General features: G+C 40.7%; 2 protein-coding genes across 5 annotated transcripts in view; both read right to left on the bottom strand.

Annotated features, from left to right (window-relative positions):
* Nucleotides 1-19989: 19989 nt before the first annotated feature.
* On the bottom strand, nucleotides 19990-49816 carry LOC139407538 (vesicular glutamate transporter 2.1-like). Its single transcript, XM_071151356.1, has 11 exons — nucleotides 49310-49816; nucleotides 47244-47499; nucleotides 46478-46596; nucleotides 44230-44344; nucleotides 29636-29810; nucleotides 29096-29238; nucleotides 28844-28993; nucleotides 27479-27611; nucleotides 21730-21840; nucleotides 20855-20982; nucleotides 19990-20643 (listed from the first exon to the last, which is right to left on the bottom strand). Exons 1-11 carry the CDS (start codon nucleotides 49405-49407, stop codon nucleotides 20317-20319), a joined length of 1755 nt encoding a protein of 584 aa, XP_071007457.1. The 5' UTR covers nucleotides 49408-49816; the 3' UTR covers nucleotides 19990-20316.
* A 14231-nt stretch (nucleotides 49817-64047) lies between these two features.
* The window catches only part of LOC139406340 (anoctamin 5a), an 83113-nt gene continuing 75071 nt past the window's right edge, over nucleotides 64048-72089 (bottom strand). For 2 of the 4 annotated variants that reach the window (XM_071148844.1, XM_071148846.1), the window contains 4 exons: nucleotides 71809-72011; nucleotides 70822-70927; nucleotides 68524-68643; nucleotides 64048-67397 (listed from right to left, as the gene is read on the bottom strand). In XM_071148844.1, the coding sequence (XP_071004945.1) occupies nucleotides 67290-67397; nucleotides 68524-68643; nucleotides 70822-70927; nucleotides 71809-72011 (537 nt within the window). In that variant the 3' untranslated portion in view covers nucleotides 64048-67289. The remainder of the gene's footprint in view (nucleotides 67398-68523; nucleotides 68644-70821; nucleotides 70928-71808; nucleotides 72012-72089) is intronic. The other 2 variants (XM_071148843.1, XM_071148845.1) reach the window with 2 other exon arrangements.

The following is a 72089-nucleotide window of genomic DNA, read 5'->3' as shown; positions in this document are numbered from 1 at the left end:
CCGAAACTTTAGAAACCTGTTCTAGACCTCCGGTCGATGGTGCGTGGTGAGTTACGTGGCTCTAGAAGGTTCTCGGACCGAGAAACAGCCTCGTACATTTGCAATACCTTCAATTCATTTTGACCATTACGAAAATGACGACGTTTAGAAAAGTCTCAGAGACGCAAGGCTAGGTGCATTGAAACCGGCTCGGCCCATAGAGACAGACCCCAACGTTTCTGTCCGATAGCTCGTTCAAGGACCCCGTAGCAAGTCATGGAAAAAAGTGGATTTTCAGCACCAATTAGGGTTTTTCTCGGACACCAAATGACCTATCGAGCCGAAACTCGGGATTCGGGGTCGCCTCACATAGGACTTCACATAATGTCCGAACTGGACCCGCAGCTAGAACGTAACTATGTGTTTTACCTTTTTATTATGTTTTAAACTAAAGGCGCTGTGAATTATGGGACTGCTCTGACATATGTGATAGTTGGCTTCTAAATGAGTAGTAAAAAGTGGGTTTGGTGTCATAATGACATCTAATTGACTGATGGACACTGACTTGCTAGTTGACTTTTGTGCATTTGCAATATGTTTAAACGGAGAGGGACCATCACCAAAATGTCATTCTGAAATCAACACAAAAAATGGCATCACCATAGTCTCCAGACTGTGACGAGTTCAACAAGCTATCCCGCTTGACCGTAGCTCGCTCGGTCTAGGCGCAGCGACCATTAGAATAGTAGGCCCAAAATGAAGCCTGCCCCACAACGTCATTTGATTTTGGGTGAGAGTGAGAGAACCGTTAGGGTGAGAAGAAAAATTCCACCACAGGAATGTTCCTAAGGTCCTCCCGATCCGTGCAAGCCTAACCTTGACCGTGTGGCATTAACCCTTAACAGTAAAACAGTGTTTTTTGATCTCACAGAATGCAGTGTCATCTCTCCCCATAGGAATACATTGCCTGCACCCCTAATTTCAACCTGAAGTCTATATGGGTTATGAATGCCGTATGAACCTGTCTTCGGTACCAGTCCATCAGGCCACTATGAGGTCTACCTGTGTTGATTCTGAGCTTCCTGGACCAACCGGAAGTGGTTAAAATGCCCCTAAAAGTGTTTACCCATACCCTGCCTGCAGTTTGATAGACATAGTGCATTCAACCCTGTGTAAATCAGTCAATTCTTAACGTAAGGACTTAAAACTCAGGATTCTGTAACAGCATACCCCAATGAGGATATGTGTTGATTTGTAGCTTCCTGTGCCAACCGGAAGTGCCATAATTGGTGTCTCAGGGGCTGTTTCGAAGGGTTAAAAAAGTCAGATCTGTCCAAAACTTCATATATGTGATTAGGCAACCCCCATGAACTGTAAATCAGTCATTTTTCCCCAAAAAATTCAAAGGAAAAAAAAAGTCACACTAAAACACAACTTGGAAGGAGGGACGTATTGGGGTGCGTAGAGACAGACAGTGGCTGCAATAGTTAGCTTTGTTCGAGCTAAAAAAGAACCGTCAGACCTAGAGTTCCGAAACTTTAGAAACCTGTTCTAGACCTCCGGTCGATGGTGCGTGGTGAGTTACGTGGCTCTAGACGGTTCTCGGACCGAGAAACAGCCTCGTACATTTGCAATACCTTCAATTCATTTTGACCATCACGAAAATGACGACGTTTAGAAAAGTCTCAGAGACGCAAGGCTAGGTGCATTGAAACCGGCTCGGCCCATAGAGACGGACCCCAACGTTTCTGTCCGATAGCTCGTTCAAGGACCCCGTAGCAAGTCATGGAAAATAGTGGATTTTCAGCACCAATTAGGGTTTTTCTCGGACACCAAATGACCTATCGAGCCGAAACTTGGGATTCGGGGTCGCCTCAGCTAGGCCAACACATAACTTAAGAAATGGACCCGCAGCTAGAACGTAACTACGTGTTTTATGGTTTTTTTATGGTTTGAACCCAAGGCGTTGTGAATTTTGGGCCAGCTCTGAAGTATGTAATAGTTGGCTACTAAACGAGTTGGAAAAAATGGGTTTGGTGTCAGTTTGTATCAGTTTGGTGTCAGAATGATATCTAATTGACTGATGGACTCTTGTCCACTTGACTCTTGTACATTTGCAATATGTTTAAACAGTGAGGTACCATCACCAAAAACGACATTCTGAAATCAACCCTAACGAGCGATTGAGATGAACCAGAATCACTGCAAAGCCATCCCGAGTTCATCGGGCCAGTCAATTTCACATTCCTGCAGGATTTTTATAGCATGACCAATTCGTGATGGTGCCGGCCCATTGAAACATATTGCAAATGCACAGTGACTTTGAAAAAGTAAGGAAACATAAACAAAAAAAATCCAATTTTTTTTTTTTTGGGTGACCAGTTGCACGTGCATTTGCAATATGATTCTATAGTGAAAAAACATCACCAAATGCGACATTCTGAAATCAACCCAAACAAGCGATTGAGATGACCCAGAATCACTGCAAAGCCATCCCGAGTTCATCGGGCCAGTCAATTTCACATTCCTGCAGGATTTTTATAGCATGACAAATTCGTGATGGTACCTGCCCATTAAAACATATTGCAAATGCACAGTGACTTTGAAAAAGTAAGGAAACATAGAATCAAATTATTTTTTTGGGGTTACCAGTTGCACATTTCAGATCACCAGTTGCACATTTCAGATCACCAGTTGCACATTTCAGATCACCAGTTGCACGGAGGAAAATCGTTACTTTTGACTTTGACTTTTGACTTCCTATGACATCATATTGCAAATGGACAAAACATATGCCTTATGCACAAGTAAAACAAAAAAAAATTATGATAATACAAGTTGACAAAGGTATAGTTTGAGCAAAGTATAGTTTGAATTTTGAGCATGACAAATTCGTGATGGTAAAACATATTGCAAATGCACAGTGACTTTGAAAAAGTAAGGAAACATAAACAAATGGACATAATGAAATCATCATTTTTTTTTTTCCCGGTTACCAGTTGCACGCGCATTTGCAATATGATTCTATAATGAAAAAACATGTTGTATTCAGCATTTCACTGTAAGGTCTACTACACCTGTTGTATTCAGCATTTCACTGTAAGGTCTACTACACCTGTTGTATTCAGCATTTCACTGTAAGGTCTACTACACCTGTTGTATTCAGCATTTCACTGTAAGGTCTACTACACCTGTTGTATTCAGCATTTCACTGTAAGGTCTACTACACCTGTTGTATTTGGCTTAGGCAACCCCCTAAGGCAACCCCCATGAACTGTAAATCAGTCATTTTTCCCAAAAAAAATCAAAGGAAAAAAAAATCACACTAAAACACACCTTGGATGGAGGGACGTATTGGGGTGCGTAGAGACAGACAGTGGCTGCAATAGTTAGCTTTGTTGGAGCTAAAAAAGAACCGTCAGACCTAGAGTTCCGAAACTTTAGAAACCTGTTCTAGACCTCCGGTCGATGGTGCGTGGTGAGTTACGTGGCTCTAGACGGTTCTCGGACCGAGAAACAGCCTCGTACATTTGCAATACCTTCAATTCATTTTGACCATTACGAAAATGACGACGTTTAGAAAAGTCTCAGAGACGCAAGGCTAGGTGCATTGAAACCGGCTCGGCCCATAGAGACGGACCCCAACGTGTCTGTCCGATAGCTCGTTCAAGGACCCCGTAGCAAGGCATGGAAAAAAGTGGATTTTCAGCACCAATTAGGGTTTTTCTCGGACACCAAATGACCTATCGAGCCGAAACTCGGGATTCGGGGTCGCCTCACATAGGACTTCACATAATGTCCGAACTGGACCCGCAGCTAGAACGTAACTATGTGTTTTACCTTTTTATTATGTTTTAAACCGAAGGCGCTGTGAATTATGGGCCTGCTCTGACATATGTGATAGTTGGCTTCTAAATGAGTAGGAAAAAGTGGGTTTGGTGTCAATTGATATCCGTTTGGTGTCATAATGACATCTAAATGACTGGTGGACACTGACTTGCTAGTTGACTTTTGTGCATTTGCAATATGTTTAAACGGAGAGGGACCATCACCAAAATGTCATTCTGAAATCAACACAAAAAATGGCATCACCATAGTCTCCAGACTGTGACGAGTTCAACGAGCTATCCCGCTTGACCGTAGCTCGCTCGGTCTAGGCGCAGCGACCATTAGAATAGTAGGCCCAAAATGAAGCCTGCCCCACAACGTCATTTGATTTTGGGTGAGAGTGAGAGAACCGTTAGGGTGAGAAGAAAAATTCCACCACAGGAATGTTCCTAAGGTCCTCCCGATCCGTGCAAGCCTAACCTTGACCGTGTGGCATTAACCCTTAACAGTAAAACAGTGTTTTTTGATCTCACAGAATGCAGTGTCATCTCTCCCCATAGGAATACATTGCCTGCACCCCTAATTTCAACCTGAAGTCTATATGGGTTATGAATGCCGTATGAACCTGTCTTCGGTACCAGTCCATCAGGCCACTATGAGGTCTACCTGTGTTGATTCTGAGCTTCCTGGACCAACCGGAAGTGGTTAAAATGCCCCTAAAAGTGTTTACCCATACCCTGCCTGCAGTTTGATAGACATAGTGCATTCAACCCTGTGTAAATCAGTCAATTCTTAACGTAAGGACTTAAAACTCAGGATTCTGTAACAGCATACCCCAATGAGGATATGTGTTGATTTGTAGCTTCCTGTGCCAACCGGAAGTGCCATAATTGGTGTCTCAGGGGCTGTTTCGAAGGGTTAAAAAAGTCAGATCTGTCCAAAACTTCATATATGTGATTAGGCAACCCCCATGAACTGTAAATCAGTCATTTTTCCCCAAAAAATTCAAAGGAAAAAAAAATCACACTAAAACACAACTTGGAAGGAGGGACGTATTGGGGTGCGTAGAGACAGACAGTGGCTGCAATAGTTAGCTTTGTTCGAGCTAAAAAAGAACCGTCAGACCTAGAGTTCCGAAACTTTAGAAACCTGTTCTAGACCTCCGGTCGATGGTGCGTGGTGAGTTACGTGGCTCTAGACGGTTCTCGGACCGAGAAACAGCCTCGTACATTTGCAATACCTTCAATTCATTTTGACCATCACGAAAATTACGACGTTTAGAAAAGTCTCAGAGACGCAAGGCTAGGTGCATTGAAACCGGCTCGGCCCATAGAGACGGACCCCAACGTTTCTGTCCGATAGCTCGTTCAAGGACCCCGTAGCAAGTCATGGAAAATAGTGGATTTTCAGCACCAATTAGGGTTTTTCTCGGACACCAAATGACCTATCGAGCCGAAACTTGGGATTCGGGGTCGCCTCAGCTAGGCCAACACATAACTTAAGAAATGGACCCGCAGGTAGAACGTACCTACGTGTTTTATGGTTTTTTTATGGTTTGAACCCAAGGCGTTGTGAATTTTGGGCCAGCTCTGAAGTATGTAATAGTTGGCTACTAAACGAGTTGGAAAAAATGGGTTTGGTGTCAGTTTGTATCAGTTTGGTGTCAGAATGATATCTAATTGACTGATGGACTCTTGTCCACTTGACTCTTGTACATTTGCAATATGTTTAAACAGTGAGGTACCATCACCAAAAGCGACATTCTGAAATCAACCCTAACGAGCGATTGAGATGAACCAGAATCACTGCAAAGCCATCCCGAGTTCATCGGGCCAGTCAATTTCACATTCCTGCAAGGTTTTTATAGCATGACCAATTCGTGATGGTGCCGGCCCATTGAAACATATTGCAAATGCACAGTGACTTTGAAAAAGTAAGGAAACATAAACAAAAAAAATCAAATTTTTTTTTTTTTGGGTGACCAGTTGCACGTGCATTTGCAATATGATTCTATAGTGAAAAAACATCACCAAATGCGACATTCTGAAATCAACCCAAACGAGCGATTGAGATGACCCAGAATCACTGCAAAGCCATCCCGAGTTCATCGGGCCAGTCAATTTCACATTCCTGCAGGATTTTTATAGCATGACAAATTCGTGATGGTACCTGCCCATTAAAACATATTGCAAATGCACAGTGACTTTGAAAAAGTAAGGAAACATAGAATCAAATTATTTTTTTTGGGTTACCAGTTGCACATTTCAGATCACCAGTTGCACATTTCAGATCACCAGTTGCACATTTCAGATCACCAGTTGCACGGAGGAAAATCGTTACTTTTGACTTTGACTTTTGACTTCCTATGACATCATATTGCAAATGGACAAAACATATGCCTTATGCACAAGTAAAACAAAAAAAAATTATGATAATACAAGTTGACAAAGGTATAGTTTGAGCAAAGTATAGTTTGAATTTTGAGCATGACAAATTCGTGATGGTAAAACATATTGCAAATGCACAGTGACTTTGAAAAAGTAAGGAAACATAAACAAATGGACATAATGAAATCATCATTTTTTTTTTCCCGGTTACCAGTTGCACGCGCATTTGCAATATGATTCTATAGTGAAAAAACATATTGCAAATGGACATGATGAAATCAACACAACGAGTGATGGAAATGAACAACTATCACTGCCCGGCCGTCCCGAGTTCATCAGTTCAGTCAATTTTGGCCCCCAAAAAAAATGACTTTTGACTTTGACTTTTGACTTCCTATGAAATCAAATTGCAAATGGACAAATCATATTCCTTATGCACAAGTAAAAAAAATAAAATTATGATAATAACATTTTACAAAAGTATATTCATACACTTCTTACACATGATTAATTGTCTTAAAATCGAAACAATTTCGAAAAACGGTCCAGAAAGCACTTTTTTTAGTTTTTAAAGTTTTTAAAAAAAATCAAATTTTCGACTTTTGACATCCTATTAAATCATATTGCAAATGGACAAAACATATGCCTTATGCACAAGTAAAAAAAAAAAAAAAAATTATGATAATAAAATACGAATAAAGTATGTTGATACAGTTCTTATACGTGTGTAATTGACACAAAATTCGAAAGAATTTTGAAAAACGGTCCAGAAAGCACTTTTTTAAGGATGTGTGAAGTTTTTTACCAAATTTTGACATTTTTGACTTTTGACTTTTGACTTCCTATGAAATCATATTCCAAATGGAGAAAACATATGCCTTATGCACTAGTAAAAAAAAAAAAAAAAATGATAATAAAGTATGACTAAAGTATGTTGATAAAGTTCTTATACATGTGTAATTGACATAAAAATTGAAAGAATTTTGAAAAACGGTCCAGAAAGCACTTTTTTAAGGATGTGTGAAGTTTTTTTACCAAATTTTGACATTTTTGACTTTTGACTTTTGACTTCCTATGAAATCATATTGCAAATGGACAAAACATATGCCTTATGCGCATGTAATTAAAAAAATAATAATTTGATATCAAAATTGGACAAAAGTATAATCATACAGTTCTTACACATGTGTAATTGACAAAAAAAGCGAAAGAATTTCGAAAAAAGGCCCAGAAAGCACTTTTTTAATGGGTGAAAAGTTTTTGAAAAAAATATCCTTTTTTCAAAATTTTTCTTTTGGATGTTGACTTGGGTTGCATTTCCAATATGAAAAACCCAGGTGGAGCGCACTCGCCCCCTGTTGGATTTTTGAGGTGTTACAATTGGCAATTGCCATATGGCATTTGCCATATACTTTGCACGAATCAACGCCGCTTTGGGTGGTATTGGACATCGTGTACATGGTTTGTCCAATGCCAATATCTTGCCATTCATTTTTGTACAATTCAGGGGGGTATTCCCTTACTGTATATAGCCTCCACATTGACTCTGTACCCTGTATATAGCCTCCACATTGACTCTGTTCTGGTACCCCCCCTGTATATAGCCTCCACATTGACTCTGTACCCTGTATATAGCCTCCACATTGAATCTGTACCCTGTATATACCCTCCACATTGATTCTGTACCAGTACCCCCTGTATATAGCCTCCACATTGACTCTGTACCGGTACCCCCCTGTATATAGCCTCCACATTGACTCTGTACTGGTACCCCCCTGTATATAGCCTCCACATTGACTCAGTACCGTAATACCCTGTATATAGCCTCCACATTGACTCTGTACCAGTACCCCCTGTATATAGCCTCCACATTGACTCTGTACTGGTACCCCCTGTATATAGCCTCCACATTGACTCTGTACTGGTACCCCCTGTATATAGCCTCCACATTGACTCTGTACTGGTACCCCATGTATATAGCCTCCACATTGACTCTGTACTGGTACCCCCTGTATATAGCCTCCACATTGACTCTGTACCGGTACCCCCTGTATATAGCCTCCACATTGACTCAGTACCGGTACCCCCTGTATATAGCCTCCACATTGACTCTGTACTGGTACCCCCTGTATATAGCCTCCACATTGACTCTGTACCGGTACCCCCTGTATATAGCCTCCACATTGACTCTGTACTGGTACCCCCTGTATATAGCCTCCACATTGACTCTGTACCGGTACCCCCTGTATATAGCCTCCACATTGACTCTGTACCGGTACCCCCTGTATATAGCCTCCACATTGACTCTGTACCGGTACCCCCTGTATATAGCCTCCACATTGACTCTGTACCGGTACCCCCTGTATATAGCCTCCACATTGACTCAGTACTGGTACCCCCCTGTATATAGCCTCCACATTGACTCTGTACTGGTACCCCCCTGTATATAGCCTCCACATTGACTCTGTACCCTGTATATAGCCTCCACATTGACTCTGTTCTGGTACCCCCCCTGTATATAGCCTCCACATTGACTCTGTACCCTGTATATAGCCTCCACATTGAATCTGTACCCTGTATATAGCCTCCACATTGACTCTGTACCGGTACCCCCCTGTATATATCCTCCACATTGACTCTGTACCGGTACCCCCTGTATATAGCCTCCACATTGACTCTGTACTGGTACCCCCTGTATATAGCCTCCACATTGACTCTGTACCGGTACCCCATGTATATAGCCTCCACATTGACTCTGTACCAGTACCCCCCTGTATATAGCCTCCACATTGACTCTGTACCGGTACCCCCTGTATATAGCCTCCACATTGACTCTGTACCGGTACCCCCTGTAAATAGCCTCCACATTGACTCTGTACCGGTACCCCCTGTATATAGCCTCCACATTGACTCTGTACCGTAATACCCTGTATATAGCCTCCACTTTGACTCTGTACCGTAATACCCTGTATATAGCCTCCACTTTGACTCTGTACCGTAACACCCTGTATATAGCCTCCACATTGACTCTGTACCGTAATACCCTGTATATAGCCTCCACTTTGACTCTGTACCGTAATATCCTGTATATAGCCTCCACTTTGACTCTGTACCGTAATACCCTGTATATATCCTCCACATTGACTCTGTACCGTAATATCCTGTATATATCCTCACTATTGTTATTTTACTGCTACTCTTTAAATATTTGTTACTTTTATTTCTTTATTTTTTTAGCAGTCTTTTCTTAAAACTGCATTGTTGGTTAAGGGCTTGTAAGTAAGCATTTCACTGTAAGGTCTACTACACCTGTTGTATTCAGCATTTCACTGTGAGGTCTACTACACCTGTTGTATTCAGCATTTCACTGTAAGGTCTACTACACCTGTTGTATTCAGCATTTCACTGTAAGGTCTACTACACCTGTTGTATTCAGCATTTCACTGTAAGGTCTACTACACCTGTTGTATTCAGCATTTCACTGTAAGGTCTACTACACCTGTTGTATTCAGCATTTCACTGTAAGGTCTACTACACCTGTTGTATTTGGCGCATGTGACAAATTAAATGTGACTTGATTTGATACTACATGTATGAGTTATACAATAAACACTATGCTAACACTCGTATTCAAACCCATAGCCACACAGATGTCCAATACATGTGTATTGTCCAATTACAGCCTTAACAGGCATTGTCTCCAGGGGAACAGCCATGACCCCGGGCTGGTTAGCCGTGAGAGAAAACACGTGTTTCCTGTCAAACGAACAAACCCAGTGAGAAGCAGACTGTGCTCAGTGTCTGGTAGATAGGTGGAAAGGTTTCACAGTGTCAGGTAGATAGGTGGATAGGTTTCACAGCGTCAGGTAGACAGGTTTCACAGTGTCTGGTAGATAGGTGGAAAGGTTTCACAGTGTCAGGTAGACAGGTTTCACAGTGTCTGGTAGATAGGTGGAAAGGTTTCACAGTGTCAGGTAGACAGGTTTCACAGTGTCAGGTAGACAGGTTTCACAGTGTCAGGTAGACAGGTTTCACAGTGTCAGGTAGATATGTTTCACAGTGTCAGGTAGATAGGTGGATAGGTTTCACAGCGTCAGGTAGATAGGTGGATAGGTATCACAGTGTCAGGTAGACAGGTTTCACAGTGTCAGCTAGATAGGTGGATAGGTTTCACAGTGTCAGGTGGATAGGTTTCACAGTGTCAGGTGGATAGGTTTAACAGCGTCAGGTGGATAGGTTTCACAGTGTCAGGTATATAGGTAGATAGGTTTCACAGTGTCAGGTAGATAGGTTTCACAGTGTCAGGTAGATAGGTGGAAAGGTTTCACAGTGTCAGGTAGATAGGTGGATAGGTTTCACAGTGTCAGGTAGACAGGTTTCACAGTGTCTGGTAGATAGGTGGAAAGGTTTCACAGTGTCAGGTAGACAGGTTTCACAGTGTCTGGTAGATAGGTGGATAGGTTTCACAGTGTCAGGTGGATAGGTTTCACAGCGTCAGGTAGACAGGTTTCACAGCGTCAGGTACATAGGTTTCACAGCGTCAGGTAGATAGGTTTCACAGCGTCAGGTGGATAGGTTTCACAGTGTCAGGTGGATAGGTTTCACAGTGTCAGGTGGATAGGTTTCACAGCGTCAGGTGGATAGGTTTCACAGTGTCAGGTGGATAGGTTTCACAGTGTCAGGTGGATAGGTTTCACAGCGTGTATTGTGGTGGAGATGTATCGCTGCGCCTTATTGGAAGAAGGTTTGTGTCTTGTTGCATAGTCCTAGGCCAAATCATTCTGTGCAGAGATATGGTCCATGAGACATGGTCCATTGTCATTGAAACGTTTCGATGATATCTAAGCGATATACAAATTGAGAACCCCAGAGTTATCTTTACGCATATCATACAATCTATACCTTACAGTCTCACAGAGCCGGGCAACCATGTATACATTGTTGTTGAATAGCAATCAATCCGACCTTATGTTGTTACAGGTGAATAGAGGAGAAAAAAACTCAACGTTTGAAAAAAATGATCTATTGATCTTTAATTAATTTAGATTTGATTAGCACGAGGTAATTTGTTCAGGTCAAACGGTTCAGTCTGTTACAGAGGTGTTACATGATAGATTTATCGACCTCTGGCCAGTCTCAGAAATGCTGTTTGAGGTCGGAGACACTAAGCATTATTTTGTACCTCTAGCATTATTTATTCATTGTTTTCATACAGTAGTCTAAGGTACATGACAGGTTTGTAATCTCCTGATAGCTATCAGATTGCTGTCCAGTGTCCACCACTCCCTGAGTCAATAGTCTCCCCTGTCCACTCTACACTCTGAAGAATCCCCCATTGGTGCCAGCTCCAGCAGTCAATAGTCTCCCCTGTCCACTCTACACTCTGAAGAATCCCCCATTGGTGCCAGCTCCAGCAGTCAATAGTCTCCCCTGTCCACTCTACACTCTGGAGAACCCTCCATTGATATACTAACAAGCAACAAGAGGAACTGGAGATGGAGGAGACCGATTGATTAAATAAAATACAATACAATTGTATTCGTCTCATGCTTTGTAAACAACAGGTGGAGACTAACAGAGAAACGCTTACTCACGGGCCCTTCCCAACAACGCAGAGAGAAAGAAAATAGAGAAATAATAGAAAAGTAAAAACAAGTAATAATAAAAGTAATAATTGATACACAATGAGTAAAGATAACTTGGCTATATACAAGGGGATCCAGTACGGAGTCGATTTGCAGGGGTACGAGATCATTGGGGTAGATATGTACATTTAACTAGGAATAAAGTGCCAGATAAAGAACAGCAGCAGTGTGATGAGTTAAAGAAAATTTCGTGCGAAAAGGGCCAATGCAGATATTCCAGGTATCTATTTGGTTAACTATTTAGCCAATTACTTAGCAGTCTTATGGCTCGGGGTAGAAGCTGTTCAGTGCCCTGTTGGTTCCAGACTGCATCGGTACTGCTTGCGGTGCATTAGCAGAGAGAACAGTCTATGACTTGGGAGTCGTCTTTGACAGGGACCTAGGCTTTCTTGGGCACAGAGACTATGGTGGTCTGCTGGAAACATGTAGGTATTACAGACTGAGTCAGAGAGAGGTTGAAAATATCAGCAAAGATACTTGCCAGCTGGTCAGCGCATGCTCTGAGTGCGTGTCCTGGTAATCCGTCTGGCCCTCCGGCCTTGTGAATGTTAACCTGTTTAAAGGTCTTACTCACATCGGCTGTGAAAAGCGTGATCCCACAGTTGTCCGTAACAGCTGGTGCTCTCATGCATGGTTCAGTGTTGCTTGCCTCGAAGCGAGCCGCAGAAGGCATTTAGCTTGTCTGTCAGGCTCACATCACTGGGCAGCTCCTGGTTGGGTTTCTCTATGTAATCTGTGATATTTTACAAGCCCTGCCACATCCGACAAGCGTCAGAGCCGGTGTAGTAGGATTCAATCGAAGGGCATAGTGGGATTTCTTATAAGCGTCAGGATTAGTGTCCCACTCCTTGAAAGTAGGAGCTCTGGCCTTTAGCTCGGTGCGGATGTTGCCTGTAATTTATGGCTTCTGGTTGGGATATGTATGTACGTACGGTCACTATGGGGACGACGTAATCGATGCACTCACTAATGAAGCCGGTGACTGATGTGGTAAACTCCTCAATGCCATCGGATGAATCCCGGAACATATTCCAGTCTGCGCTAGCGAAATGTTCCTGTAGCTTAGCATCCGCTTCATCTGACCTATTCCGTATTGACCTATTCCGTTTTGTCACTGGTACTTCCTGTTTGAGTTTTTGCTTGTCAGGAGGAATCAGGAGGATAGAGTTATGATCAGATTTTCCAAATGGAGGGCGACAGAGAGCTTTGTACGCATCTCTGTGTGTGGAGTTAAGGCGATCTAAAGCTTTTTCAGTTGTCGTTGCACACTGGTAGAAATGTGGTAAGACAGATTTCAGTTTTCCTGCATTAAAATCCCCGGCCATTAGGAAAGCCACCTCTACATGAGCGTTTCTTGTTTGCTTATACAGCTTGTTGAGTGTGGTCTTAGTGCCAGAATTGGTTTGTGGTGAAGATTAGAACATATTTAAAAAAAAAAGATTATAACAGGTGGTTAACCAGAAACAGTTCAGCTTTCCCTCAGACTAATACGTCTTGCCTCAGACTAATATGTCTTAACCTCAGACTAATATGTCTTTCCCTCAGACTAATATGTCTTTCCCTCAGACTAATGTGTCTTTCCCTCAGACTAATATGTCTTTCCCTCAGACTAATATGTCTTTCCCTCAGACTAATGTGTCTTTCCCTCAGACTAATATGTCTTTCCCTCAGACTAATATGTCTTTCCCTCAGACTAATGTGTCTTTCCCTCAGACTAATATGTCTTGCCTCAGACTAATATGTCTTTCCCTCAGACTAATATGTCTTTCCCTCAGACTAATATGTCTTTCCCTCAGACTAATGTGTCTTTCCCTCAGACTAATATGTCTTGCCTCAGACTAATATGTCTTTCCCTCAGACTAATATGTATTTCCCTCAGACTAATGTGTCTTTCCCTCAGACTAATATGTCTTGCCTCAGACTAATATGTCTTGCATCAGACTAATATGTCTTGCCTCAGACTAATGTGTCTTTCCCTCAGACTAATATGTCTTGCCTCAGACTAATGTGTCTTTCCCTCAGACTAATATGTCTTGACTCAGACTAATATGTCTTTCCCTCAGACTAATATGTCTTTCCCTCAGACTAATGTGTCTTTCCCTCAGACTAATATGTCTTGCCTCAGACTAATATGTCTTGCATCAGACTAATATGTCTTGCCTCAGACTAATGTGTCTTTCCCTCAGACTAATATGTCTTGCCTCAGACTAATATGTCTTGCCTCAGACTAATATGTCTTTCACTCAGACTAATGTCTTAACCTCAGACTAATATGTCTTTCCCTCAGACTAATGTCTTAACCTCAGACTAATATGTCTTTCACTCAGACTAATGTCTTAACCTCAGACTAATATGTCTTTCCCTCAGACTAATATGTCTTTCCCTCAGACTAATATGTCTTTCACTCAGACTAATGTCTTTTCCTCAGACTAATGTGTCTTTCACTCAGACTAATGTGTCTTTCCCTCAGACTAATGTGTCTTTCCCTCAGACTAATGTCTTAACCTCAGACTAATATGTCATTCACTCAGACTAATGTGTCTTTCACTCAGACTAATGTGTCTTTCACTCAGACTAATGTCTTAACCTCAGACTAATATGTCTTTCACTCAGACTAATGTGTCTTTCCCTCAGACTAATATGTCTTTCACTCAGACTAACATGTCTTTTCCTCAGACTAATATGTCTTTCACTCAGACTAATGTCTTAACCTCAGACTAATATGTCTTGCCTCAGACTAATATGTCTTTCCCTCAGACTAATGTGTCTTTCACTCAGACTAATATGTCTTTCCCTCAGACTAATGTGTCTTTCCCTCAGACGAATATGCCTTTCCCTCAGACTAATATGTCTTTCCCTCAGACTAATGTGTCTTTCCCTCAGACTAATATGTCTTTCCCTCAGACTAATATGTCTTTCCCTCAGACTAATGTGTCTTTCCCTCAGACTAATATGTCTTGACTCAGACTAATATGTCTTTCCCTCAGACTAATATGTCTTTCCCTCAGACTAATGTGTCTTTCCCTCAGACTAATATGTCTTGCCTCAGACTAATATGTCTTGCATCAGACTAATATGTCTTGCCTCAGACTAATGTGTCTTTCCCTCAGACTAATATGTCTTGCCTCAGACTAATATGTCTTGCCTCAGACTAATATGTCTTTCACTCAGACTAATGTCTTAACCTCAGACTAATATGTCTTTCCCTCAGACTAATGTCTTAACCTCAGACTAATATGTCTTTCACTCAGACTAATGTCTTAACCTCAGACTAATATGTCTTTCCCTCAGACTAATATGTCTTTCCCTCAGACTAATATGTCTTTCACTCAGACTAATGTATTTTCCTCAGACTAATGTGTCTTTCACTCAGACTAATGTGTCTTTCCCTCAGACTAATGTGTCTTTCCCTCAGACTAATGTCTTAACCTCAGACTAATATGTCATTCACTCAGACTAATGTGTCTTTCACTCAGACTAATGTGTCTTTCACTCAGACTAATGTCTTAACCTCAGACTAATATGTCTTTCACTCAGACTAATGTGTCTTTCCCTCAGACTAATATGTCTTTCACTCAGACTAACATGTCTTTTCCTCAGACTAATATGTCTTTCACTCAGACTAATGTCTTAACCTCAGACTAATATGTCTTGCCTCAGACTAATATGTCTTTCCCTCAGACTAATGTGTCTTTCACTCAGACTAATATGTCTTTCCCTCAGACTAATGTGTCTTTCCCTCAGACGAATATGCCTTTCCCTCAGACTAATATGTCTTTCCCTCAGACTAATGTGTCTTTCCCTCAGACTAATATGTCTTTCCCTCAGACTAATATGTCTTTCCCTCAGACTAATGTGTCTTTCCCTCAGACTAATATGTCTTGACTCAGACTAATATGTCTTTCCCTCAGACTAATATGTCTTTCCCTCAGACTAATGTGTCTTTCCCTCAGACTAATATGTCTTGCCTCAGACTAATATGTCTTGCATCAGACTAATATGTCTTGCCTCAGACTAATGTGTCTTTCCCTCAGACTAATATGTCTTGCCTCAGACTAATATGTCTTGCCTCAGACTAATATGTCTTTCACTCAGACTAATGTCTTAACCTCAGACTAATATGTCTTTCCCTCAGACTAATGTCTTAACCTCAGACTAATATGTCTTTCACTCAGACTAATGTCTTAACCTCAGACTAATATGTCTTTCCCTCAGACTAATATGTCTTTCCCTCAGACTAATATGTCTTTCACTCAGACTAATGTCTTTTCCTCAGACTAATGTGTCTTTCACTCAGACTAATGTGTCTTTCCCTCAGACTAATGTGTCTTTCCCTCAGACTAATGTCTTAACCTCAGACTAATATGTCATTCACTCAGACTAATGTGTCTTTCACTCAGACTAATGTGTCTTTCACTCAGACTAATGTCTTAACCTCAGACTAATATGTCTTTCACTCAGACTAATGTGTCTTTCCCTCAGACTAATATGTCTTTCACTCAGACTAACATGTCTTTTCCTCAGACTAATATGTCTTTCACTCAGACTAATGTCTTAACCTCAGACTAATATGTCTTGCCTCAGACTAATATGTCTTTCCCTCAGACTAATGTGTCTTTCACTCAGACTAATATGTCTTTCCCTCAGACTAATGTGTCTTTCCCTCAGACGAATATGCCTTTCCCTCAGACTAATATGTCTTTCCCTCAGACTAATGTGTCTTTCCCTCAGACTAATATGTCTTTCCCTCAGACTAATATGTCTTTCCCTCAGACTAATGTGTCTTTCCCTCAGACTAATATGTCTTGACTCAGACTAATATGTCTTTCCCTCAGACTAATATGTCTTTCCCTCAGACTAATGTGTCTTTCCCTCAGACTAATATGTCTTGCCTCAGACTAATATGTCTTGCATCAGACTAATATGTCTTGCCTCAGACTAATGTGTCTTTCCCTCAGACTAATATGTCTTGCCTCAGACTAATATGTCTTGCCTCAGACTAATATGTCTTTCACTCAGACTAATGTCTTAACCTCAGACTAATATGTCTTTCCCTCAGACTAATGTCTTAACCTCAGACTAATATGTCTTTCACTCAGACTAATGTCTTAACCTCAGACTAATATGTCTTTCCCTCAGACTAATATGTCTTTCCCTCAGACTAATATGTCTTTCACTCAGACTAATGTCTTTTCCTCAGACTAATGTGTCTTTCACTCAGACTAATGTGTCTTTCCCTCAGACTAATGTGTCTTTCCCTCAGACTAATGTCTTAACCTCAGACTAATATGTCATTCACTCAGACTAATGTGTCTTTCACTCAGACTAATGTGTCTTTCACTCAGACTAATGTCTTAACCTCAGACTAATATGTCTTTCACTCAGACTAATGTGTCTTTCCCTCAGACTAATATGTCTTTCACTCAGACTAACATGTCTTTTCCTCAGACTAATATGTCTTTCACTCAGACTAATGTCTTAACCTCAGACTAATATGTCTTGCCTCAGACTAATATGTCTTTCCCTCAGACTAATGTGTCTTTCACTCAGACTAATATGTCTTTCCCTCAGACTAATGTGTCTTTCCCTCAGACGAATATGCCTTTCCCTCAGACTAATATGTCTTTCCCTCAGACTAATGTGTCTTTCCCTCAGACTAATATGTCTTTCCCTCAGACTAATATGTCTTTCCCTCAGACTAATGTGTCTTTCCCTCAGACTAATATGTCTTTCCCTCAGACCAATGTGTCTTTCCCTCAGACTAATGTGTCTTTCCCTCAGACTAATATGTCTTTCCCTCAGACTCATGTGTCTTTCCCTCAGACTAATATGTCTTTCCCTCAGACTAACATGTCTTTCCCTCAGACTAATATGTCTTTCCCTCAGACTAACATGTCTTTCCCTCAGACTAACATGTCTTTCCCTCAGACTAACATGTCTTTCCCTCAGACTAATATGTTTTTCCCTCAGACTAACATGTCTTAGACAGTCAGCTGCTCTGTGGGATGAGCTATTGAGAAGGTTCCGAAGCTTCATTCAGTGCTTTAACCCAGTTGTGCAAAGCTGGTTGAAGTGATGTCATTACATCCAGTTTAAAACCATTTCAACCAATTAAGATTCATCTGATTATAATGATGTCATTTCAAACAGTTTTTGCCCCGCGCTGGGAAAAATACAGGAAGTAATGGACGGAAAGAAAAATAAAGGATAAAGCCATTGTTTAGGTAGTTATTTCTTTATAAAATGATTTCAGCATTTCTATATATATATAACACTTTTTTTGACATCAGCAAACCTCTCCAATAAACACCATATTATTAGAAGCCATACAAACACATTTATAATTTATACATAAACGTCGGACTCAAAGCCCAAACATAGCAACATTCGTCAGTACTTTTTCAGTATTTGTATATATTTTTTAAACACCCTTGCAGAGAATTCATTATTATTACTTTTTTTTTTTAGCAAACAATAAGGAAAAGAAAGGACATCCCATCGATGAAGATTCATTCAAGCCAATGAACATTCATGATAATTCAGTGGGTTATTACACAAATACCGTATACATTAAAAATGGACCACTACTGTAGGTTTGGCAACGAAAGAAATGAAGACACATCTAGATCAACACAAACATTCAATTGTTTTCAGATCTTCTCGTCCGGCAAAAAATGTCATAATCGTTCTCTGTATTATAAAGCAGTGTTGTAATTTGTAATTTTGTTTTTCTCCCTAAGAACAGCAGCGATTTATTTCATATAAACATACACTTTATATTCTCTTTTAATCTTCATGACAACTCCCCCACAAAAAAAATAACTAGTTTGATACAGCAAGCCAGTGTTACACTAGTTTATGGAACAGAAACAGAACAGAAACTGGATAGATAGTAGCAACCGTTACATGGGGGAATTATTGCAATGCACATCAAACACAGTTGCTCAATCAATGATGCCCTTGAGAGAAAAGTTCTCCTTCACACGTAGAAATACAATACCAGTCAAAGATGGCCACCCTGTTGTCATGATGCCAGAGTGCCAATGTTCATTCTAGTGTAATTCTGTGCTTATAGTGCATTATATGTATATATATTTTTTTAAATCTCTCATGAATACCATATATGAACATATATATGAACACGTGAACATAAAAGTCCATGTTATCACTGGTATGGTACTAGACATATTATTTCAAAATATAGCAGTGAAAGGGATGAGGACTATCAGTGGCTATGAAAAAGCTGTATCAGAAACATCTATTTGAGCAAATTCATGCAACAACGCACATATAAATATTACACTGAGTTTTACACACGCACGCACGCACCACGCACGCACGCACGCACACACACACACACACACACACACACACACACACACACACTAGTTTAAGTCTATTCCTTAGTTGTTTAGGCCTTGCTCAAGAACAAGACTTCGTTTTGTAAGCGGATCATACAACTCCCTGAAAAGATTATGTCCGTGAAAAATATGGCCTTTTTTACATCAATTTGTCACACAGATCGACGACCCAAATCCACAATAGTCTCACAGAAACAGTATATATATATAAAGTACATAAAACGCCATTGATAAGAAATATAATAATATCTACGTTTTTTTTATTTTTTTATACTTACAGTATCAGTGCAATCAGAAAGTGATATTTCAGACAAGGGTTTTACAGACCTATGACGTTCACAATATCTGGCTCGTTTGTTGTTTCAAGTACATTTTTTATGAGGTTAGGGAGCCTTGAAGGTATAATAACTAGGCCTACCGTTGCCCTTAAACGGCTAGGATCGAAGGCTCTAGATGTGCGACATGGGGATTATATAACTGGAAATATATTTTACACTGATATTTTAACCTGCTTGTGTGGAACCAACGCGTGATTTTATTATTTTACATTTTCTTTCTCAATATACGTAAATATTTTACATACAGTATCTAATTTTTTTATGCTAATTTGTGCAAACCACAATTGCATCTCTCTCTCTCTCTCTCTCTCTCTCTCTCTCTCTCTCTCTCTCTCTCTCTCTCTCTCTCTCTCTCTCTCTCTCTCTCTCTCTCTCTCTCTCTCTCTCTCTCTCTCTCTCTCTCTCTCTCTCTCTCTCTCTCTCTCTCTCTCTCTCTCTCTCTCTCTCTCTCTCTCTCTCTCTCTTTTTTAGTGGGTGAACTACCCTAGCCTGGTCCCAGATCTGTTTGTGCCATGGTCATTGTAGCAGTGGTCTATGGTCATTGTAGGCGTTGGCAAGACAGCACAAACAGATCAGAAACCAGGCTAGAACACCCCCACCGCTGCCATAACATGATTATATCTGGGGCCATATGTATCAAGCATCTCAGAGTAGGATAGCTGATCTAGGATCAGCCACCTAATATTATTTATTATGATATAAAAGGCAAAACACGATCCAAAATCTGCACTTCTGCGCTGATACACTCGATACACACGGCCCTGTTCTATGAGTAGTCTCAATCTGCCCAGGTCTGCCCAGCTGGTTCCTCCTCTACATTCTCCCAGCTGTCTGGTGCCACCCAGCCCCCGTTGAGCCCAGTTGTAGTGGCCCCGTAACTCTTCCCTGCTCCTACTGCCGCCATGCCACCACTGTAGCCCTGTGTGATGTCACCCGTCTCCTCTGCCAGCTCGTCCTCGTCGATGAAGCCACACTTCTCGTCGCTGGTCAGCTCCGGGTCGGCCCACGGCTGCTTCTCGCCCGACGCAAAGATCCCGTAGAAGATGACCCCTCCGTAGTGAACCAGGGCAGCGATGAGGAACACCCATTGCCACTCCTCTCGAGTCTAGAGACAGGAAGTGATGCCAAGTGAACACAGGAAATGGGAGCTCTGGTGAGTGAGATTTCAAAAGTGTTGTATAACAAGATAAATAAACGTGAACATGAACTTTTGTTGACGTGAAGGAACATACTTTGTCTATATATGGTAAACCATAACAATTATAGTGGTATATTGTAGTTAATCAGTTGGAACTAGTAGAACATATAACCGTTACCTTGTTTTTGGTCATGGCTCCCACGATGAGTGGGCACACCATCCCTGACAGAGTTCCCACACCGTTAGATATACCCATCAGGATACTGGCATAGCGAGGGGCGATATCCAGGTGGTTCACATTGAAACCTGTTTGTTAAGTGACAGAGACATGGTTGTTGCATTCAGGGCCTTTCAGTCCTGTAGCGTTCACCAAGCGAGCGTCCACGTGAATATGTAACATTGTTAGCTTTACATTTAAAACGTTTATGACACAACATCATATACCGTACAGTATATCAGAAGACCTTTATTTGAGGGTTCAGTTACACCCTAACACAGTGGTCTGAAACTCCTGGTTTAGAGGCCATATCATACCGGCAAGAAACATTATGCTGGCTTGCAAAGTCGTGTGTAATTCCAACAGTTTAAACTTTTAATCATCCGCAACCTGCATTGAGAATGACTGCTGGAGTAGGGAAGATTGACTATTGCGACTACCTAAATCATATGAACTGGAAAAGCTATTTACTGAAACAAGCAATTATGAAAATGAACCTGCAATAGACCATGCAGGGAAATAGAATAATGAAGTGAGTTGTTTGGAGCAAACATGAATTTGTAATTCTACTCAACAAGCTTGTTCAAATTTAGCTCACTTCGAGCAGAGTTTGTTGAGTAAACAAACTAACCACATTAATGCAAATTCTTGTCCACTCAACTCACAGAATAACACTGATTAGGCAATTGTTTAAGTTGGCTTTTGTTTATTTAGTACAGTGAACGCCGAAATATTAGCTTTAAAAGCTCGGAACAGAATTAAATCCCGGGCCTAAAAGAGAGTGTTCAACTTTAATTTAATTGTTTACAAAATCTTTAAGATGTTCGACTACTCACCTGATATAGCGAAGCCACTGAAGCCCACAGCCATGACCAGGAAAGAGATGGCCACACCCTTGGTGTGAGAGAAACCAACCACGAGGAGCAGAGTGGCCTCCATTCCAAACCCTACACACCAGGCAACAACAACACATTGTAATCATTTAGCAGATACTCTTTTATCCAAAGTGACTTGCAATCAGTGCATTTAACTACAATAGGTGTAGTAAAACAACCTCATATCACAACCTTTGCAAGTGAAAAATCCTCTTAAAAACAAGTCACTATCTGCCAACTCAGTGCAAGCAAGAGTAAAGGAAAACCCTATTACAGTTAGTATGCATCTTGGTGACCTACAGCCTAGTTATTATCCTTGGTGACCTACAGTCTAGTTATTATCCCAGGTGACCTACAGTCTAGTTATTATCCTTTATTATCTACAGTCTAGTTATTATCCTTGGTGACCTACAGTCTAGTTATTATACTTTATTATCTACAGTCTAGTTATTATCCTTGGTGACCTACAGTCTAGTTATTATCCTTCGTGACCTACAGTCTAGTTATTATCCTTGGTGACCTACATTCTAGTTATTATCCTTGGTGACCTACATTCTAGTTATTATCCTTGGTGACCTACAGTCTAGTTATTATCCTTAGTGACCTACATTCTAGTTATTATCCTTGGTGACCTACAGTCTAGTTATTATCCTTAGTGACCTACATTCTAGTTATTATCCTTGGTGACCTACAGTCTAGTTATTATCCTTGGTGACCTACAGTCTAGTTATTATCCTTGGTGACCTACCATCTAGTTATTATACTTTATTATCTACAGTCTAGTTATTACCCTTTATTATCTACAGTCTAGTTATTATCCTTAGTGACCTACATTCTAGTTATTATCCTTGGTGACCTACAGTCTAGTTATTATCCTTGGTGACCTACAGTCTAGTTATTATCCTTGGTGACCTACCGTCTAGTTATTATACTTTATTATCTACAGTCTAGTTATTACCCTTTATTATCTACAGTCTAGTTATTATCCTTGGTGACCTACAGTCTAGTTATTATCCTTTATTATCTACAGTCTAGTTATTATCCTTGGTGACCTACCGTCTAGTTATTATACTTTATTATCTACAGTCTAGTTATTATCCTTGGTGACCTACAGTCTAGTTATTATCCTTTATTATCTACAGTCTAGTTATTATCCTTGGTGACCTACAGTCTAGTTAGTATCCTTTATTATCTACAGTCTAGTTATTATCCTTGGTGACCTACCGTCTAGTTATTATACTTTATTATCTACAGTCTAGTTATTATCCTTAGTGACCTACATTCTAGTTATTATCCTTGGTGACCTACAGTCTAGTTATTATCCTTGGTGACCTACAGTCTAGTTATTATCCTTGGTGACCTACCATCTAGTTATTATACTTTATTATCTACAGTCTAGTTATTACCCTTTATTATCTACAGTCTAGTTATTATCCTTAGTGACCTACATTCTAGTTATTATCCTTGGTGACCTACAGTCTAGTTATTATCCTTGGTGACCTACAGTCTAGTTATTATCCTTGGTGACCTACAGTCTAGTTATTATCCTTGGTGACCTACCATCTAGTTATTATACTTTATTATCTACAGTCTAGTTATTACCCTTTATTATCTACAGTCTAGTTATTATCCTTGGTGACCTACAGTCTAGTTATTATCCTTTATTATCTACAGTCTAGTTATTATCCTTGGTGACCTACCGTCTAGTTATTATACTTTATTATCTACAGTCTAGTTATTATCCTTGGTGACCTACAGTCTAGTTATTATCCTTTATTATCTACAGTCTAGTTATTATCCTTGGTGACCTACAGTCTAGTTATTATCCTTTATTATCTACAGTCTAGTTATTATCCTTGGTGACCTACCGTCTAGTTATTATACTTTATTATCTACAGTCTAGTTATTATCCTTGGTGACCTACCATCTAGTTATTATCCTTAGTGACCTACATTCTAGTTATTATCCTTGGTGACCTACAGTCTAGTTATTATCCTTGGTGACCTACAGTCTAGTTATTATCCTTGGTGACCTACCGTCTAGTTATTATACTTTATTATCTACAGTCTAGTTATTATCCTTTATTATCTACAGTCTAGTTATTATCCTTGGTGACCTACCATCTAGTTATTATCCTTAGTGACCTACATTCTAGTTAATATCCTTGGTGACCTACAGTCTAGTTATTATCCTTGGTGACCTACAGTCTAGTTATTATCCTTGGTGACCTACCGTCTAGTTATTATACTTTATTATCTACAGTCTAGTTATTACCCTTTATTATCTACAGTCTAGTTATTATCCTTGGTGACCTACAGTCTAGTTATTATCCTTTATTATCTACAGTCTAGTTATTATCCTTGGTGACCTACCGTCTAGTTATTATACTTTATTATCTACAGTCTAGTTATTATCCTTGGTGACCTACAGTCTAGTTATTATCCTTGGTGACCTACCGTCTAGTTATTATACTTTATTATCTACAGTCTAGTTATTATCCTTAGTGACCTACATTCTAGTTATTATCCTTGGTGACCTACAGTCTAGTTATTATCCTTGGTGACCTACAGTCTAGTTATTATCCTTGGTGACCTACCATCTAGTTATTATACTTTATTATCTACAGTCTAGTTATTACCCTTTATTATCTACAGTCTAGTTATTATCCTTGGTGACCTACAGTCTAGTTATTATCCTTTATTATCTACAGTCTAGTTATTATCCTTGGTGACCTACCGTCTAGTTATTATACTTTATTATCTACAGTCTAGTTATTATCATTGGTGACCTACAGTCTAGTTATTATCCTTTATTATCTACAGTCTAGTTATTATCCTTGGTGACCTACAGTCTAGTTATTATCCTTTATTATCTACAGTCTAGTTATTATCCTTGGTGACCTACCGTCTAGTTATTATACTTTATTATCTACAGTCTAGTTATTATCCTTGGTGACCTACCATCTAGTTATTATCCTTAGTGACCTACATTCTAGTTATTATCCTTGGTGACCTACAGTCTAGTTATTATCCTTTATTATCTACAGTCTAGTTATTATCCTTGGTGACCTACCGTCTAGTTATTATACTTTATTATCTACAGTCTAGTTATTATCCTTGGTGACCTACAGTCTAGTTATTATCCTTTATTATCTACAGTCTAGTTATTATCCTTGGTGACCTACAGTCTAGTTATTATCCTTTATTATCTACAGTCTAGTTATTATCCTTGGTGACCTACCGTCTAGTTATTATACTTTATTATCTACAGTCTAGTTATTATCCTTAGTGACCTACATTCTAGTTATTATCCTTGGTGACCTACAGTCTAGTTATTATCCTTGGTGACCTACAGTCTAGTTATTATCCTTGGTGACCTACCATCTAGTTATTATACTTTATTATCTACAGTCTAGTTATTACCCTTTATTATCTACAGTCTAGTTATTATCCTTAGTGACCTACATTCTAGTTATTATCCTTGGTGACCTACAGTCTAGTTATTATCCTTGGTGACCTACAGTCTAGTTATTATCCTTGGTGACCTACAGTCTAGTTATTATCCTTGGTGACCTACCATCTAGTTATTATACTTTATTATCTACAGTCTAGAAATTACCCTTTATTATCTACAGTCTAGTTATTATCCTTGGTGACCTACAGTCTAGTTATTATCCTTAATTATCTACAGTCTAGTTATTATCCTTGGTGACCTACCGTCTAGTTATTATACTTTATTATCTACAGTCTAGTTATTATCCTTGGTGACCTACAGTCTAGTTATTATCCTTTATTATCTACAGTCTAGTTATTATCCTTGGTGACCTACAGTCTAGTTATTATCCTTTATTATCTACAGTCTAGTTATTATCCTTGGTGACCTACCGTCTAGTTATTATACTTTATTATCTACAGTCTAGTTATTATCCTTGGTGACCTACCATCTAGTTATTATCCTTAGTGACCTACATTCTAGTTATTATCCTTGGTGACCTACAGTCTAGTTATTATCCTTGGTGACCTACAGTCTAGTTATTATCCTTGGTGACCTACCATCTAGTTATTATACTTTATTATCTACAGTCTAGTTATTACCCTTTATTATCTACAGTCTAGTTATTATCCTTGGTGACCTACAGTCTAGTTATTATCCTTGGTGACCTACCGTCTAGTTATTATACTTTATTATCTACAGTCTAGTTATTATCCTTTATTATCTACAGTCTAGTTATTATCCTTGGTGACCTACCATCTAGTTATTATCCTTAGTGACCTACATTCTAGTTAATATCCTTGGTGACCTACAGTCTAGTTATTATCCTTGGTGACCTACAGTCTAGTTATTATCCTTGGTGACCTACCATCTAGTTATTATACTTTATTATCTACAGTCTAGTTATTACCCTTTATTATCTACAGTCTAGTTATTATCCTTGGTGACCTACAGTCTAGTTATTATCCTTGGTGACCTACCGTCTAGTTATTATACTTTATTATCTACAGTCTAGTTATTATCCTTAGTGACCTACATTCTAGTTATTATCCTTGGTGACCTACAGTCTAGTTATTATCCTTGGTGACCTACAGTCTAGTTATTATCCTTGGTGACCTACCATCTAGTTATTATACTTTATTATCTACAGTCTAGTTATTACCCTTTATTATCTACAGTCTAGTTATTATCCTTGGTGACCTACAGTCTAGTTATTATCCTTTATTATCTACAGTCTAGTTATTATCCTTGGTGACCTACCGTCTAGTTATTATACTTTATTATCTACAGTCTAGTTATTATCCTTGGTGACCTACAGTCTAGTTATTATCCTTTATTATCTACAGTCTAGTTATTATCCTTGGTGACCTACAGTCTAGTTATTATCCTTTATTATCTACAGTCTAGTTATTATCCTTGGTGACCTACCGTCTAGTTATTATACTTTATTATCTACAGTCTAGTTATTATCCTTGGTGACCTACCATCTAGTTATTATCCTTAGTGACCTACATTCTAGTTATTATCCTTGGTGACCTACAGTCTAGTTATTATCCTTGGTGACCTACAGTCTAGTTATTATCCTTGGTGACCTACCGTCTAGTTATTATACTTTATTATCTACAGTCTAGTTATTATCCTTTATTATCTACAGTCTAGTTATTATCCTTGGTGACCTACCATCTAGTTATTATCCTTAGTGACCTACATTCTAGTTAATATCCTTGGTGACCTACAGTCTAGTTATTATCCTTGGTGACCTACAGTCTAGTTATTATCCTTGGTGACCTACCATCTAGTTATTATACTTTATTATCTACAGTCTAGTTATTACCCTTTATTATCTACAGTCTAGTTATTATCCTTGGTGACCTACAGTCTAGTTATTATCCTTGGTGACCTACCGTCTAGTTATTATACTTTATTATCTACAGTCTAGTTATTATCCTTGGTGACCTACAGTCTAGTTATTATCCTTGGTGACCTACAGTCTACAATGTGATATGAACAGGTTAGGAATGTGTTATGTACAGGTTATGCATGTGTTATAAAGTCCTTATGTTGCTAATCTTTATCTCCGCAGTTCATGATCTTCCAGACCATGACGATGGAAGTTGACAGGATGATCTGTATAGATTACGAATGTGTTACACAGTTTTCTCTGTAGCCCTTATGAAATCTCTATGTAGCCCTTATGAAGTCCTTATGTAGCCCTCACCTCCACAGTTCATGATCTTCCTGACGGTGGTAGTAGACAGGATGTTTCTGGTGCGTAGCCAGTCAGCCAGCTGTCCTCCGATGGGTACGATGATGGTCATCACCAAGTGAGGCAGGGCCGACACCATGCCCACCTGACAACGCAAACATCAACAATTAATATAAACAATAACAGTAACATTAAAGGGCTTTATGATGGTCCTCAGTAAGTGTGGAGGTGCCTACAGCATTAACACCTGACAACACATACAGTGAACCATAAACATTTCAACTTTCAAGTTGACTGCAATTAACATCAACATGGCAGTCAATGCCAAAACTGACAACCCATGAAATGGTCTATCCAGATACATATTTATTATGTGTCAAAGTTCATTTCAGAAGTCTGTTTCCAACATGTGCGCAAATTCTCCTTGTATGTTGTTCTGTGTTGAGATCTTTCAAACGCAGATTAGTTTGTCGTTCATGGGCTTGACGTGTTCCCATGTATCATGATGTCACGATGTCATGATGTCATGCTCTCATGATGTATCATGATGTCACGATGCCATACTGTCATGATGTCATGATGTATCATGATGTCATGCTGTCATTATGTGTCATGGTGTCATGATGTCATGATGTCATGCTGTCATTATGTGTCATGATGTCATGATGTCATGCTGTCATGATGTATCATGATGTCACGATGCCATACTGTCATGATGTCATGCTGTCATGATGTCATGATGTGTCATGATGTCATGACGTATCATGTTGTCATGACGTATCATGATAACAGTAATGGTGCAGGGTGCAGAGGGAGTAGAAAAGAGAGATATAATATTTCAAGCTACACCTCTTAAATCAAAACAGTGATTGTCCCAGAACACGTCTTCCTACTCCCCTTTAACCACCACTGACTCCAAATATCACACCGAGGCTATAATTCACACCCTGATCCACAAGAGAGCCAGAGATCCACCCAGCATCTGAATTATTACACTTGTCAGACCAGCCTGAGTTATATCGCTTGCGTCCCAAAATGAAACGCTATTTACTACGTAGTGCACTACTTTTGATCAGAGCCCTGGTTAAATGTAGCCGGGCCAATAGGATACCATTTAGGACACGGACCAGGATGTGTCTGTGTTTGGTGTCTAGAGGACATTTTACCCTCAACGTTACGAAACGGAAATGAAATCCAACACTGGTACTCAGTAAAGCAATTGATATGCCCCGTACAAATGATGTACATATGACACAACGGATATATTTTTTTATTAGAATGTCTGATGAGTTTTGTCTGCCCCGGTTACGTCTTACACAAATCAAGCCAACTATTCACACCTGGCTGGTATTGTGAGTGAACGGCTCATCCTTTTACCTTGCTGATCTCGAAGCCGAACACCTCCTCGAAGTAGGCCGGCTGGCTGATGAGGAGCAGGTAGAAAGTCCAGCTCCTGCAGAAGTTGGCCACGATGATAGCATAGACGGGCATTGAGGTGAAGAACTTCCTCCATGGAGTCTTGTATTTCTGCAGAGCCATAGTTGTGTATAGCAGAACACGTGTCAGTTAGTTGGATAGGTGGAGAAGAGGAGGAGAAGGAGGAGAAGGAGGAGAAGGAGGAGAACTCACGCTAGCAGGACCGAATAGTTCTTGACCCTCTCCGATGCTCTCCTCGATGTAACGTCTCTCCTCGGCGGTGATGGTGGGGTGAACCTCTGGGCTCTCATAGGACACCAGGATCCAGAACATGTACCAGAACATCCCAAAGCAGCCTAGAGCGAGAGACCGAGACAGAGACAGAGAGATAGAGAGACAGAGAGAGAGAGAGAGAGAGAGAGAGAGAGAGAGAGAGAGAGAGAGACAGAAAGAACGAGAGACAGAGAGAGAGAGAGAGAGAGAGAGAGAGAGAGAGAGAGAGAGAGAGAGAGAATGATAGAGAGAGTTATATTACTGTAAATCTGATTCATAAAATATGAGGTATATGGATATTTCTGGTTAATTCCTGATTTTTTAGTCAATAGACACAAATAAAGTCAAATAGACAATCTTGTCTCAAAAAGGATCCCCCTAGGACAGATGTAGCTACTCTAAGAATAACTATGGACGGTGATTTAGCCAGGATAGTCCACTCAGTAACTAGTGCCACTGTTTTCCAGGTGATGAACCTACCGTACAGATAGAAGACGGAGGACCAGCCAGAGTACTGGACCAAGATCCCAGCCAGAGGCATGGCTATCACGGCACCAGCATAGGATCCACAGAATGAGGTGGTGGCCAGACGGCTCCTTTCCAGTGGTGGGGCCCACTTACTCCAGATGCCATGACAGGCAGGGTAGGTCACTCCCTACGGAGGAACACAGAGTATATTATATTATACATATATACATTATAGTGTGGTATGACAGGCAGCGTAGGTCACTCCCTACGGAGGAACACAGAGTATAGGATATATTATATTATACATATATACATTATAGTGTGGTATGACAGGCAGGGTAGGTCACTCCCTACGGAGGAACACAGAGTATATGATATATTATATTATACATATATACATTATAGTGTGGTATGACAGGCAGGGTAGGTCACTCCCTACGGAGGAACACAGAGTATAGGATATATTATATTATACATATATACATTATAGTGTGGTATGACAGGCAGGGTAGGTCACTCCCTACGGAGGAACACAGAGTATAGGATATATTATATTATACATATATACATTATAGTGTGGTATGACAGGCAGGGTAGGTCACTCCCTACGGAGGAACACAGAGTATATGATATATTATACATATATACATTATAGTGTGGTATGACGGGCAGGGTAGGTCACTCCCTACGGAGGAACACAGAGTATATGATATATTATATTATACATATATACATTATAGTGTGGTATGACAGGCAGTGTAGGTCACTCCCTACGGAGGAACACAGAGTATAGGATATATTATATTATACATATATACATTATAGTGTGGTATGACAGGCAGGGTAGGTCACTCCCTACGGAGGAACACAGAGTATAGGATATATTATACATATATACATTATAGTGTGGTATGACAGGCAGGGTAGGTCACTCCCTACGGAGGAACACAGAGTATATGATATATTATATTATGCATATATACATTATAGTGTGGTATGACAGGCAGGGTAGGTCACTCCCTACGGAGGAACACAGAGTATAGGATATATTATATTATACATATATACATTATAGTGTGGTATGACGGGCAGGGTAGGTCACTCCCTACGGAGGAACACAGAGTATATGATATATTATATTATGCATATATACATTATAGTGTGGTATGACATGCAGGGTAGGTCACTCCCTACGGAGGAACACAGAGTATATGATATATTATATTATGCATATATACATTATAGTGTGGTATGACGGGCAGGGTAGGTCACTCCCTACGGAGGAACACAGAGTATAGGATATATTATATTATGCATATATACATTATAGTGTGGTATGACAGGCAGGGTAGGTCACTCCCTACGGAGGAACACAGAGTATATGATATATTATATTATGCATATATACATTATAGTGTGGTATGACAGGCAGGGTAGGTCACTCCCTACGGAGGAACACAGAGTATATGATATATTATATTATGCATATATACATTATAGTGTGGTATGACAGGCAGGGTAGGTCACTCCCTACGGAGGAACACAGAGTATAGGATATATTATATTATACATACACTACCGTTCAAAAGTTTGGGGTCACTTAGAAATGTCCTTGTTTTTGAAAGAAAAGCAATTTTTTTTGTCCATTGAAATAACATCAAATTGATCAGAAATACAGTGTAGACATTGTTAATGTTGTAAATGACTATTGTAGCTGGAAACAGCTGATTTTTTTTAATGGAATATCTACATAGGCGTACAGAGGCCCATTATCAGCAACCACCACTCCTGTGTTCCAATGGCACGTTGTGTTAGCTAATCCAAGTTTATCATTTTAAAAGACTAATTGATCATTAGAAAACCTTTTTGCATTTATGTTAGCACAGCTGAAAACTGTTTTACTGATTAAAGAAACAACAAAACTGTCCTTCTTTAGACTAGTTGAGTATCTGGAGCATCAGCATTTGTGGGTTCAATTACAGGCTCAAAATGGCCAGAAACAAATAACTTTCTTCTGAAACTTGTCAGTCTATTCTTGTTCTGAGAAACTGAAGGCTATTCCATGCGAGAAATTGTCAAGAAAATGAAGATCTGGTACAACGCTTTGCACTACTCCCTTCACAGAACAGCGCAACCTGACTCTAACCAGAATAGAAAAGGAGTGGGAGGCCCTGGTGCACAACTGAGCAAGAGGACAAGTACATTAGAGTGCCTAGTTTGAGAAACAGACGCCTCACAAGTCCTCAACTGGCAGCTTCATTATATAGTACCCGCAAAACACCAGTCTCAATGTCAACGGTGAAGAGGCGACTCCGGGATGTTGGCCTTCTAGGCAGAGTTCCTCGTTCCAGTGTCTGTGTTATTTTGCCGACGAGGATCATTTCCAAATGACTTAACCAAATAGGATTTAATATCATCAAACAAATATTCAGTAATAAATCCGATTGGGTTAAGTCAGTGTTTGATAAACGGCACTGACAACTGAGTGGACAGTTTTTCTCATTAGTCAAATACAAGGAAGATTATCATGTCTTATCTTAAAACAAACTGACACGACACATCTGAGCTGAACATTCCTACTCTGGATAAATGGGTTGAGGTGGGACTGCGGCTGTGTTAAATGGCAGCCTATTCGACCCTGGTCAAAGTAGTGCACTGCTTAGGAAACAATATATATATGGAATAGGCCGCCATTTAAGACTACATATGGAATAGAGTACCATTTGAGACTATATATGGAATAGAGTACCATTTGAGACTATATATGGAATAGAGTACCATTTGAGACTATATATGGAATAGAGTACCATTTGAGACTATATGGAAAAGTCGCCATTTGAGACTACATATGGAATAGAGTACCATTTGAGACTATATGGAAAAGTCGCCATTTGAGACTATATATGGAACAAAGTGCCATTTGAGACTACATATGGAACAAAGTGCCATTTGAGACTATATATGGAATAGAGTACCATTTGAAACAATATGGAAAAGTCGCCATTTGAGACTATATATGGAATAGAGTACCATTTGAGACTATATGGAAAAGTTGCCATTTGAGACTACATATGGAACAAAGTGCCATTTGAGACTATATATGGACTAGAGTACCATTTGAGACTATATGGAAAAGTCGCCATTTGAGACTATATATGGAACAAATTGCCATTTAAGACTATATGGAATAGAATGCCATTTGAGACTATATGGAAAAGTCGCCATTTGAGACTATAAATGGAATAGAGTACCATTTGAGACTATATGGAAAAGTCACCATTTGAGACTATATATGGAATAGAGTACCTTTTGAGACTATATGGAAAAGTCGCCATTTGAGACTATATGTGGAACAAAGTGCCATTTAAGACTATATGGAATAGAATGCCATTTGAGACTATATATGGAATAGGGCGCCATTTGAGACTACATATGGAATCGGGTGCCATTTGAGACTACATATGGAACAAAGTGCCATTTGAGACTATATATTGAATATAGTACCATTTGAGACTATATATGGAATAGAGTACCATTTGAGACTATATATGGAACAAAGTGCCATTTGAGACTATATGGAAAAGTCGCCATTTGAGACTATATATGTAACAAAGTGCCATTTAAGACTATATGGAATAGAATGCCATTTGAGACTATATATGGAATAGGGCGCCATTTGAGACTATATATGGAATAGAGTACCATTTGAGACTATATATGGAATAGAGTGCCATTTAAGACAACATATGGAATAGGGTGCCATTTGAGACTATATATGGAATCGGGTGCCATTTAAGACTACATATGGAACAAAGTGCCATTTGAGACTATATATGGAATAGAGTACCATTTGAGACTATATATGGAATAGAGTACCATTCGAGACTATATGTGGAATCGGGTGCCATTTAAGACTACATATGGAATAGAGTGCCATTTAAGACTACATATGGAATAGAGTGCCATTTGAGACTACATATGGAATAGAGTGCCATTTAAGACTACATATGGAATAGAGTGCCATTTGAGACTACATATGGAATCGGGTGCCATTTAAGACTACATATGGAATAGAGTGCCATTTAAGACTACATATGGAATAGAGTGCCATTTGAGACTACATATGGAATAGAGTGCCATTTAAGACTATATGGAATAGAATGCCATTTGAGACTATAATATGGAATAGGGCGCCATTTGAGACTATATATGGAATAGAGTACCATTTGAGACTATATATGGAATAGAGTGCCATTTAAGACTACATATGGAATAGAGTACCATTTGAGACTATATATGGAATAGAGTGCCATTTAAGACTACATATGGAATAGGGTGCCATTTGAGACTACATATGGAATAGAGTGCCATTTGAGACTACATATGGAATAGGGTGCCATTTGAGACTATATGGAAAAGTCGCCATTTGAGACTATATATGGAATAGAGTACCATTTGAGACTATATATGGAATAGAGTATCATTTGAGACTATGTGGAAAAGTCGCCATTTGAGACTATATATGGAATAGAGTACCATTTGAGACTATATATGGAATAGAGTACCATTTGAGACTCTATATGGAATAGAGTACCATTTGAGACTATATATGGAATAGAGTACCATCTGAGACTACATATGGAACAAAGTGCCATTTGAGACTATATATGGAATAGAGTACCATTTGAGACTATATGGAAAAGTCGCCATTTGAGACTATAAATGGAATAGAGTACCATTTGAGACTATATATGGAATAGAGTACCATTTGAGACTATATATGGAATAGAGCACCATTTGAGACTATATATGGAATCGGGTGCCATTTAAGACTACATATGGAATAGAGTGCCATTTAAGACTACATATGGAATAGAGTGCCATTTGAGACTACATATGGAATAGAGTGCCATTTGAGACTACATATGGAATCGGGTGCCATTTAAGACTACATATGGAATAGAGTGCCATTTAAGACTACATATGGAATAGAGTGCCATTTGAGACTACATATGGAATAGAGTGCCATTTAAGACTATATGGAATAGAATGCCATTTGAGACTATATATGGAATAGGGCGCCATTTGAGACTATATATGGAATAGAGCACCATTTGAGACTATATATGGAATCGGGTGCCATTTAAGACTACATATGGAATAGAGTGCCATTTAAGACTACATATGGAATAGAGTGCCATTTGAGACTACATATGGAATAGAGTGCCATTTGAGACTACATATGGAATCGGGTGCCATTTAAGACTACATATGGAATAGAGTGCCATTTAAGACTACATATGGAATAGAGTGCCATTTGAGACTACATATGGAATAGAGTGCCATTTAAGACTATATGGAATAGAATGCCATTTGAGACTATATATGGAATAGGGCGCCATTTGAGACTATATATGGAATAGAGTACCATTTGAGACTATATATGGAATAGAGTGCCATTTAAGACTACATATGGAATAGAGTACCATTTGAGACTATATATGGAATAGAGTGCCATTTAAGACTACATATGGAATAGGGTGCCATTTGAGACTACATATGGAATAGAGTGCCATTTGAGACTACATATGGAATAGGGTGCCATTTGAGACTATATGGAAAAGTCGCCATTTGAGACTATATATGGAATAGAGTACCATTTGAGACTATATATGGAATAGAGTATCATTTGAGACTATGTGGAAAAGTCGCCATTTGAGACTATATATGGAATAGAGTACCATTTGAGACTATATATGGAATAGAGTACCATTTGAGACTATATATGGAATAGAGTACCATTTGAGACTCTATATGGAATAGAGTACCATTTGAGACTATATATGGAATAGAGTACCATCTGAGACTACATATGGAACAAAGTGCCATTTGAGACTATATATGGAATAGAGTACCATTTGAGACTATATGGAAAAGTCGCCATTGAGACTATAAATGGAATAGAGTACCATTTGAGACTATATATGGAATAGAGTACCATTTGAGACTATATATGGAATAGAGCACCATTTGAGACTATATATGGAATAGAGTACCATTTGAGACTATATGGAATAGAGTACCATTTGAGACTATATATGGAATAGAGCACCATTTGAGACTCTATATGGAATAGAGTACCATTTGAGACTATATATGGAATAGAGTACCATTTGAGACTCTATATGGAATAGAGTACCATTTGAGACTCTATATGGAATAGAGTACCTTTTGAGACTCTATATGGAATAGAGTGCCATTTGAGACTCTATATGGAATAGAGTACCATTTGAGACTATATATGGAATAGAGTACCATTTGAGACTATATGTGGAATAGAGTGCCATTTCAGACGCGACCTGAGACTGAGGCAGCCAGGGCAGTTTCAAGCTAACGATCCTACTTCAACACAAAAAGAGAATTGCTCCCATAAATTTTCAATTACTCACTAAGTGGCACACAATCAACTATTGATAGACACAAATTGCTTGGGCCTGCTCTGGGAGTCACCCTGAAATGCTAATGTTTAATTTGCAGTAAGAAGTCGATGCACAAGGGAGGACGGAGCACAGACACAGACTGCTTCTGTTTCTCCATTGAGGAATGGAGGGATGGAGGGATGGAGAGATGGAGGGATGGAGGGATGGAAGGATGGAGGGGTGGAGGGATGGCAGGATGGAGGGATGGAGGGATGGAAGGATGGAGGGATGGAGGGATGGAGGGATGGAGGGATAGAGGGATGGAGGTATGGAGGGATGGAAGGATGGAGGGATGGAGGGATGGTGGGATGGAGGGATGGAGGGATGGAGAGATGGAGGGATGGAAGGATGGAGGGATGGAGAGATGGAGGGATGGAGAGATAGAGGGATAGAGAGATAGAGAGCTGGAGGGATGGATACATGGAGGGATAGAGGAATAGAGAGCTGGAGGGATGGAGAGATAGAGAGCTGGATGGATAGAGAGCTGGAGGGATGGATGGATGGAAGGATGGGGGGATAGAGAGCTGGAGGGATGGACAGATGGAGGGATAGAGGGATAGAGAGCTGGAGGGATGGATGGATGGAATGATGGAGGGATAGAGTGATAGGGAGCTGGAGGGATGGAGAGATGGAGGGATGGAGAGATGGAGGGATGGAGAGATGGAGGGATGGAGAGATGGAGGGATAGAGAGATGGATAGATGGAGGGATGGATACCTAGATGGATGGAGAGATGGAGGGATGGGTAGATGGAGGGATGGTGAGCTGGATGATGGAGAGATGGAGGGATGGGTAGATGGAGGGATGGTGAGCTGGATGATGGGGAGATGGAGTGATGGAGAGCTGGAGGGATGGAGGGATGGAGGGAAGGAGGCTTCTATTGATAGGCCAGGAAGATAAAAAAATGACCAAAAATAATAAAGGAAGGATGTTCTTCAGTCTGATAGTGGTCCTTCAGTCTGATAGTGGTCAGTCTGATAGTGGTCAGTCTGATAGTGGTCCTTCAGTCTGATAGTGGTCAGTCTGATAGTGGTCCTTCAGTCTGATAGTGGTCCTTCAGTCTGATAGTGGTCCTTCAGTCTGATAGTGGTCCTTCAGTCTGATAGTGGTCCTTCAGTCTGATAGTGGTCAGTCTGATAGTGGTCAGTCTGATAGTGGTCCTTCAGTCTGATAGTGGTCCTTCAGTCTGATAGTGGTCCTTCAGTCTGATAGTGGTCAGTCTGATAGTGGTCAGTCTGATAGTGGTCCTTCAGTCTGATAGTGGTCCTTCAGTCTGATAGTGGTCCTTCAGTCTGATAGTGGTCCTTCAGTCTGATAGTGGTCAGTCTGATAGTGGTCAGTCTGATAGTGGTCCTTCAGTCTGATAGTGGTCAGTCTGATAGTGGTCCTTCAGTCTGATAGTGGTCCTTCAGTCTGATAGTGGTCCTTCAGTCTGATAGTGGTCCTTCAGTCTGATAGTGGTCAGTCTGATAGTGGTCAGTCTGATAGTGGTCCTTCAGTCTGATAGTGGTCCTTCAGTCTGATAGTGGTCCTTCAGTCTGATAGTGGTCCTTCAGTCTGATAGTGGTCAGTCTGATAGTGGTCCTTCAGTCTGATAGTGGTCCTTCAGTCTGATAGTGGTCCTTCAGTCTGATAGTGGTCAGTCTGATAGTGGTCCTTCAGTCTGATAGTGGTCCTTCAGTCTGATAGTGGTCAGTCTGATAGTGGTCCTTCAGTCTGATAGTGGTCCTTCAGTCTGATAGTGGTCCTTCAGTCTGATAGTGGTCCTTCAGTCTGATAGTGGTCAGTCTGATAATGGTCAGTCTGATAGTGGTCAGTCTGATAGTGGTCCTTCAGTCTGATAGTGGTCAGTCTGATAGTGGTCCTTCAGTCTGATAGTGGTCAGTCTGATAGTGGTCAGTCTGATAGTGGTCAGTCTGATAGTGGTCCTTCAGTCTGATAGTGGTCAGTCTGATAGTGGTCAGTCTGATAGTGGTCAGTCTGATAGTGGTCCTTCAGTCTGATAGTGGTCAGTCTGATAGTGGTCCTTCAGTCTGATAGTGGTCCTTCAGTCTTATAGTGGTCCTTTAGTCTGATAGTGGTCCTTCAGTCTGATAGTGGTCCTTCAGTCTGATAGTGGTCAGTCTGATAGTGGTCCTTCAGTCTGATAGTGGTCCTTCAGTCTGATAGTGGTCCTTCAGTCTGATAGTGGTCCTTCAGTCTGATAGTGGTCAGTCTGATAGTGGTCAGTCTGATAGTGGTCCTTCAGTCTGATAGTGGTCAGTCTGATAGTGGTCCTTCAGTCTGATAGTGGTCAGTCTGATAGTGGTCAGTCTGATAGTGGTCAGTCTGATAGTGGTCCTTCAGTCTGATAGTGGTCAGTCTGATAGTGGTCAGTCTGATAGTGGTCAGTCTGATAGTGGTCCTTCAGTCTGATAGTGGTCAGTCTGATAGTGGTCCTTCAGTCTGATAGTGGTCCTTCAGTCTGATAGTGGTCCTTCAGTCTGATAGTGGTCCTTCAGTCTGATAGTGGTCCTTCAGTGTGATAGTGGTCCTTCAGTCTGATAGTGGTCCTTCAGTCTGATAGTGGTCAGTCTGATAGTGGTCAGTCTGATAGTGGTCAGTCTGATAGTGGTCCTTCAGTCTGATAGTGGTCAGTCTGATAGTGGTCCTTCAGTCTGATAGTGGTCCTTCAGTCTGATAGTGGTCCTTCAGTCTGATAGTGGTCCTTCAGTCTGATAGTTGTCAGTCTGATAGTGGTCAGTCTGATAGTGGTCCTTCAGTCTGATAGTGGTCCTTCAGTCTGATAGTGGTCCTTCAGTCTGATAGTGGTCAGTCTGATAGTGGTCAGTCTGATAGTGGTCCTTCAGTCTGATAGTGGTCCTTCAGTCTGATAGTGGTCAGTCTGATAGTGGTCAGTCTGATAGTGGTCCTTCAGTCTGATAGTGGTCAGTCTGATAGTGGTCCTTCAGTCTGATAGTGGTCCTTCAGTCTGATAGTGGTCCTTCAGTCTGATAGTGGTCCTTCAGTCTGATAGTGGTCCTTCAGTCTGATAGTGGTCAGTCTGATAGTGGTCCTTCAGTCTGATAGTGGTCAGTCTGATAGTGGTTCTTCAGTCTGATAGTGGTCCTTCAGTCTGATAGTGGTCAGTCTGATAGTGGTTCTTCAGTCTGATAGTGGTCCTTCAGTCTGATAGTGGTCAGTCTGATAGTGGTCCTTCAGTCTGATAGTGGTCCTTCAGTCTGATAGTGGTCAGTCTGATGGTGGTCAGTCTGATAGTGGTCAGTCTGATAGCGGTCCTTCAGTCTGATAGTGGTCAGTCTGATAGTGGTCCTTCAGTCTGATAGTGGTCAGTCTGATAGTGGTTCTTCAGTCTGATAGTGGTCCTTCAGTCTGATAGTGGTCAGTCTGATAGTGGTTCTTCAGTCTGATAGTGGTCCTTCAGTCTGATAGTGGTCCTTCAGTCTGATAGTTGTCCTTCAGTCTGATAGTGGTCAGTCTGATAGTGGTCAGTCTGATAGTGGTCAGTCTGATAGTGGTCAGTCTGATAGTGGTCAGTCTGATAGTGGTCCTTCAGTCTGATAGTGGTCAGTCTGATAGTGGTCAGTCTGATAGTGGTCAGTCTGATAGTGATCCTTCAGTCTGATAGTGGTCCTTCAGTCTGATAGTGGTCCTTCAGTCTGATAGTGGTCAGTCTGATAGTGGTTCTTCAGTCTGATAGTGGTCCTTCAGTCTGATAGTGGTCAGTCTGATAGTGGTTCTTCAGTCTGATAGTGGTCCTTCAGTCTGATAGTGGTCAGTCTGATAGTGGTTCTTCAGTCTGATAGTGGTCCTTCAGTCTGATAGTGGTCAGTCTGATAGTGGTCCTTCAGTCTGATAGTGGTCCTTCAGTCTGATAGTGGTCAGTCTGATGGTGGTCAGTCTGATAGTGGTCAGTCTGATAGCGGTCCTTCAGTCTGATAGTGGTCAGTCTGATAGTGGTCCTTCAGTCTGATAGTGGTCAGTCTGATAGTGGTTCTTCAGTCTGATAGTGGTCCTTCAGTCTGATAGTGGTCAGTCTGATAGTGGTTCTTCAGTCTGATAGTGGTCCTTCAGTCTGATAGTGGTCCTTCAGTCTGATAGTTGTCCTTCAGTCTGATAGTGGTCAGTCTGATAGTGGTCAGTCTGATAGTGGTCAGTCTGATAGTGGTCAGTCTGATAGTGGTCCTTCAGTCTGATAGTGGTCAGTCTGATAGTGGTCAGTCTGATAGTGGTCAGTCTGATAGTGATCCTTCAGTCTGATAGTGGTCCTTCAGTCTGATAGTGGTCCTTCAGTCTGATAGTGGTCCTTCAGTCTGATAGTGGTCCTTCAGTCTGATAGTGGTCCTTCAGTCTGATAGTGGTCAGTCTGATAGTGGTCTTTCAGTCTGATAGTGGTCAGTCTGATAGTGGTCCTTCAGTCTGATAGTGGTCCTTCAGTCTGATAGTGGTCCTTCAGTCTGATAGTGGTCCTTCAGTCTGATAGTGGTCAGTCTGATAGTGGTCCTTCAGTCTGATAGTGGTCCTTCAGTCTGATAGTGGTCCTTCAGTCTGATAGTGGTCCTTCAGTCTGATAGTGGTCCTTCAGTCTGATAGTGGTCAGTCTGATAGTGGTCCTTCAGTCTGATAGTGGTCCTTCAGTCTGATAGTGGTCAGTCTGATAGTGGTCCTTCAGTCTGATAGTGGTCCTTCAGTCTGATAGTGGTCCTTCAGTCTGATAGTGGTCCTTCAGTCTGATAGTGGTCAGTCTGATAGTGGTCAGTCTGATATCGGTCCTTCAGTCTGATAGTGGTCAGTCTGATAGTGGTCCTTCAGTCTGATAGTGGTCCTTCAGTCTGATAGTGGTCCTTCAGTCTGATAGTGGTCAGTCTGATAGTGGTCCTTCAGTCTGATAGTGGTCCTTCAGTCTGATATCGGTCCTTCAGTCTGATAGTGGTCCTTCAGTCTGATATCGGTCCTTCAGTCTGATAGTGGTCCTTCAGTCTGACAGTGGTCCTTCAGTCTGATTGTGGTCCTTCAGTCTGATAGTGGTCAGTCTGATAGTGGTCCTTCAGTCTGATAGTGGTCCTTCAGTCTGATTGTGGTCCTTCAGTCTGATAGTGGTCCTTCAGTCTGATAGTGGTCAGTCTGATAGTGGTTATTCAGTCTGATAGTGGTCCTTCAGTCTGATAGTGGTCCTTCAGTCTGATAGTGGTCCTTCAGTCTGATAGTGGTCCTTCAATCTGATAGTGGTCCTTCAGTCTGATAGTGGTCCTTCAGTCTGATAGTGGTCCTTCAGTCTGATAGTGGTCAGTCTGATAGTGGTCCTTCAGTCTGACAGTGGTCCTTCAGTCTGATAGTGGTCCTTCAGTCTGATAGTGGTCAGTCTGATAGTGGTCCTTCAGTCTGACAGTGGTCCTTCAGTCTGATAGTGGTCCTTCAGTCTGATAGTGGTCCTTCAGTCTTATAGTGGTCCTTCAGTCTGATAGTGGTCCTTTAGTCTGATAGTGGTCCTTCAGTCTGATAGTGGTCCTTTAGTCTGATAGTGGTCAGTCTGATAGTGGTCTTTCAGTCTGATAGTGGTCAGTCTGATAGTGGTCCTTCAGTCTGATAGTGGTCCTTCAGTCTGATAGTGGTCCTTCAGTCTGATAGTGGTCCTTCAGTCTGATAGTGGTCAGTCTGATAGTGGTCCTTCAGTCTGATAGTGGTCCTTCAGTCTGATAGTGGTCCTTCAGTCTGATAGTGGTCCTTCAGTCTGATAGTGGTCCTTCAGTCTGATAGTGGTCAGTCTGATAGTGGTCAGTCTGATATCGGTCCTTCAGTCTGATAGTGGTCAGTCTGATAGTGGTCCTTCAGTCTGATAGTGGTCCTTCAGTCTGATAGTGGTCCTTCAGTCTGATAGTGGTCAGTCTGATAGTGGTCCTTCAGTCTGATAGTGGTCCTTCAGTCTGATATCGGTCCTTCAGTCTGATAGTGGTCCTTCAGTCTGACAGTGGTCCTTCAGTCTGATAGTGGTCCTTCAGTCTGATAGTGGTCCGTCTGATAGTGGTCCTTCAGTCTGATAGTGGTCCTTCAGTCTGATAGTGGTCCTTCAGTCTGATAGTGGTCCTTCAGTCTGATAGTGGTCAGTCTGATAGTGGTTATTCAGTCTGATAGTGGTCCTTCAGTCTGATAGTGGTCCTTCAGTCTGATAGTGGTCCTTCAGTCTGATAGTGGTCCTTCAATCTGATAGTGGTCCTTCAGTCTGATAGTGGTCCTTCAGTCTGATAGTGGTCCTTCAGTCTGATAGTGGTCAGTCTGATAGTGGTCCTTCAGTCTGACAGTGGTCCTTCAGTCTGATAGTGGTCCTTCAGTCTGATAGTGGTCAGTCTGATAGTGGTCCTTCAGTCTGACAGTGGTCCTTCAGTCTGATAGTGGTCCTTCAGTCTGATAGTGGTCTTTCAGTCTGATAGTGGTCTTTCAGTCTGATAGTGGTCCTTCAGTCTGATAGTGGTCTTTCAGTCTGATAGTGGTATTTCAGTCTGATCGTGGTCAGTTTGATAGTAGTCCTTCAGTCTGATAGTGGTCCTTCAGTCTGATAGTGGTCCTTCAGTCTGATAGTGGTCTTTCAGTCTGATCGTGGTCAGTCTGATAGTGGTCCTTCAGTCTGATAGTGGTCCTTCAGTCTGATAGTGGTATTTCAGTCTGATAGTGGTCAGTCTGATAGTGGTCCTTCAGTCTGAAAGTGGTCCTTCAGTCTGATAGTGGTATTTCAGTCTGATCGTGGTCAGTTTGATAGTGGTCATTCAGTCTGATAGTGGTTGGTCTGATAGTGGTCCTTCAGTCTGATAGTGGTATTTCAGTCTGATCGTGGTCAGTTTGATAGTGGTCTTTCAGTCTGATCGTGGTCAGTCTGATAGTGGTCCTTCAGTCTGATAGTGGTCCTTCAGTCTGATAGTGGTCCTTCAGTCTGATAGTGGTCCTTCAGTCTGATAGTGGTCCTTCAGTCTGATAGTGGTCTTTCAGTCTGATAGCGGTCCTTCAAACTGATAGTGGTCCTTCAGTCTGATAGTGGTCCTTCATTCTGATATCGGTCCTTCAGTCTGATAGTGGTCCTTCAGTCGGATATCGGTCCTTCAGTCTGATAGTGGTCCTTCAGTCTGATAGTGGTCCTTCAGTCTGATAGTGGTCCTTCAGTCTGATAGTGGTCCTTCAGTCTGATAGTGGTCCTTCAGTCTGATAGTGGTCCTTCATTCTGATATCGGTCCTTCAGTCTGATAGTGGTCCTTCAGTCTGATATCGGTCCTTCAGTCTGATAGTGGTCAGTCTGATAGTGGTCCTTCAGTCTGATAGTGGTCAGTCTGATAGTGGTCCTTCAGTCTGATAGTGGTCCTTCAGTCTGATAGTGGTCCTTCAGTCTGATAGTGGTCCTTCAGTCTGATAGTGGTCCTTCAGTCTGATAGTGGTACTTCAGTCTGATAGTGGTCCTTCAGTCTGACAGTGGTCCTTCAACGCTGCTACATCCTCCCTTTCCTTCTTTATTTGGTGTGATTTGATTTGATTTGATGATGGCATCACGTGAGTTTCCTCTCTTCTGTTATTTGTCTTTATATGTGAACAACCCTACATCTCTCCCCCCACATTTCCCAGGTGTGTTTCTTGTTTGCTCTAAAGCTCAGGGTCAGGTATGACAGAGTCTAAGAGCTTCCTCCCAAAAACAGCATACAGTACATTGAATGAAGGTACACAGATAGAATTATGCTGCGTTTTTTAAAGTGTGCGTATTTTCAAATGCATTATCTGTGTAACTGTGTACACGGATATAATGCTTCCACTTACACCAATGCTTTAGTGATATGGTATACCAATCATGTGACCTCTGTGATGATCTTGAATGAACATCAAAAGTCTAGAAATAAACACTCCCCATAATACTGATGCACAACAGGAAGCAGAAAAGGCAGCTTTGTTAGCAGTAGAGATGTGTCTTGTGGACCTTTCTCGTGTTATTGATGTGTATACTACCTATTGGTTTATTTTAATGCTGATATGCATAATTAATGACAAGGTCTCCCTCGGGAAAGAAGTGTTCTGACCTCAATGGAAGGTTAAACAAACGTGTGTGATATAGGACCAAACCAACCAATCAGCAGGCAGCAGCCCACAGTCTTACCTCCACCAGACCTTGTAGTATGCGGACACAGATGACGCAGCGATAGTCCACGCGGGCAGCGGAGGGGATGAGCATGTTGAGGGTGGACGTGAGGAAGATGGCTAGCCCAAACACTCTGCGAACAAAGAGAAACAACGGAAATACTATTTGTAAATCAGCCAATCCCAATCCCATACATTAGCTGGCCCTAGCATATCAATTGAATGAATACTGTGCTGTAAACCAAAGTGGACATAAAATATTGTACATGGACCGACATGGAATTATGTTCAACAAAATGGTTTCGTTATTATCATATTTCATGTACAGCTAAAATAATAATATTTTCTCTCTATGTGTTCTAACTATCATGCTGGACATTTAAAACGTAAAATAATCAAGATATGAGAGAATAGAAAGAACAAAAAAAACCTGTCGCATACGTAAAATAAAATGTGTTAATTTCAGCTGAAGCTTCGTTTTAGGGGTGAAATGACAAGGTGAGGACAGTCTGTCACAGCAGAAGGTGCTCAGATGGGACAGACTAGAGACGGTCCCTGCTGAATTACACTAAACCAGTAGAATATTTATCATCTCAATCCTGTCTCAATGTGGATAGGAATATAATAAAATGCATGTATATTTTAGTCATTTAGCAGACGCTCTTATCCAGGGCGATTTATAGAACAGAATATCGTAAAATTCCACAGACATTATTTTGCATGGTTGTGTATATAGCCTATAATATTGTCTAATGAAATGTGAACATTTTATTTTAAAGCAACAATTGGGAAATAAAACTGATAGGCCTATTTGTTCATTTTTATCTCGTCCTATCTGTGAACACTTGAGCGCACATAACATGTCTGGCATTACTACTGCCCGTTGCCATGCCTCCCACCGAGTAGAAAAAAAAAAAGATTTGACACGGTAGTCCCGCGGGAGCTCATTATCACGATGAGGCACGAGGAGGCACGCCTCGCAGCCGGTAATAGAATCCCCAATATCTGACGCGAGGTCAGAGTCCTCCTCCGTGATACCAGCTAAATCCACCCGTCTGACACACATCTGGCTTTAACAAGTGTCTGCTTTAAACTGAAACGGTGTTACTCTGGTTATACATCTCACAGGTAGATGTCAACGGAAAAAGTACTAGAACAGAACAGAACAAAACTGTCGTGAAGTTTCACCGCAGTTAGAATAGAACAGAACGTATATAGAATAGAATAGAACGTATATAGAATAGAACAGAACGTATATAGAATAGAACAGAACGTATATAGAATAGAACGTATATAGAATAGAACAGAACGTATATAGAATAGAATAGAACGTATATAGAATAGAACAGAAAGTATATAGAATAGAACAGAACGTATTTAGAATAGAACAGAACGCATATAGAATAGAACAGAACGCATATAGAATAGAACAGAACGTATATAGAATAGAACAGAACGCACATAGAATAGAACAGAACGTATATAGAATAGAACAGCACGTATATAGAATAGAACAGAACGTATATAGAATAGAACAGAACGCATATAGAATAGAACAGAACGTGTATAGAATAGAACAGAACGTATATAGAATAGAACAGAACGTATATAGAATAGAACAGAACGTATATAGAATAGAACAGAAAGTATATAGAATAGAACAGAACGCATATAGAATAGAACAGAACGTATATAGAATAGAACAGAACGTATATAGAATAGAACAGAACGCATATAGAATAGAACAGAACGTATATAGAATAGAACAGAACGTATATAGAATAGAACAGAACGTATATAGAATAGAACAGAAAGTGTATAGAATAGAATAGAACAGAACGGATATAGAATAGAACAGAACGCATATAGAATAGAACAGAATGTATATAGAAAAGAACAGAAAGTATATAGAATAGAACAGAACGTGTATAGAATAGAACAGAACGTATATAGAATAGAACAGAACGCATATAGAATAGAAAAGAACGTATATAGAATAGAACAGAACGTATATAGAATAGAACAGAACGTATATAGAATAGAACAGAACGTGTATAGAATAGAACAGAACGCATATAGAATAGAACAGAACGTATATAGAATAGAACAGAACGTATATAGAATAGAACAGAAAGTATATAGAATAGAACAGAAAGGAATATAATATAACATATTAACTGTATTAGGCCTAATTGATTTTTTCCCAAAAGAAACTTCAGTATAGATACATGTTATACTATTTAATATGTTTTTCTGATGACATTTACCTGTTTGCTGCTAGTCGTGAGCATATCCACCCTCCGGGTATTTGTGTGACGATGTAACCCCAGAAGAAAGAACCGTGGATCATCCCCACCGTCTCTGGATCCCAGTTAAACTTCGCTTTCTTCCCAAAACCAAACAATAACACACAGAAATACCAGATGAGTTATTGTCAGCTCGGGGATTTGAACTTGCAACAGTTACTAGCCCAACGCTCTAATCACTACGCTACCATGCCGCCCCAAAATGTGCATAACAATGTCCTGATTGTTCTCTATTTTTTTCATAAACATTATCAAGTAAAATTGTGTGAACGGTATAGATTAATACTGTTATACAGGCTTTGGATTCTTAAAGGGGCATTCCAACAAGAAATGTTGCTTGGGCCAACATAAAGGGATGGGGAAAAGGATCAAAGTTGGAATTCCAACTCTATTAATTCGCTAATTTAAGTTTGCAGACTTTATTCCTATGATAAAAGTCGTGATGACTGCAGGGTTTATGTGGGCTATGGTGTCTGTTTGTTGGATGACTCATTCAATTGAAATCGTGCCTTTGCTATCTCAGATGCAGAAGAAGAGGGGGCGGGGACTGGGTCATATCGTTCCCATTCCTATTGGCAACCAATTCACTGCCTATATAGTGCACTGCTTTAGACCAAGTCCCATAGGGAGTAGTGCTCCATTTGAGGGCCCCTATGGTTCTGGTAAAACCAGTTCACTGTGTATGGAATAGGGTGTCATTTGGGACGTTAAAAAATATGATAGGCACCTCTGTGATGATGATCTTGCCGTCCTTGTGTATGGTACTGTTATTGACCATGCCCACGATAGCCACGCCCAGGTTACACCGGATTCCGAAGGAGATGCAGAATCCGAGGCCGCTCATGATGGCGATGATGTAACGGCGCGGGAGGCCGAAGCACGTGCAGTCACATAAAGGCGGTTTCTTCTCCTGCTGCTCGGAGGGCCGACCGTCCTCCGTTAACTCGATCACCTCACCTGTCTTCTGACGTTTCTCCACCACCCTTTTAGACCAAACAGGAACCCGTAGGACTGTTAATAACATCCTGTATATCCTTTAAAAAATATATTTGGCTATTCTTGTAATTATCAGGCTTATTTAAAAGTTACATGGCAAACACATTGGCTTTTAAATTGAATAGGCCTTTAGGCTAAGCTAATTAACACCAGATAGATGGCTACGGCGAGAAAGTGGAGACATTTCGTTGTATTATAAGGTAAAGAATAATGATATATCCACTTATTTTGAATGTTTTGAAGGACATTTTTGAAGATCATTCGGATTGGTGTGAAAAAAAGTGTTTATTCTCTAAATTAGACTGAATCACCATCTGTTTGTCTATTTTATTATTATTATTATTATTTTTTTAAATATATATTTTTTACTCGTTCTTCAAATATTGAAACATAATTTAAAATTGCACGGAAATGTGTAGTAATTTTATTCTGAAAGGGCAAATCAAGAGTTAAAGTGCTGATGTTATTTGTAAAACTATGACATTTTATCGTGCCATGTTTAAATTCCACCTGTTCTAAAAAACGACAGCTTGGCTAAATGAATGCAATAAAAGGACCTTCGTACCGCATTGCAGCAGTACACAGACAGCACGGAACTTACATGTATGCTACATGTAAGTTCCGGTATACTGAGAGCTCAATATGATAACCAATTAAATGTATTAAGATCGAGTTTTGCATTTTATTAGATTAAAATGTAAGATGTATGATAACAAATGATGGGCTACTAAATTCGATAGATGTGATAAGATAAGACTGCATAGGAAAACCAAGAGTCTTCTGCCAACATTGTATTGTGTGATGTATCACGACATTACTATTCAGTGGAATGGTTAACACCTCCAACCACAGGGAATAGAAACACTATAATGAATAAACCATGTAAGAAAAAAAAAATATCTGTTTCAAAAATAGATTGCAAATAAAACGCAATGTAAAACATTTTTATTAGCTCTAACCATTGAATATGTGTTTTACAATTTTTGTTTCAATCAATCATCAATCTTTATAGTGTAAAGCACATTATTTTCAGTCACGAAAAACGAAATGAATTAGCTTAAATAATGCTTTTGGAAAGTCACGTGTTTCAATCCTGACAATTTATAATGATCGTGTTCTTCTATCATTTTAAAATTATTCGATCAAAAACTTGAATTTAGAAAAAACAAGAAATGTGATCACCATGGTAGCCTATATATATCGAGTATTTTCCTTTAAAAATCCATTCCTTGATTTTCCAATGCAGTGTCGCATTTTACACGACCACAAAGAAAGACAGTTGATATTTAACAGATCGATCTTGGTTAATACTGAGGAATATATAATGTAACAGATATCCCCGACCCCTTGTGTCACGACGCGTTCTGATGCATTAATTATTTAAAACACAACCCTCACTCTCCCGGGAAATAACTGATCCTTAAATATTCGACCACTCTGATATTATTGTGCATTTCCACTTCCTGTCTTGTTGATAATTAATCTAAAAATATGTGTGTTTTTTTCTCTTTTGAATTTAGTCCAGAATCACAGCAACCAATTTGCAAGTGAGATTTATTTTCTCATGGGGTTTTGGTGCAAGTGAGATTTTATTTCTCATGGGGTTTGGGTGTTAGTGAGATTTTTTTTATTCTCATTGCCTGGATGGGACAGGAAGCAATTCACACCTGCATTACATATATATACATTTAACATTTCAATTCCCTATTTACGCTTTTTTTTTTTTTTTTTTTTACCGTAATCGGAGGTGAAAAGCAGACAGAGAGAAGGGGGAAGGGTTCGAGCTACTTATTTTACCTGTACAGATGGCCGAAGGTCTTTCCAGCCAATTTCTTCAGCCCTTCTTTACTGGGCGGGAAAGCCCGATGCTTAACGGGTTCGGGATCGGATTCCATGATTCCAAATTCTTCTTGATTTCTGCTCGATTTCTTTTATATTACGATAAATAATTCAAATATGGAATATTGCTAAACATATTCGGTAAAATGTGAATCCGAATTATGTGCCTCTTTCTCGGAAGAAAATCGAGGTTTAGACATCCAATGCCAGGTGTATTGAATGAGCTGAGAAAAAACCCGATTATATTGCAGAATTAGGCGACCAATCTGATATGGTATGGGTTCACAGTCACAAAACAGTCTGATAAATCTTCCTTTGCCTTATGCAATGTACATCCATTCAGTGCCATCTTGTAGGCTACAGATCCCAGTCAATTGCTAAAATAAAAAATATAAAAATCACCCTCTTGATAACGTTTGAAATGTGTCCATAATATGATAAGATTATGAGAGAAACAACGTCAATGATTATGCGGAAAAGTCAAAATTGTATGGCTATTTTCCAGTGGAAGAAGCTCCACTCTCCCTTATCTTTCGTGACGACCTACAGTGAGGCAGGTAGCGGTTAGGAGAACGTTCAGCACCACGGAGAGCGAACGGCTGCGCGCGCCCAGTCAGCTGTGTCGTGTACCTGTCGACAGCTCCGCTCCGTGGCGCGCGATACACAACACATGCGCACACTTTTCTCTCTTTACCAGGGGTGTGTTCATATTGGCAAGGTTGATTTACATTCAGTGTACACACTTCGTGACTAAAACATGATAATTGTTTAGGCTGCATTGCCTGGTATGGCAACTGCTCGACCTCCGACCGCAAGGCACTACAGATGGTAGTGCGTACGACCCAATACATCACCGGGGCCAAGCTTCCTGCCATCCAGGAACTCTATACCAGGCGGTGTTAGAGGAAGGCCCTGAAAATTGTCAAAGTCTCCAGGAGCCACCCTAGTCATAGACTGTACGTCAAGCAGTACCGGAACGCCAAGTCTAGATCCAAGAGGCTTCTAAAACAGCTTCTAACCCCAAGCCATAAGACTCCTGAACAGCTAATAAAATGGCTACCCAGACTATTTGCATTACCCCCCCCCCCCTTTAGCTGATGCTACTCTCTGTTATTATCTACGCATAGTCACTTTAATAACTCTACCTACATGTACATATTACCTCAATTACCTCGACACCGGTGCCCCCCAGCGCATTGACTCTGTACCGGTACCACCTGCATATAGCTCTGCCATTGTTATGTTACTGCTGCTCTTTAATTATTTGTTATTGTTATCTCTTAATTATTTTTTTTATAATTATCTCTTATTTTCTTAAAACTGCATTGTTGGTTTAGGGCTTGTAAGTAAGCATTTGTTGTATTCTGCGCATGTGACAAACACAATTACATTTGATTTGAAATCAAAAACGTTTGTCCTCAGTTTAGAGCCTCTGTCGACCGTAGTCAACTTTTTTTATGCCTTTCTTTCTCTCCATCTCTGGCGGTTAACAGTTACAGTGCCTTGCGAAAGTATTCGGCCCCCTTGAACTTTGTGACCTTTTGCCACATTTCAGGCTTCAAACATAAAGATATAAAACTGTATTTTTTTGTGAAGAATCAACAACAAGTGGGACACAATCATGAAGTGGAACAACATTTATTGGATATTTCAAACTTTTTTAACAAATCAAAAACTGAAAAATTGGGCGTGTAAAATTATTCAGCCCCCTTAAATTAATACTTTGTAGCGACACCTTTTGCTGCGATTACAGCTGTAAGTCGCTTGGGGTATGTCTCTATCAGTTTTGCACATCGAGAGACTGACATTTTTTCCCATTCCTCCTTGCAAAACAGCTCGAGCTCAGTGAGGTTGGATGGAGAGCATTTGTGAACAGCAGTTTTCAGTTCTTTCCACAGATTCTCGATTGGATTCAGGTCTGGACTTTGACTTGGCCATTCTAACACCTGGATATGTTTATTTTTGAACCATTCCATTGTAGATTTTGCTTTATGTTTTGGATCATTATCTTGTTGGAAGACAAATCTCCATCCCAGTCTCAGGTCTTTTGCAGACTCCATCAGGTTTTCTTCCAGAATGGTCCTGTATTTGGCTCCATCCATCTTCCCATCAATTTTAACCATCTTCCCTGTCCCTGCTGAAGAAAAGCAGGCCCAAACCATGATGCTGCCACCACCATGTTTGACAGTGGGGATGGTGTGTTCAGGGTGATGAGCTGTGTTGCTTTTACGCCAAACATAACGTTTTGCATTGTTGCCAAAAAGTTCAATTTTGGTTTCATCTGAACAGAGCACCTTCTTCCACATGTTTGGTGTGTCTCCCAGGTGGCTTGTGGCAAACTTTAAACTACACTTTTTTATGGATATCTTTAAGAAATGGCTTTCTTCTTGCCACTCTTCCATAAAGGCCAGATTTGTGCAATATATGACTGATTGTTGTCCTATGGACAGAGTCTCCCACCTCAGCTGTAGATCTCTGCAGTTCATCCAGAGTGATCATGGGCCTCTTGGCTGCATCTCTGATCAGTCTTCTCCTTGTATGAGCTGAAAGTTTAGAGGGACGGCCAGGTCTTGGTAGATTTGCAGTGGTCTGATACTCCTTCCATTTCAATATTATCGCTTACACAGTGCTCCTTGGGATGTTTAAAGCTTGGGAAATCTTTTTGTATCCAAATCCGGCTTTAAACTTCTTCACAACAGTATCTCGGACCTGCCTGGTGTGTTCCTTGTTCTTCATGATGCGCTCTGCGCTTTTAACGGACCTCTGAGACTATCACAGTGCAGGTGCATTTATACGGAGACTTGATTACACACAGGTGGATTGTATTTATCATCATTAGTCATTTAGGTCAACATTGGATCATTCAGAGATCCTCACTGAACTTCTGGAGAGAGTTTGCTGCACTGAAAGTAAAGGGGCTGAATAATTTTGCACACCCAATTCTTCAGTTTTTGATTTGTTAAAAAAGTTTGAAATATCCAATAAATGTCGTTCCACTTCATGATTGTGTCCCACTTGTTGTTGATTCTTCACAAAAAAATACAGTTTTATATCTTTATGTTTGAAGCCTGAAATGTGTCAAAAGGTCGCAAAGTTCAAGGGGGCCGAATACTTTCGCAAGGCACTGTATATTTCAATGGGCCCTTCCAGGGCTCTAGGGGCCTCTAGGGGGTACTATGGTAACCAGATTACGATATGAATCAAGTCCTATCGGGTAGAGATCATCAACTAGATTCAGCCGCGGTACGATTTTTCCTTGAGCGGATGGTCAGGTGGCCGGAACAATGTACAATAATAATGCAAATTGACTACAAGAAGCCCAAACAGATATCATATTTTACTAAAACACAAACATTTCAAACCCTGCTTACATTTGCATACAATCATATAAACTCGGCAAAAAAAAGAAACATCCTCTCACAGTCAACTGGGTTAATTTTCAGCCAATTTAACATGTGTAAATATTTGTATGAACATAACAAGATTCAACAATTGAGACATAAACTGAACAAGTTCCACAGACATGTGACTAACAGAAATTGAATAATGTGTCCCTGAACAAAGGGTGGAGGGGGGTCAAAATCCAAAGTAACAGTCAGTATCTTGTGTGGCCACCAGCTGCATTAAGTACTGCAGTGCATCTCCTCCTCATGGACTGCACCAGATTTGCCAGTTGTTTTTGTGAGATGTTACCCCACTCTTCCACCAAGGGACCTGCAGGTTCCCAGACATTTCTGGGGGGAATGGCCCTAGTCCTCACCCTCCGATCCAACAGGTCCCAGACATGCTCAATGGGATTGAGATCCGGGCTCTTCGCTGGCCATGGCAGAACACTGACATTGCTGTCTTGCAGGAAATCACGCACAGAACGAGCAGTATGGCTGGTGGCATTGTCATGCTGGAGGGTCACATCAGGATGAGCCTGCAGGAAGGGTACCACATGAAGGAGGAGAATGTCTCCCTGTAACGCACAGCGTTGAGATTGCATGCAATGACAACAAGCTCAGTCCACCGACCCTCCACCTCCAATTCGATCCCGCTCCAGAGTACAGGCCTCGGTGTAACGCTCATTCCTTCAACGATAAACGCAAATCCGATCATCACCCCTGGTGAGACAAAACCGCGACTTGTCAGTGAAGAGCACCTTTTGCCAGTCCTGTTTGGTCCAGCGCCGATGGGTTTGTGCCCATAGGCAGCGTTGTTGCCGGTGATGTCTGGTGAGGACCTGCCTTACAACAGGCCTACAAGCCCTCAGTCCAGCCTCTCTCAGCTTTTTGCGGACAGTCTGAGCACTGATGGAGGGATTGTGCGTTCCTGGTGTAACTCAGGCAGTTGTTGTTGTCATCCTGTACCTGTCCCGCAGGTGTGATGTTCGGATGTACCTATCCTGTGCAGGTTTTTTTTACACGTGGTCTGCCACTGCAAGGACGATCAGCTGTCTGTCCTGTCTCCCTGTAGTGCTGTCTTAGGTGTCTCACAGTATGGATATTGCAATTTATTGCCCTGGCCACATCTGCAGTCCTCATGCCTCCTTGCAGCATGCCCAAGGCACGTTCACTCAAATTAGCAGGGATTCTGGGCATCTTTATTTTGATGTTTTTCAGAGTCAGTAGGAAGGCCTCTTTAGTGTTCTAAGTTTGCATAACTGTGACCTTAATTTCCTACTGTTAGTGTCTTAACGACTGTTCCACAGGTGCATGTTCATTAATTGTTTATGCTTCATTGAACAAGCATGGGAAACAGTGTTTAAACCCTTTACAATGAAGATCTGTGAAGTTATTTAGATTTTTACGAATTATCTTTGAAAGACAGGGTCCGGAAAAAGGGACATTTCTTTTTTTGCTGAGTTTATATATCCAGTACTCTATATCCAGTACTATATATCCAGTACTACTATATCCAGTACTATATATCCAGTACTCTAAATCCAGTACTATATATCCAGCACTACTATATCCAGTACTTCTATATCCAGTACTATATATCTAGTACTATATCCAGTACTATATATCCAGTACTACTATATATCCAGTACTATATATTTATATCATGCCTGATCATATTTTGGAACAGATTTTCAGAATTAAAATCACTTGGAGCTGATTTGCTGCTGTTTTTAGAGTATTTTATGATTTATATTTTCTCAAAATGCAAATTTAAATATTGCCTTTGGAAATCACATGGATGATGAACTAGCTATCTACTATTCTACTGTATCTTAATCCTGCCGGAGTTAGAAGCAGAAGTACAAGCATTTCGCTACACCCGCAATGACATCTGCTAACCACGTGTATGTGACCAATAACATTTTATTTTTGATTTGATTTAATTTGATGAGGGAAATGTAATCACTGGTAATGCAAATAAAAGTGTAATACTTATAGTAACCATACAGTGGCAGTGTTGTGTTGGAAAGCATACAGCTGCTTTTGAATGTTTTTATTTCATTCTTATTTAACCTTTATTTAACTTGGCAAGTCAGTTAAAGAACAACTTCTTATTTACAATGACGGCCTACCAAAAGGCAAAAGGCCTCCTGGGATTAAAAATAAATAAATATATAAATATATAGGACAAAAACACACATCACGATAAGAGAGACAACACTACATAAAGAGAGACCTAAGACAACAACAAAGCAAGTCAGCAACACATGACAACAAAGCAAGTCAGCAACACATGACAACACAGCATGGTAGCAACACAACATGACAACAACATGGTAGCAACACAACATGGTAGCAGAGGATGAGGGCTGCAGTAGATATCTCAGATAGGGGGGAGTGAGGCCTAAGAGGATTTTATAAATAAGCATCAGCCAGTGGGTCTACAGAGACAACCAGTTTACAGAGGAGTATAGAGTGCAGTGATGTGTCCTATAAGGAGCATTGATGACAAATCTGATGGCCGACTGGTAAAGAACATCTAGCCACTCGAGAGCACCCCTACCTGCCGATCTATAAATTACATCTCCGTAATCTAGCATGGGTAGGATGGTCATCTGAATCAGGGTTAGTTTGGCAGCTGGGGTGAAAGAGGAACCATCATGATAGAGGAAACCAAGTCTAGATTGAACTTTAGCCTGCAGCTTTGATATGTGCTGAGAGAAAGACAGTGTACCGTCTAGCCATACTTCCAAGTACTTGTGTGAGGTGACAACCTCAAGCTCTCCCCAGAAAGGAGAGACAGGTTAAAAATGTTGGAGAGTCTTGGCGATGATAGGGGCTGCAACCTTAAAGAAGAAAGGGTCTAAACCACCTGACGAGATGTTTTTTGGGGGTCAAGTTTAAGGAGCTCCTTTAGCACCTCGGACTCAGTGACTGCCTGCAGGGAGAAACTTTGTAGTGGGGTGAAAAGAGGGAGAAGCATTGGGGATAGCCACATTAGAAGGCGTGGGGGATAAGGAAATGTTGGATGGGCAAGGAGGCATGGCTGAGTCAAATAGGAATCCTGTCTTAATGAAGTGGTGATTAAAGAGTTCAGCCATGTGCTTCTTGTCAGTAACAACCACATCATCAACATTAAGGGACATGGGCAGCTGTGAGGAGGAGGGTTTATTCTCCAGGTATTTAACAGTTTTCCAGAACTTCTTGGGGTTAGACCCACAGAGAAAGAACTGCTCCTTAAAGTAACTAACTTTGGCCTTCCGGTTAGCCTGAGTGCACTTATTTCTCATTTGCCTGAACGAGAGCCAGTCAACCTTAGTATGCGTGAGAGTCTTTCGCCTAATGGAAGTCTTGAGGTGGAGTAACTCTGCCAGATCACGGTCGAACCAGGGGTTGCACCTGTTTTTAACTCTCATTTTCTTTATGGGGTTGTTTTTGGTAACAATACCACTGAATACATATACAGTACCAGTCAAATAGTCATTGAAGTTTTATGTTCTTTATTTGTACTATTTTCTACATTGTAGAATAATAGTGAAGACATCATGTCAAAACTATGAAATAACACACACGGAATCATGTAGTAACCAAAAAAGTGTTAAACAAATCAAAATATATTTTATATATTTGCCTTGATGATATCTTTTGCACACTCTTGACATTCTCTCAACCAGCTTCACCTGGAATGCTTTTCCAACAGTCTTGAAGGAGTTCCCGCATATGATCACTTGTTGGCTGCTTTTCCTTCACTCTGCGGTCCAACTCATCCCAAACCATCTGAATTTGGTTGAGGTCAGGTGACTGTGGAGGCCAGGTCATCTGATGCAGCACTCTCCTTCTTGGTCAAATAGCCTTTACACAGCCTGGAGGTGTGTTTTGCATCATTGTCGTGTTGAAAAACAAATGATAGTCCCACTAAGCGCAAACCAGATGGGACCGCGTATTGCTGCAGAATGCTGTGGGAGCCATGCTGGTTAAGTGTGCCTAAATTTTAAATAAATCACAGACAGTGTCACCAGCAATTCACCCCCACACCATCACTTGTCCTCCTCCATGCTTCACGGTAGGAACCACACATGTGGAGATCATCAGTTCACCTACTCTACATCTCACAAAGACACTGTGATTGCAAACAAAAATCTCAAATTTGGACTCATCAGACCAAAGGACAGATTTCCACCGGTCTAATGTCCATTGCTCGTGTTTCTTGGCCCAAGCAAGTCTCTTCTTATTATTGGTGTCCTTAAGTAATGGTTTCTTTGCAGCAATTCGACCATGAAGTCCTGATTCACGCAGTCTCCTCTGAACAGTTGATGTTGAGATGTATCTGTTACTTGAACACTGTGAAGCATTTATTTGGGCTGCAATTTCTGAGGCTGGTAACTCTAATGAACTTATCCTCTGCAGCAGAGGTAACTCTGGGTCTTCCTTTCCTGTGGCGGTCCTCATGAGAGACAGTTAACTCTAATGAACTTATCCTCTGCAGCAGAGGTAACTCTGGGTCTTCCTTTCCTGTGGCGGTCCTCATGAGAGCCAGGTAACTCTAATGAACTACCTCTGCAGCAGAGGTAACTCTGGGTCTTCCTTTCCTGTGGCAGTTCTCATGAGAGCCAGTTTCATCACAGCAGAGGTAACTCTGGGTCTTCCTTTCCTGTGGCGGTCCTCATGAAAGACAGTTTAATCACAGCAGAGGTAACTCTGGGTCTTCCTTTCCTGTGGCAGTTCTCATGAGAGCCAGTTTCATCACAGCAGAGGTAACTCTGGGTCTTCCTTTCCTGTGGCAGTTCTCATGAGAGCCAGGTAACTCTAATGAACTCATCCTCTGCAGCAGAGGTAACTCTGGGTCTTCCTTTCCTGTGGCGGTCCTCATGAGAGCCAGGTAACTCTAATGAACTCATCCTCTGCAGCAGAGGTAACTCTGGGTCTTCCTTTCCTGTGGCGGTCCTCATGAGAGACAGTTAACTCTAATGAACTCATCCTCTGCAGCAGAGGTAACTCTGGGTCTTCCTTTCCTGTGGCGGTCCTCATGAGAGCCAGGTAACTCTAATGAACTACCTCTGCAGCAGAGGTAACTCTGGGTCTTCCTTTCCTGTGGCAGTTCTCATGAGAGCCAGGTAACTCTAATGAACTTATCCTCTGCAGCAGAGGTAACTCTGGGTCTTCCTTTCCTGTGGCGGTCCTCATGAGAGCCAGGTAACTCTAATGAACTACCTCTGCAGCAGAGGTAACTCTGGGTCTTCCTTTCCTGTGGCGGTCCTCATGAAAGACAGTTTCATCATATGGTTTTTGCACTTGAACATACTTTCAAAGTTCTTGAAATTTTCCCTATTGACTGACCTTCATGTCTTAAAGTAATGGTGGACTGACCTTCATGTCTTAAAGTAATGGTGGACTGACCTTCATGTCTTAAAGTAATGGTGGACTGACCTTCATGTCTTAAAGTAATGATGGACTGACCTTCATGTCTTAAAGTAATGGTGGACTGACCTTCATGTCTTAAAGTAATGATGGACTGACCTTCATGTCTTAAAGTAATGGTGGACTGACCTTCATGTCTTAAAGTAATGGTGGACTGACCTTCATGTCTTAAAGTAATGGTGGACTGACCTTCATGTCTTAAAGTAATGGTGGACTGACCTTCATGTCTTAAAGTAATGGTGGACTGACCTTCATGTCTTAAAGTAATGGTGGACTGACCTTCATGTCTTAAAGTAATGGTGGACTGACCTTCATGTCTTAAAGTAATGGTGGACTGACCTTCATGTCTTAAAGTAATGATGGACTGACCTTCATGTCTTAAAGTAATGATGGACTGACCTTCATGTCTTAAAGTAATGGTGGACTGTTGTGTCTCTTTGCTTATTTGAGCTGTTCTTTCCATACTATGGACTTGGTCTTTTACCAAGTTATCTTCTTTATACCACACCAACCGTGTCACAACACAACTGATTGGCTCAAACGCATTAAGGAAAGGAATTCCACAAATTAACTTATAACAAGGTACACCTGTTAAATTGAAATACATTCCAGGTGACCTCATGAAGCTGGTTGAGAGAATGCCAAGAGTGTGCAAAGCTGTCATCAAGGCAAAAGGTGGCTACTTTGAAGAATCTCAAATATAAAATCTATTTTGATTTGTTTAACACTTTTTTGGGTTACTACATGATTCCATATGTGTTATTTCAGAGTTATGATGTCTTAACTATTATTCTACAATGTAGAATAGTTAAAAATTGAAAAAAACCTTGAATGAGTAGGCTTGTCCAAAACTTTTGACTGGTAATGTATATATGTAAAATTGCAATTAGATTTCTTGCCCATATCGTGCAGCTCTACCTGATACCATGCACAGCCACACACACAGCCACACACACACATTATCTCTGATACATTATCTTGTACCACACACACAGCCACACACACACATGATCTCTGATACATTATCTTGTACCACACACACAGCCACACACACACATTATCTCTGATACATTATCTTGTACCACACACACAGCCACACACACACATGATCTCTGATACATTATCTTGTACCACACACACAGCCACACACACACATGATCTCTGATACATTATCTTGTACCACACACACATAGCCACACACACACATGATCTCTGATACATTATCTTGTACCACACACACACAGCCACACACACACATGATCTCTGATACATTATCTTGTACCACACACACAGCCACACACACACATGATCTCTGATACATTATCTTGTACCACACACACATAGCCACACACACACATGATCTCTGACACATTATCTTGTACCACACACACAGCCACACACACACATGATCTCTGATACATTATCTTGTACCACACACACATAGCCACACACACATATGATCTCTGACACATTACAGGTACAAACAGGTCACTGACCATCTCGAATCCCACCGTACCTTCTTCACTACTATTATTCTGGAATGAGTAAGTGTGTCCAAAACTCTGAGTGGTACTGCACATATTTTACAAATATGTGAGTACAGATCAAAGCCAGACAACTGTAGTGAAAATATATTGAAAAATATGTACATCAGAAACAAAGTTTACACAAATATACTGCTTGTATTCAACTACACCGAGGGTCCTGAAAAGCAGAGGGAGCTTATGCCCCAGTCCTATGAGCTGAGGAGAAAGACAACTAAAGCACAGACATGATCTCGCTCCAGGTCGTCTTTATTGCAGTCACGCTGTTCATCTCTAGACCACACTTCTCCAGGCATTGTGACAGAGATCTGATAGTCTGTGCAGTCCAGCTGCAATAAAGACAACCTAGACCACACTTCTCCAGGCATTGTGACAGATCTGATAGTTTGTGCAGTCCAGCTGCAATAAAGACAACCTAGACCACACTTCTCCAGGCATTGTGACAGAGATCTGATAGTCTGTGCAGTCCAGCTGCAATAAAGACAACCTAGACCACACTTATCCAGGCATTGTGACAGAGATCTGATAGTCTGTGCAGTCCAGCTGCAATAAAGACAACCTAGACCACACTTCTCCAGGCATTGTGACAGAGATCTGATAGTCTGTGCAGTCCAGCTGCAATAAAGACAACCTAGACCACACTTCTCCAGGCATTGTGACAGATCTGATAGTCTGTGCAGTCCAGCTGCAATAAAGACAACCTAGACCACACTTCTCCAGGCATTGTGACAGAGATCTGATAGTCTGTGCAGTCCAGCTGCAATAAAGACAACCTAGACCACACTTCTCCAGGCATTGTGACAGATCTGATAGTCTGTGCAGTCCAGCTGCAATAAAGACAACCTAGACCTCACTTCTCCAGGCATTGTGACAGATCTGATAGTCTGTGCAGTCCAGCTGCAATAAAGACAGCCTAGACCACACTTCTCCAGGCATTGTGACAGATCTGATAGTCTGTGCAGTCCAGCTGCAATAAAGACAACCTAGACCACACTTCTCCAGGCATTGTGACAGATCTGATAGTCTGTGCAGTCCAGCTGCAATAAAGACAACCTAGACCACACTTCTCCAGGCATTGTGACAGATCTGATAGTCTGTGCAGTCCAGCTGCAATAAAGACAACCTAGACCACAGTTCTCCAGGCATTGTGACAGATCTGATAGTCTGTGCAGTCCAGCTGCAATAAAGACAACCTAGACCACACTTCTCCAGGCATTGTGACAGAGATCTGATAGTCTGTGCAGTCCAGCTGCAATAAAGACAACCTAGACCACACTTCTCCAGGCATTGTGACAGATCTGATAGTCTGTGCAGTCCAGCTGCAATAAAGACAACCTAGACCACACTTCTCCAGGCATTGTGACAGATCTGATAGTCTGTGCAGTCCAGCTGCAATAAAGACAACCTAGACCACACTTCTCCAGGCATTGTGACAGATCTGATAGTCTGTGCAGTCCAGCTGCAATAAAGACAACCTAGACCACACTTCTCCAGGCATTGTGACAGATCTGATAGTCTGTGCAGTCCAGCTGCAATAAAGACAACCTAGACCACACTTCTCCAGGCATTGTGACAGATCTGATAGTCTGTGCAGTCCAGCTGCAATAAAGACAACCTAGACCACACTTCTCCAGGCATTGTGACAGATCTGATAGTCTGTGCAGTCCAGCTGCAATAAAGACAACCTAGACCACACCCACCTGCCAAGTATTTTCCAATCAAAGTCGGCCATTTGGAGAGGATGGATTTTTAAACAGTTGGATGGTAATTTACCATGTTCTCTTCCGTCTAAATTCACTGTGGAGTGACAGCTGTCAATCACAGGCCACGCCCAGTGGTCCTCTGTTCCCTTTCCCTCTCAAACATCCCTGTTACTGAAGTCACATGACTCTCCCCTGAGTGCTGTCAAGTCCAGGCCACGCCCAATGGTCCTCTGGTTCCTTTCCCTCTCAAACATCCCTGTTACTGACGTCACATGAATCTCCCCTGAAGTGCTGCCCGGAACTCTTTTCTAAACTCTTTTCTAAACTCTTTTCTAAACTCTTTTCTAAACCCCAAAAGCAGCTAAACAGGCGGTTTGACGCAGGTGTTCAGGCTGTTCGGGCTGCTAGGACACGGACGGCCTGGGTACACCATTGGCATCATGATGGCTGCGTTCCTGGTCATGTGGTACGACAGGTAGAACAGGGCGAAGATTATGAACATGACTGTTAAGACAAGGGTCAGACGGAGATGTCGCCCCCTGCTGTGGTGGATGTGTTTCTGCGGGTGGCGGCTGCTGAGGTGGCGCTCTCTGACACTGCAGGCGGCAGATAGACCAATAAATAGCATGAGTTGTCGCACATACAGTAGCAACATTTTGGAGAGGTATTGTTTGACAGAATAGTAAACTTCTGTAAAAAAATAAATACATTTAGTCAGTCTATTCTTCCAATAATTTAAAAAGAGGGAAGTTCAGGAATTTACAACTTAATTGTACAACTTCAGGATTCTTCGCCCTGAAAGTAGTCTTCTGGGTCAGGAGAAACTGTAATCCATGGTTAGGGTTAAACAGTCACCACAAACTTCAGCTGACTTTAGCCACCACTAGCTAACAATCATTGAAAGTGATGGTATTAGAAAAACTGAATCATGAATTACAGACGGTCCTCTGGAGCTCAGTTGGTTGAGCGTAGCGCTTAGCAACACCAGGAAAATGGTTTCAATACCTAGGACCACCTGTACGCATTGACTAAGTTACATATACAGTTTCTCCTGAACCCCATAAAACTACTTTCCCGGGTGAGGAACCACCTAACATCAAGTTGTACAATCCCATTTTAATGATTAAGGCCTTTTCTGCACAATGATTCTAAGACTCGAATCTATTGGTAATTGTTTGGCAATTTATTCACTTTACAATTCAGGCATAATACAGTCCAACAGTGAAAACTATCGAGCATACATGAGCAGTGTATCACAATTAAAATGATAGAAAAAGCCAAACAAATTAAAAACACCCAATTTTTCGAAATCAAGATCCAACATCAATATTATTTTAAATATATATATATATATATATATATATATATATATATATAAAAAATAATATTGATATATATATATATTTTTTTTACAGATTTATGCAATAAAATACATTACCAATAAAACATACAGAAAAGGACGAAAACAGATATTCAAGAGGGAAAAACATAAGAAATGAATAAAAGAGATACTTTTAGGACACACAAAAAAGTCTATAGGTCTATAGGTGATATCTTGAGGCACGAACAAGCATTAGTTTCATAGAGCCCACAGCGTTGGAAAGAACACTTGATCAGTCAAATGTGGGCTTCTGGTGTTTTACATGTCACTTGATATTGTGAACACATTTGGTGTTTTACATGTCACATGATATTGTGAACACATTTGGTGTTTTACATGTCACTTGATATTGTGAACACATTTGGTGTTTTACATGTCACATGATATTGTGAACACATTCGGTGTTTTACATGTCACATGATATTGTGAACACATTTGGTGTTTTACATGTCACTTGATATTGTGAACACATTTGGTGTTTTACATGTCACTTGATATTGTGAACACATTTGGTGTTTTACATGTCACATGATATTGTGAACACATTTGGTGTTTTACATGTCACTTGATATTGTGAACACATTTGGTGTTTTACATGTCACATGATATTGTGAACACATTTGGTGTTTTACATGTCACATGATATTGTGAACACATTTGGTGTTTTACATGTCACATGATATTGTGAACACATTTGGTGTTTTACATGTCACATGATATTGTGAACACATTTGGTGTTTTACATGTCACTTGATATTGTGAACACATTTGGTGTTTTACATGTCACATGATATTGTGAACACATTTGGTGTTTTACATGTCACATGATATTGTGAACACATTTGGTGTTTTACATGTCACATGATATTGTGAACACATTCGGTGTTTTACATGTCACATGATATTGTGAACACATTCGGTGTTTTACATGTCACATGATATTGTGAACACATTCGGTGTTTTACATGTCACTTGATATTGTGAACACATTTGGTGTTTTACATGTCACTTGATATTGTGAACACATTTGGTGTTTTACATGTCACTTGATATTGTGAACACATTCGGTTTTTCTTTTTCGTACCAAACATTCTATATTAGGATGTTCAGCCTGAGATCGAGGTATAGCCAGCTATCATAAAGAAAACAATGACTTCTTAAGTTGATATTACCTTACATAGGTAGTACATTTATACCTTTGGAAACATATCCTTCATTCAATAAAAAAAAACTTAAAAAAAAAATACTAAAAGACGAAAGCTTATACATTTCACAATTTATTCACTGATTGTACATGCTTCAACCGGTTTTCTTAATTCTCCTTCTTTTTAGACTCTAGATTCAAGTCCAAACATATATAATTATGTGCGATTAAAAAGGTGGGATCCATTTGAAATATATTTCAGTGAATTATATCTCTTCAACATCTACACAATAGGTTGTTCCTTGGAGATAAACATTAAAGGGCTCGATTCAATCTGTAGCACTGGAGATCTGTGGTATATAGTGCAACTGAAATGTGAAAGTAATTTGAGCCGAACATACAGTATGCGGCGTTCACCGGGAATAATCTGTTTGTACTGTCTCGTCAACTGCATTCGAGTCAAACAGCAGAAACAGATCAGCAATCAGCTAGTGTCATTTATTTAAGTGCTTTGTGCAACAACAACAAAAAAACTATAAAATAATGTTCATCTTTCTTTTTCATCACGAACATAAAACCAGAAAATATAACCAGTCATGATGAAAGGCTAAATGCTGTGTTTTGGATGGATGGATAGAGTGAGAGATACAGAGAGCGATGTGTTTTGGATGGATGGAGAAAGAGAGAGAGACAGACAGAGAGAGTGAGAGAGACAGAGAGTGATGTGTTTTGGATGGATGGAGAAAGAGAGAGACAGACAGAGAGAGTGAGAGAGACAGAGAGTGATGTGTTTTGGATGGATGGAGAAAGAGAGAGAGACAGACAGAGAGAGTGAGAGAGACAGAGAGTGATGTGTTTTGGATGGATAGAGTGAGAAAGACAGACAGAGTGAGAGCGATGTGTTTTGGATGGATAGAGTGAGAGAGACAGACAGAGTGAGAGCGATGTGTTTTGGATGGAAGGAGAAAGAGAGAGAGACAGACAGAGAGAGCGAGAGAGACAGAGAGAGAGAGAGCAATGTGTTTTGGTTGGAAGGAGAGAGAGAGCGAGAGAGGTATGGTGGTATGAGGGACATGACTAGCCCCAGTAGGTGAGGACAAGCTAAGCTTTCATTAGTGATAATGAGTGGGTAAACAAAGGCACATTAAAAAGGGATTGATCTCCTCTCTTTCATCTATCTCTCTCTCTCTCTCCCTCTCTCTCTCATCTTTAAAGAACAGAACACACACAGTCAACAGTAAACACCAGCTGCTACTGCCCACTCTCCTCTCCTGCCCAAATCCTGACTTCTGAAATAAGGAAATGATTGCTGAGGCCAAGTATCAGATGATATGTGAAAAAAGTAATACTTTTCCCACATCGTCTGATACTTGGACCTTGGACAGACGCTAAGTTGGCTAGTTGCAGAAGATTAGTAAATACGTTTAAAAGTTCAACTGATATTACTTCAACATTTAACAAACTGTAGCCTCTTTACTCATTTAACAATGAATTTGTAAAAAATATTAAGGCATTTTGTCTTTGGTTGCTTACAGTATCAAAATGAACACAGTGATTGCATTGGTGTGATAGGCTGAGAGCTAGCTAAAGCTGCCTGGCGTTAACACAATGTTTGTACAGCATTGTGATTGTGAATGACCAGCAAAGTCTCATCACTTCTTCAGAGTACAATCATTTAATAGAGAGTAAACTTATAAGGGAGAGGAGATATGAATATGAAATGGACATAACGATTTACAGGGAATGTTACTTTTTAAAGAAATGAGTTACGTTATAACGTTACTTGCATTAAAAGAACGGAAAGTAACTTTTGCGTTTCCAAAAACAACCCTCTGAAGAGAACGAGTACGTGTTGGTCATTCCTTCTTATGCCCAGTAGAGGGCGCACACCACCTTTGAATGGCTTGCATAGCCTAATGTCCGTAGCCTAACTCAAGTAATATTGACAAGACGCAATATCTCATTTACAATTACACATCAGTAAATACCTATATAAAACTAACTGGTCTCAGTAGAAGGTCAGCTCAGGCTAACAATCTGTTATTACACACAGAAACGAACTGGATTTTTATTAAAATATACGATCCCATTGTGTAATTCTAGTGCCATTTCCTGTATAATTAATGGTGAAGACGGAGAAGGATAAATGTCCACTCTTATCTACTGAACCTAACTTGATCACCTTGCGACGCGGTTTGTTTTTATTACAAGACAATAAATGAGAAATATCCTGGAGGCGTGTGAATCCCGCAAAGCGCCTTCAGTCAAGATTCGAGGGGTAACCCATCTGTCATTTTCTTCTACCAGTTCAAACGAATGTAAATACTTCCACAATAAAGGCTGTTGTCTTTGCCATCTCGCTAGCTAACTACCAGCTAACAAAGAAAAGGAGAAATAATATTGTAAAATTACTTATTTGGAAAAGTAACTAAGTAACGGACTACTTACATTTAAAAAACGAACGCGTTAGTTTACTCGTTACCACAAGAAAATGATTCTGAGTACTCTAGCGCATTATTTTGTAACGCTTTACCGCCCCAACACCTTTGCCATGCAAGCAGTCATGTTTCCCAGCTCCCTGCTTCCCCCATGTTGTCAGTCAGAAGGACTCTATTGCTGTAGTCTGCATCTAGTAGGCTGCATTTACACAGGCAACACAATTCTGATCTTTTTTTTCCTCTCTTCCACTAATTGGTCTTCTGACCAATTAGATCAGTTCTGAAAAAAAAATCTTATGTGATAAGATCTGATGTGATTGGTCAAAACACCAATTAGTGTAAAAAAAAAAGAAAAAAAAAGAAGGAGATCAGAATTGAGCTGCCTGTGTAAACGCAGCCTTAGTATGTTAGTGTGGATGGAAGTGAATTGTGGTTGATTGAAGATGAGATCTGAAATCCCATAGACCACACGTGGACAGATCTGGCACTGCTTTAAACATGTCACACTAAATGTAGTATCGTCTTGTATTTAATGATGATGATGATGATGATGATGAATGTGATTTATACAGCATCTTTCTACCAACAGAGGTAATCAAAGCGCTATTTCTGTGAGGTTTTCCCTCTATATACCCCACCAGCAGACAGAGCCCTGACAGATCTCCCACCGTTCAGGGTAGTTTATAGAGAATCTCCTTAAGACCAGCCCAGGCCCCAGCCCAATCTGAACAGGGTCTTGTTCATGAGGCACCAAACGGAACAAAACAGACTCAAAACTGGGAATTGTCCTATCTCGGACATGTCCGATAACAAAAACGCTAATTATAAATTTCCCGTTGAAAAACGTTTAAAAAAGTTTTCCGTCGTGTGCCCTAATGAACACGAGCCAAAATCAAACGAGTGGGCGGAGGGCGAGGACGGGTGCTAGAGACACTCGGATAGCACTTCGCGCCGGGTTATGTTGGGGTAGTCCACGGGGTTGGAGGAGCAGTCATCGTTCCTGTGGCTTAGCTGGATCTTCAGATTCTCCACCTGAGGTTAAAGAAACAAAGACCCAGAAAAACACTGGATGAATGAATCTGTTTTAAATGATGTGTTTGGAATGATGTGCTTTAAATGATGTGTTTGGAATGATGTGTTTGGAATGATGTGTTTAGAATGATGTGTTTGGAATGATGTGTTTTGAATGATGTGTTTGGAATGATGTGTTTGGAATGATGTGTTTGGAATGATGTGTTTGGAATGATGTGTTTGGAATGATGTGTTTGGAATGATGTGCTTTAAATGATGTGTTTGGAATGATGTGTTTTAAATGATGTGTTTGGAATGATGTGTTTGGAATGATGTGTTTAGAATGATGTGTTTGGAATGATGTGTTTGGAATGAATGTTTGGAATGATGTGTTTGGAATGATGTGTTTGGAATGATGTGTTTTGGAATGATGTGTTTGGAATGATGTGTTTGGAATGATGTGTTTGGAATGATGTGTTTGTAATGATGTGCTTTAAATGATGTGTTTTGAATGATGTGTTTCGAATGATGTGTTTAGAATGATGTGTTTGGAATGATGTGTTTTAAATGATGTGTTTGGAATGATGTGTTTGGAATGATGTGTTTAGAATGATGTGTTTGGAATGATGTGTTTTAAATGATGTGTTTGGAATGATGTGTTTGGAATTATGTGTTTAGAATGAAGTGTTTGGAATGATGTGTTTGGAATGATGTTTTGGAATGATGTGTTTGGAATGATGTGTTTGGAATGATGTGCTTTAAATGATGTGTTTTGAATGATGTGTTTAGAATGATGTGTTTAGAATGATGTGTTTGGAATGATGTGTTTTAAATGATGTGTTTGGAATGATGTGTTTGGAATGATGTGTTTGGAATGATGTGTTTGGAATGATGTGTTTGGAATGATGTGTTTGGAATGATGTGTTTGGAATGAAGTGTTTGGAATGATGTGTTTTAAATAATGCGCTTTAAATGATGTGTTTGGAATGATGTGTTTGGAATGTGTGTGTTCTGAATGTGTGTGTTCTGAATGTGTGTGTGCTGAATGTGTGTGTTTGTATTATATCGGCCACCTGGTTAAATAAACTAAATTAAATAAATACATGTGTTTTGAAGTGCATGTTGAATGTTTCATGAGGATAAATACCTCGTAGTTATGCAGGTACTCCTGGATGAGGTAGCGTTCCCGTTTGACCCTGGCCTTCACCTCCGCGGGAACGTCAGGAATCATCCATGCCACAAAGAACTTCACCATGAACACCACGTGCTGAGAGACGAGAGAAGACCCATCAACCAATCAAATAACTAGGAAGTGAAGAGATGGAACCCAAACGTAACCTCTGACCTCACATTGGAAATACAGTAACGACCCAAACGTAACCTCTGATCTCACACTGGAAATACAGTAACAACCCAAACGTAACCTCTGACCTCACACTGGAAATACAGTAACAAGCCAAACGTAACCCCTGACCTCACACTGTAAATACAGTAACAAGCCAAACGTAACCTCTGACCTCACACTGGAAATACAGTAACAAGCCAAACGTAACCTCTGACCTCACACTGGAAACACAGTAACAACCCAAACGTAACCCCTGACCTCACACTGGAAATACAGTAGCAACCCAAACATAACCTATGCACCTAGAATATCGCTTTTTGGGGGGGATAGATATATGTGAAGTCTCTATGGATTTAAATGCTGTAGGGAATCTTAACTGTTCTTATTTAGTGACTGACTACTAAGTAAAAATAAAGATCTGTTTTCTATTCACAGATGTAATATATTAGCACAGATACTGTAGACAGCTGGTCATGATTTGGGGACAGATACTGTAGACAGCTGGTCATGATTTGGGGACAGATACTGTAGACAGCTGGTCATGATTTGGGGACAGATACTGTAGACAGCTGGTCATGATTTGGGGACAGATACTGTAGACAGCTGGTCATGATTTGGGGACAGATACTGCAGACAGCTGGTCATGATTTGGGGACAGATACTGCAGACAGCTGGTCATGATTTGGGGACAGATACTGCAGACAGCTGGTCATGATTTGGGGACAGATACTGCAGACAGCTGGTCATGATTTGGGGACAGATACTGTAGACAGCTGGTCATGATTTGGGGACAGATACTGTAGACAGCTGGTCATGATTTGGGGACAGATACTGTAGACAGCTGGTCATGATTTGGGGACAGATACTGTAGACAGCTGGTCATGATTTGGGGACAGATACTGTAGACAGCTGGTCATGATTTGGGGACAGATACTGTAGACAGCTGGTCATGATTTGGGGACAGATACTGTAGACAGCTGGTCATGATTTGGGGACAGATACTGTAGACAGCTGGTCATGATTTGGGGACAGATACTGCAGACAGCTGGTCATGATTTGGGGACAGATACTGCAGACAGCTGGTCATGATTTGGGGACAGATACTGTAGACAGCTGATCATGATTTGGGGACAGATACTGTAGACAGCTGGTCATGATTTGGGGATAGATACTGTAGACAGCTGGTCATGATTTGGGGACAGATACTGTAGACAGCTGGTCATGATTTGGGGACAGATACTGTAGACAGCTGGTCATGATTTGGGGACAGATACTGTAGACAGCTGGTCATGATTTGGGGACAGATACTGTAGACAGCTGGTCATGATTTGGGGACAGATACTGTAGACAGCTGGTCATGATTTGGGGACAGATACTGTAGACAGCTGGTCATGATTTGGGGACAGATACTGTAGACAGCTGGTCATGATTTGGGGACAGATACTGCAGACAGCTGGTCATGATTTGGGGACAGATACTGCAGACCACAGAAGGAATCTAAGCATTTCTATTTAGTGACTGACTACTAAGTGAAAAGTATGAGCAGAGCTGGTTGAAATGACCGGTGGTTCTCCCGATTGACACAGTGGTCTAAGGCACTGCATCGCAGTGTTGCGGCGGCACAACAGCCTGTGGTTCGATCCCAGGCTGTCACAACCGGCCGTGACCGGAAGTCCCATATGGAGGGAGGGCACACAATTGGCCCAGTGTCATCCGTATTAGGGGCGGGTTTGGCCGGGGGGACTTTACTTGGCTCATCGCGCTCTAGCGCCGCCTTGTGGCGGGCCGGGCGCCTGTAGGCTGACTTCAATCGTCAGTTGAATGGTGTTTCCTCCGACACATTGTTGCGGCTGGCTTCCGGGTTAAGCACTCCGGATTATGTCTCTCCCGAGCCCGTTGGGGAGTTGCAGCGGTGAGACAAGATCATAATCATGAAATTAAAAATAAATATATAATCTATTATAGATTGGGCCTCCTCATTCAAGTACGGTACTCATGAGTTTAAGAGTCAAATTTCCTGGGTTAGAGTTTTCACGCCCGTTCTCTAGGTTCTGTTTCTATGGCTGGTTCCAGTAGGGTAGCTAGAGGAGTCCGTCCTACCTCCATGATAATGATGAAGGCCAGCTTGGCAGCCAGGATGTGCCAGAACTGCATGGTGTGAGTGTACTGCTTCTCATGGCCTGGAGGGTAGCGGTAGTCACGGTACCTAGAGGACAGGGAGACAGGAGTTGTTATAAACACACACATAGCGCTTCTCATGGGCCGGTGGTTAGAGGTAGTTACGGTACCTATACAGAAAATACATACACATTAAAGATAGTCTCCCCGCTCCCCCAATACAATACTATTACTACTACTGCTACTACTACTGCTACTACTACTATTACTACTACTGCTACTACTACTGCTACTACTACTATTACTACTACTGCTACTAGTACTGCTACTACTACTATTACTACTACTGCTACTACTACTGCTACTACTACTATTACTACTACTGCTACTAGTACTGCTACTACTACTATTACTGCTACTGCTACTAGTACTGCTACTACTACTATTACTAATACTATTGCTACTACTACTACTACTACTACTGCTACTACTACTACTACTACCACTACTACTACTACTGCTACTAGTACTGCTACTACCACTATTACTGCTACTGCTACTAGTACTGCTACTACTACTATTACTACTACTGCTACTAGTACTGCTACTACCACTATTACTACTACTGCTACTACTACTGCTACTACTACTATTACTAATACTATTGCTACTACTACTACTATTACTAATACTATCGCTACTACTACTACTACTACTACTGCTACTACTACTACTACTACCACTACTACTACTACTGCTACTACTACTACTACTACTACTACTACTACTACCACCACTACTACTACTATTACTGCTACTACTACTGCTACTACTACTATTACTAATACTATCGCTACTACTACTACTACTACTACTACTGCTACTACTACTACTACTACCACTACTACTACTACTACTGCTACTACTACTGCTACCACCACACACACACATACCTACACCTACACCTACCTGCAGGTGGTGATGACAGAGCTGTTGAACCATTCAGGGCTCTCTCCGTCATCAGGCCGGTTGTCCTCAGAGAAGCCAGAGATGTTGAACACTGACAGACTATTGTTGATGTAGCCCTTCATAGAGAGATCGTTGTCAGGGCTGTAGGCATACATGTACACCAGCCGGGGAATCATGTCTGATGTGAAGGCTACGATGAACGCCTGAAGGGTAGAAAAAGCGAGTTTAGATATTAAAATAACGTTACAAAAAAAAAAAATATAGAACTTTATAGATGTATT

This window comes from Oncorhynchus clarkii, chromosome 4 (genome assembly GCF_045791955.1).
Source record: "Oncorhynchus clarkii lewisi isolate Uvic-CL-2024 chromosome 4, UVic_Ocla_1.0, whole genome shotgun sequence".
Taxonomy (NCBI): Eukaryota; Metazoa; Chordata; class Actinopteri; order Salmoniformes; family Salmonidae; genus Oncorhynchus; species Oncorhynchus clarkii.
Note: the sequence above shows the minus strand (reverse complement) of the source record. Positions and strands in the feature narration are given on the sequence as shown.

Bases quoted from the DNA above. Each gene is read 5' to 3' on its own strand.
- LOC139407538 (XM_071151356.1), bottom strand. From the start codon at position 49,407: ATGGAATCCGATCCCGAACCCGTTAAGCATCGGGCTTTCCCGCCCAGT. The intron at 29,239-29,635 runs GTAGGTTCATCA...CTCTCGCTCTAG, and splicing joins CTCCGTCTTCTATCTGTACG to GCTGCTTTGGGATGTTCTGG. The intron at 20,983-21,729 runs GTGAGTAGTCGA...CTTAACAAACAG, and splicing joins CAGTGGCTTCGCTATATCAG to GTTTCAATGTGAACCACCTG.